Source organism: Homo sapiens, chromosome 11 (genome assembly GCF_000001405.40).
Source record: "Homo sapiens chromosome 11, GRCh38.p14 Primary Assembly".
NCBI lineage: Eukaryota > Metazoa > Chordata > Mammalia > Primates > Hominidae > Homo > Homo sapiens.
In genome coordinates, this window is record NC_000011.10 from 123,961,204 (window position 1) to 124,033,292 (window position 72,089).

Sequence of the window (72,089 nt, forward strand, 5' to 3'; positions counted from 1 at the left end):
ATATGTATATATAATTTTTTTTGGAAAAAGAAGAACCAAAGATAAATTGCACAGCTAAAATTTACAGTAAATAAAATTTAAAATCCCACAGATTGAGCCTAAGGGTAGATTGGAAACAACAAAGTAAAGAAACAGTAAACTCAAGCACAAAAATTTATATAATCTGAAAAGAGAAAAAATAGACTAAACAAAAATAATCAAAGCTTAAGAGACCTGTGAACAACACTTAACATTTAATATTTTTGTCTTTAGTCACAGAAAGCAAAGAGGAGGAGTGTAAGGCTGAAGACAATATTCAAAGAAATGGTGGATGAAAATTTCTCAAATTCAATGAAAACATAAACATACAGATTTAGGAGTTGTGCAAACCCAAACAGAATATTCTCCAAAAATTCATGCTATGATCTATCATAGTGAATGTTTTAAAAACTATAAAGAACAACAACAAAACCCCCAAACTAATATATTCAATATAGGTAAAGAGAAATGACAAATATTGAGATACAATTTAAATAATTTGAAATAATCATGGCAGAAGAAAGTGGTTCAACATTTTTTAAGTGCCAAAAGGAAGGAATGACTGATCTCAAATTCTTTATTCACTGACAAAATCTTTAGGAGTAAAGAGGGGAAATAAAGACATTTCCAGATAAGGAAGCCTAAAATAATTTGATGCCAGCATACCTATACTTACAGAATGGCTAAAAAAAAAAAATGCATACCAAAGAGAAAGGAAATAATAGCAAAAGGAGGCTTGGAACTTCAGGAAGAAAGAACAATGGAATGGGCAAAAATAGAAATAGAATAGAATATTCTCCTGTGTTTAAAAAAATTTTTTGACAGTTGAAGAAAATGTAGTAATATCATCTCATGCGGCAATCAATGTATGTAGAGGAAATACAATTTTCTAAAGTGAAAAAGGAAAAAGGAAACTAAATCGAAGCAAATTTATTTAAAGTTGTAATATGTCAATATCAGTACACTGTATAAGTTACATACATATTTTAATGGCTAAGGAAAATATTAAAAACTTAGGGATACATGCTTTAAATAGCCATACATAAATCAAAATTGAATTCTGAAAAATATTGAATAATTCACAGGAAAGCAAGAAAATTGAAAACAAGAATAAGAAACACAGGAACAAGTAAAAAAAAATGCAATGATGGAGTAAGGCCTATGACATCAATAAATCAATAAATGACCTAAACAAATTATCAGATTAAAAGGCAGATATTATCAAAATACATTAACAATTTCTCAACTATATGCTGTTTATAAAAAACTCACTTCAAAGAAAACAATATAGATGGGTTGAAAGTAAAAGAATGGAAAATGATATAACATACAAATATAATTCTGTAAGAATTATTTATATTTTCTTAGTACATGTCCTTATCAGTTAAACATTTTGAAAATATAGTCTCTCTTTGTGGCTTGATTTTTCATTTGCTTAATTGTATCTTACAACTTAATATTATGGAGAGGAATAACCAAATCAGAAATTAGGCCCAATATTTAAACAGACATTTCATCAATGAAGACATAACAATGGTTAATAAACATATAAAAAGATGCTGAACATAAATATTTATTAAGAATGTAAAAAATTAAAACCAAAATGAGATTCTATAATCCTCTAAAATGACTGTAATTAAAAAGACAAACAATACCAAGTGTTGACAAGCATGTGGAAAAACTCAAACCCTCATAGAATGCTGGTGGGAATATAATACAGTAAAGCCTCTTTTGAAAATGGTTTGGCAGTTTAATAAAAAGTGTAAGATAAACTTTCCGTTTAACATAGTAGTTCCACTCACCCCACCTTCATTTAACTTACTCTCCTCAGAAGCCCAAAAGCATTCACCAGTGCCACCATCACTAATCTTTGCATCCAAATATCTTTATTCACTTATCTTGAGCCTGAACTACTTTTTTACAAGTCGTGGTGGGATAATTAAATAGGGATATACAAAAAAACTAACTTCAATTAGTAACTCACACCATATAAAAACTTAATTCAAAATAGACCACAGACCTGAATGTAAATCTGAAAGCCATAAAACTTCCAGAGAGAAACATAAGAAAATCTTCTTGGGACTTTGGGATTAGCAAAGAGTACTTAAATATGGCACCAAGAGCACACTCTATAATAAAAAAATGGAGATATCAGTATTCGTAAAAATTAAAATTTTCCTGTTTTTTGAAAAACACAAGAGGATAAAAAGAAAAGACACATACCAGAAGAAGATATCTGTAAATAATATGTAAAATCTCAAAAGTTAATAAGAAAACAATTCAGTTAAAAAAATGAGCAAAGACTTGAATAGTTGATTTATTAGGAAAGTTATATGGATGCAGATAGCACTTGAAAAGTGTTCCATATTACTAATCATCAGGGAAATTTAAATTAAAACCATAAAGAGATCCACTATATACCTTTTGGAATGTCTTAAATTAAAATGAATGACTATGGTCATATTCATGACTGAATGAGCATGGTTGTGAAGAAACTGAAACTCTCATGCACTGCTGATAGAAATACAAAGCTGTAAAGACTTTGGAAAACAATCTGAGAAGTTTTTAAAAAGTTAAACATACAAGTACCATATGACCCAGCTATTCTACTCCTATATATTTACCCAGGAGACACGGATCCATATCACACAAAGACTTGTACGTGAATGTTCATGGTAGCTTTGTTTGCAATAGTAAAAACTGGAAACTATCCAAATGTTCATCAACAGGGCAATGGAAAAAAAAGTAGCATATTTACTTAATTAACTATTTCTGAAATGCATAAGAAACTGTTTCAATTATTTCAGTCATACATGTTTCACACTGTTCAAATTGTTCCAAAGCTATTGGATATGCTGTTCTGTTTCTCACTTTTTTCTTCTTGAATTTGAGTTTGAGAAGTTTCTGGCTACGTACTTTCAAGCTCACTGATTATTTCTTAAGCTCTTTTGAGTTCGAATAAGTACATTGAAATGATTCTGTTTTTAACCACTTCATTATGGTATGATTGATATACAAAAGCTGTACATATTTAATGTATATAGTTCAATAAGTTTGGATATGAGTATACATCCCTATAATTATTACTAAAATCAATGTCAAAAACATGTCCATCACCTCAAGCTTCTTCCACTTTATAAATTAAATAATTAATTAATTTTTGTGATATGAACACTAATCATAAGATCTACCCTGTTAGCAAAATTTTAAGTATGCAACACATCATGGTTAACTATAAGTACTATGATGTGCAGTAGATCTCCAGGATTTATTTGTCTTGTATAACTGAAACTTTGTACACTCTGAGTAACACCTCCCCATTCCACTCTCCCTACATTCCATGACAGCTACCATTCTACTGTTACTATGAGATCAACATTGTTTTTAGATTTTACATATAAGTGAGATCATGCAGTATATGTTCTTCTGTGTCTGGCTTATTTCACTTATCATAATGTTCTCCAGGTTCATCTATGTTGTCACTAATGGTAGGGTTCTTCCCTTTTAAAAGCTGAATAATATTTTATTATATATATGTCACTTTTTTCATACAGTCAGTGATAGATGGACATTTATTTCCATGTCTTGGCTTTTGTTAATAGCACTGCAACGAACATGGGAGTGTAAATATCTCTTTGAGATCCTGAATTCAGTCTTTTGCAAATATATCCAGAAGTGAGATTACTGGCTCATATGGTGTTCTATTTTTAATTTTTTTGAAGAACCTCCATACTGACTGCACCAATTTATATTTCCAACAACATACAAGCGTTCTCTTTTCTTCATATCCTCATCAACACTTGTTATCTTTTATCTTTTTGCGAATAGAGGTGTGAGGTGATATCTCCTTGTGGTTCTGATTTGCATATCCCTCATGGTTAGTGATTATATTTAGCAAAATCCAACGGTTTTTCTTTGGATTCAGAGTCTGGAGTGCTCACCATTACACCATGGAACCATTCCAACTGTTTTCTCTATGCTCACACTCAATACAGAACATTTCTGTGAGATGTGTGCAGTATTTCCCAACCAGCCAGTTCTCTAACTCCAGCTGGGTGTCCTATGGTTTAACTCAATTCTGAAATGACAACCTGGATATAGTGTTAGCTCTCATGGACTAAGGGCTCAATCCCACAAGACTAACCCAACTTCAGATGTCAATTGAAAGTCCAGGTTGTCAACTGTGTTTCTGACTGACTGGCTGTAAATCAGAGATATATTCCCTCTTCATGTTCAGTCATTTGCTAGAGTGGCTCACATGACTCAGGAAAGACCTTTACTTACTATTATATGTTTATTATAAAAAAATACAACTTTGGAACAGCCAGTTGGAAGAGATGCATAGGGCAAGGTTCAGAAGGGTCTCCAGCAGGGGAGATTCTGTCCCTATGGAGTTAGGGTACACCACCCTACCAGCATGCGGGTATGTTCTTGTTTACCAACCCAGAAGCTCTCTGTATTCCATCTGGTGGATTTTTTATGGAGGATTCAACACATAGGCATACTTGATGAAATCATTGGCCATTGGTGATCAACTCAACCTTCAGCCCCTCCCTCCTCCACCCTGGAGATTCCATGTTGAGGTTGGGGATAGGCTGAAAATTCCAACCATTTAATCACTTAGTTGGTTCCTCTGGCAATTAATCCTTATTTTGAGGCTATCCAGGAGCCCCCAGTCATCAGTAATCTCATTAGCATAGAAAAAAATCACTTTGGAGATTCCAAGAGTTTTAAGCCCTCCATGCCAACAATTGAAATGAAAAACAAATATATATATTTATTATAAATCACAATGGCATGTGATATTGTGCACATTTTCATATGCCATCTGTATGTCTTCTCTGGGGGAATGTTCATTCAGTTTCTTTAAACGTTTTGAAATAAAGTTATTTTATTGATTTTTTGAAGGGCTTTTTGTGTCTGTATCTCCTTCAGTTCTGCTCTGATCTTAGTAATTTCTTGCCTTCTGCTAGCTTTTGAATGTGTTTGCTCTTGCTTCTCTAGTTCTTTTAATTGTGATGTTAGGATGTCAATTTTAGATCTTTCCTGCTTTCTCTTGTGGGAATTTTGTGCTATAAATTTCCCTCTACACACTGCTTTAAATGTGTCCCAGAGATTTTGGTATGTTGTATCTTTGTTCTCATTGGTTTCAAAGAACATCTTTATTTCTGCCTTCATTTTGTAATGTACCCAGTAGTCATTCAGGAGCAGGTTGTTCAGTTTCTATGTAGTTGAGCAGTTTTAAGTGAATTTCTTAATCCTGAGTTCTAGTTTGATTGCACTGCGGTCTGAGAGACAGTTTGTTATAATTTCTGTTCTTTTACATTTGCTGAGGAGTGCTTCCAACTATGTGGTCAATTTTGGAATAAGTGTGATGTGGTGCTGAGAAGAATGTATATTCTGATGATTTGGGGTGGAGAGTTCTGCAGATGTCTATTAGGTCCGCTTGGTGCAGAGCTGAGTTCAATTCCTGGATATCTTTTTAACTTTCTGTCTCATTGATCTGTCTAATGTTGACAGTGGGGTGTTAAAGTCTCCCATTATTATTGTGTGAGAGTCTAAGTCTCTTTATATGTCTCCAAGGACTTGCTTTATGAATCTGGGTGCTCCTGTATTGGGTGCTCCTGTATTGGGTGCATATATATTTAGGATAGTTAGCTCTTCTTGTTGAATTGATCCCTTTACCTTTATGTAATGGCCTTCTTTGTCTCTTTTGATCTTTGTTGGTTTAAAGTCTGTTTTATCAGTGACTAGGATTGCAACCCCTGCCTTTTTTTGTTTTCCATTTGCTTGGTAGATCTTCCTCCATCCCTTTATGTTGAGCCTATGTGTGTCTCTGCATGTGAGATGGGTTTCCTGAATACAGCACACTGATGGGTCTTCTATCCAATTTGCCAGTCTGTGTCTTTTAATTGGAGCATTTAGCCCATTTACATTTAAGGTTAATATTGTTAAGTGTGAATTTGATCCTGTCATTATGATGTTAGCTGGTTATTTTGCTCGTTAGTTGATGCAGTTTCTTCCTAGCCTCGATGGTCTTTACAATTTGGCATGTTTTTGCAGTGGCTGGTACCGGTTGTTCCTTTCCATGTTTAGTGCTTCCTTCAGGAACTCTTTTAGGGCAGACCTGGTGGTGACAAAATCTCTCAGCCCTCTTCAGGAGAACTACAAACCACTGCTCAATGAAATAAAAGAGGACACAAACAAATGGAAGAACATTCCATGCTCATGGATAGGAAGAATCAGTATCGTGAAAATGGCCATACTGCCCAAGGTAATTTATAGATTCAATGCCATCCCCATCAAGCTACCAATGACTTTCTTCACAGAATTGGAAAAAACTACTTTAAAGTTCATATGGAACCAAAAAAGAGCCCGCATTGCAAAGATGATCCTAAGCCAAAAGAACAAAGCTGGAGGCATCACGCTACCTGACTTCAAACTATACTACAAGGCTACCGTAACCAAAACAGCATGGTACTGGTACCAAAACAGAGATACAGACCAATGGAACAGAATAGAGCCCTCAGAAATAATACCACACATCTACAACCATCTGATCTTTGACAAACCTGACAAAAACAAGCAATGGGGAAAGGATTCCCTATTTAATAAATGGTGTTGGGAAAACTGGCTAGCCGTATGTAGAAAGCTGAAACTGGATCCCTCCCTTACACCTTATACAAAAATTAATTCAAGATGGATTAATGACTTAAATGTTAGACCTAAAACCATAAAAACCCTAGAAGAAAACCTAGGCAATACCATTCAGGACATAGGCATGGGCAAGGACTTCTTGTCTAAAACACCAAAATCAATGGCAACGAAAGCCAAAATTGACAAATGGGGTCTAATTAAACTAAAGAGCTTCTGCACAGCAAAAGAAACTACCATCAGACTGAACTGGCAACCTACAGAATGGGAGAAAATTTTTGCATTCTACTCATCTGACAAAGGGCTAATATCCAGAATCTACAATGAACTCAAACAAATTTACAAGAAAAAAAAACCCCATTAAAAAGTGGGCAAAGGATATGAACAGTCACTTCTCAAAAGAAGACATTTATGCAGCCAACAGCCACATGAAAACATGCTCATCATCACTGGCCATCAGAGAAATGCAAATCAAAACCACAATGAGATACCATCTCACACCAGTTAGAATGGCGATCATTAAAAAGTCAGGAAACAACAGGTGCTGGAGAGGATGTGGAGAAATAGGAACACTTTTACACTGTTGGTGGGACTGTAAACTAGTTCAACCATTGTGGAAGACAGTGTGGCGATTCCTCAAGGATCTAGAACTAGAAATACCATTTTACTCAGCCATCCCGTTACTGGGTATGTACCCAAAGGATTATAAATCATGCTGTTATAAAGACACATGCACACGTATGTTTATTGTGCCACTATTCACAATAGCAAAGACTTGGAATCAGCCTAAATGTCCATCAATGATAGACTGGATTAAGAAAATGTGGCACATATACACCATGGAATACTATGCAGCCATAAAAAATGATGTGTTCATGTCCTTTGTAGGGACATGGATGAAGATGGAAACCATCATTCTCAGCAAACTATCGCAAGGACAAAAAGCCAAACACTGCATGTTCTCACTCATAGGTGGGAACTGAACAATGAGAACCCTTGGACACAGGAAGGGGAGCATCACACACTGGGGCCTGTCATGGGGTGGGGGAAGAGGGGAGGGATAGCGTTAGGAGATATACCTAATGTAAATGATGAGTTAATGGGTGCAGCACACCAACATGGCACATGTATACATATGTAACATGTGCACGTTGTGTACATGTACCCTAGAACTTAAAGTATAATAAAAAAGAGAAAGCAGATATATGCATGTAAAAAAAAAGAAAAAGAAAAAAAGAAATAAAGTTATTTTATTTTATTGCTATTGAGTTGTAGGAATTCCTTATATATTTGCATATTAACTCATTATCAAATATATTGTTTGCAAATATTTTCTCTTAGTCTGTAGGTTGCTTGATCATTTTGTTGATTGCTTCCTTTGCTGTGCAGAAGCTTTTTAGTTTTATGCAGTCCCATTTATCCATTTCTGCTTTTGTTACCTGAGGTTTTTGTATTATATCCAAGAAATCATTACTAAGACAAATTTCAAGATTTTCCCTTCTATTTTCTATTAGAAGTCTTATAGCTCAAGGTATTGCTTTTAAAAATCCATTATGAGCTAATTTTTGTGTATGGTATAAAATGGTATAAAATAAAGATACAATTTCTTTTCTTTTCTTTTTTTTGCATGTAGACACCCAGTTTTCCCCAGTTTTGTGTATTTTTGGTACTTCTGTTGAAGATCAGTTGACCATACAGATATGAATGAGTTTATTTCTAGGCCTTCTATTCTGTTCCAAAGGTCCATTCTATCCAATTTTTCTGCCAGTGCTATCATGTTTTGATTACTGTAGCTTTGCCATATAGTTTGATGTCAATTAGTGGGAAACCTCTAGTTTTGTTTTCTTACTCAAGATTGCTTTGGCCATTTGGGGAGTTTTGTGGTTCCATATGAATTGTAGAATTGTTTTTCTATTCTTCAGAAAATGCCATTGGGATTTTAATAAAAGTTGCATTATATCTGCAGATTAACTTGGATAGTATAAACATTTTAATAACATTTTCATTTAATCCATAAACATGAAATCTCTTTACATTCATTTATGTCAGCCTTAATTTCTTTCATCAGTGTTTTCTAGTTTTCATTGTACAAGTCTTTCATCTCCTTGGTTAAGTTTGTTCTTAAGTATCTTATTCTTCTTGACGTGATTGTAAATGAGATGGTTTTCTTAATTTTTCTCAGTTCATTGACAGTGTTTAAAAACATACAGCTGCATTTTGTATGTTGATTTTGTATCCCACAACTTTATCAAATTAGTTTATTGGTTCTAATGGTTTCTTTCACATGTGTGTTTGAGTGGGTGGAGTATTTAGCGTTTTCTATGTATATGATCATGCCATTCACAGAGAAAATCTTAGTTTTTCTTTTCTTATTTGGATGCATTTTATTTCTTTTTCTTTCCTAATCCTCTAGTTGGACTTTCAGTACTACGTTGAAAAGAAGTAGAGAAAGTGGGCATCATTGTCTTGTTCTTAATCTTAGAGACAAAGCTTTTAGCTTTTCACAGTCGAATATGATGTTAGCTGTGGGCTTGTTGTATATAGGCTTTATTGTGTTGGGGTTCATTCCTTCTGTACTTAATTTGTTGAGAGTTTTTATCATGAAAAGATGTTTTGTCAAATGTTTTGTCTGCATGTATTGAGATTATCTTCTTAATTTCTATTCTTTATTCTTTCAGTGTTGGTATTATATTTACTGATTTGGTTATGTTTAACTATCCTTGCATCCCAGGGATAAATTCCACTTGATCATGGTGTATGATCCTTTTAATGTGCTGTTAAATTCAGTTTGTTAGTATTTGTTGATAATTTTTTACATCTATGTTCTTTAGGAATATTGGACTGTAATTTTCTTGTAGTGTTATTTCTGGCTTTGGTATTAGGGTAATGCTGGCTTTATAAAATAAGCTTGGAACTTTTCCCTTCTTCCCAGGTTTTTTTGAAAAATTTGAGAAGGATTAGGATTGATTCCTCTTTAAATATCTGGTAGAATTCACCAGAGAAACTGTCAGGTCCTAGGTTTTCTTTAATGGGAGATTTATTACTGTCTTAATCTCCATACTCATTGTCAGTTCAGATTTTTTATTTCTTCATGATTAATCTTTTTTTTTTTCATCAGTGTCTCACTCCTGTCACACAGGCTGGAGTTCAGTGGTGTGATCTTGGCTCACAGCAGACTGGACTTCCCAGGCTCGGAAGATCCTCTGCCCTCAGCCTCCCAAATCGCTGGGATAACAGACATGCACCACTATGCCTGGCTAATTTTTGTATTTTTAGTAGAGACGTGGTTTTGCCATGTTGTCCATGCTGGTCTTGAACTCCTGGGCTTAAGCAATCTGCCCATCTTGGCTTCCCCAAGTGCTGGGATTGTAGTCATGAGCCACTGTGCCCAGCCTATGATTCAATCTTGATAGGTTGTATGTTTCTAGAAATCCATTTTTTCTAGGTTATAATATCTAATTTGATGATGAATGCTTGTACATAGTAGTCTCTTATGATCCTTTGTACTTCTCCAGTATCAGTTGTATCTTCTCTTTCATTTATAATTTTACTTGAGTCTTTTTTAAGAAAACCTTGCTAAAGTTTTATACAATTTGTATATCTTTTCAAAAAAACCACTCTAGCTTCACTGATCTTTTTAATATATTTTAGTCCCTATTTCATCCATTTCTGCTCTAATCTTATTATTCTTCATTCTGCTAACTGGTGTGGGTCTGATGTCTGCATCTGTGGGGATGAGTCTGAAGCCTGGGACTATATGGGTTGGCCTGATGCTGGGGTTTATCGGGCTGGTCTTGGTGCACAGGTCCATAGACAAGCCTGGGGCTCTCATCACTCTCCTTCCCAACAAGGAGGATCTCTCATTCCTGTGCTATCTGGGGTTGGGGGAAGGGTGACATGGATGACGTAAAGCTGTCCTTCCTACCCTCTTATTTCTGTGCTTCACTCAGGTGCTGTCATATAGATTCTTTAGTTCTCTCTTTGTGTTATTTCTTACAACTACCTGTAAATCTACATTTATCAAAAATAAAAGTGTAATAATATATGAATGTAAAATTAAGACATTTACAGAAATAACAAAATCAAAAGAATTCATCACCAGCAGACTTCCAGTGTAAGAGGTGTTATAGATATTAAAAAGTGTTCATGACATTAGAAAATGATACTACATTGTAACTTGTATATACAAAAAGAAATAAAAGGTACCAGAAATGATAACTAGATGGGTAAATATAAAGCTATTTTCTCTTTTTTTAGTTACTTTCTAAATCTTTCTTTTTTAAAAAAACTTTTATTTTAGGTTCAGGGTTACATGTATAGCTTTGTTATTTAGGTAAATTGCATGTCACAGGAGTTTAGTGTACAAATTATTTTGTCACCCAGGTAGTGTGCATAGTACTTGATAGGTAGTTTTTCGTTTTTCTCCCTCCTCCCACCCTCCACCTTCAAGTACGCCCCAGTGTCTGTTATTTCCTTCTTTGTGTCTATGTGTACTAAATGTTCAACTTCCACTTATAAGTGAGAACATGTGAGATATATATAGAGAGAAATGCTATTTTATTAAATTCTGGCACTGCCAATTATATATTTATATCTATATATCTATATCTATATCTATATCTATATCTATATCTATGGTTTTCGCTCCTGTATTAGTTTGCTTAGGATAATGGCCTCTATCTCCACCCACGTTGCTGCAAAGGACATGATCTCATTCTTTTTTATGGCTGTGTATTATTCCATGGTATATATATGTACTACATTTTCTTTTATACAGTCTACCATTGTTGGGCATTTAGGTGAATTTCATGATAAAGCAAAATTTTTATTATTTAATATCTTTTAAAAATAATGACTTATTCCAAACGAAAAACCCACAATAACAATATATTGTGAAGTTTTAAAAAGTTGTATAAGTAGAAGTACAGTGTATGAGAACAATCTATTAATAATATTGTATCAAACATTTAAGGAAAGAAATAATACCAATTACCAAAAATTGAAGCGTTTAGAATACTTACCATCTCAGTTAATGAAGACAATATTATTCTGATACCAAAAGTAGACAAAAATATTGCAATAAATAAAATATATAAGCCAATATCTCTCAAGGATATATATACAAAAATACTTAACAAACTTCTGGCATATCAAATTCAACAATATGTAAAAGGATAATACATGAAGACAATTGGGGTTCATTCCAGGAATGCAGATTGGTTTAACATTGAAAATCAAACATTGTAACTCACTATATTAACAGACTTAAAGAAAAATTATATGACCATCTCAGCAGATGGAGAAAAAGCACTGGACAATATCCGGCATCCATTAATAAAAACTCTCAATAACTTAGAAGTAAAAGGGGACTTCCTCAACCTGATGAAGGATGTCTATGAAAATCCTACACCTAACCTAAGCAAATATCCTGAAAAACTAAATGCTTTCCCCTAGGATCAAGAACAAGGCACGTATGAAAGAAAAGTTATTTGGAATATTGTTGTATTCACCTCTGAAAAGTACAATGCGTCCCAATCTTTTAGAATTTTGATAAATTTTTGAGTGTGTATGTGTGTGTGTGTGTGTGTAATGGAGAATGATCTAAGTTCAAAGACCTCTAATTCAAAGATTGAAGAATCCGTATCTCAAAGAGAACCTCTCTTGATTAAAGAATGATGAAACTGGTTCTGAAACATTTGACTCCAAAGCTTACACATTTCTACAAGATTCCTTGGCCAGTGTTACCTCACCATAGCTGTGCTACAGTTTGTGCTCTCCTGGGTTTAGTGTTTTCAAACATTTATTCTAATTTACTTGGCAGAATTGTTAGTAATAATGTAAGCAGGAGGTGGATATAAACTTGACAATAAAAACTCTCACAGAACATTTTTAAAGAAATGCTATTTTATTAAATTCTGGCACTGCCAATGATGGGGGCCACAATTATACATTTTACAGATCTTCATCTTATTTAAACAATAGCCTGAAATCACAAATCAGTTGTGTATTCATTATTTGAATGCAATTGCTCCTGTGGAAGTCCTTCATTCTCTGAGGGCATTTAGTCAGCTTGATTACATGTATCATAATTTCCTTTGTACAGTCAACCTTCAAGAATACTGGTAAATTTCTTCCTCAGAAACTCCATGCCATAGGATGAACAATAGCGAGTTAGTGAGTCACTCTTACAGCATGTCCTTCCCTGCAAATTATCCTGTCCAAGTAATGCTTTTGTTTCCTGTCCATTTGACATGTATTTATCATAAGGAAAATACCAGTTTGTGTCCTATTTTCATTGTAGGGGAGCTGGGAAAATGATAATCTTATATAGTTCTCCTTTTGTGAAGTTTTTTTTCCATTATCATTAATACTAGTTAATTTTCTAGTCCCTCTTCCCTTTAAATTTCAAGTAAACTTGTACTAGTATGTACACCACTTCTCCTAAATCTGAAAATCAGACCCAAAGATAGAAATATCCGAAAGAAGAAAACAATTGGAATTAACAACTTTAATTTCCCTTACTGGATACAAAACAAATATTCAGTAAATTTTTTGTGAAAAATGCGTATGTGTCCTGTTTTATTTTCAAATCCTGAATACTTGACTGAATAAATATTTTACCTGGTTTCTTTGCTTGGAGCACATAAGAAACATAAGGGGTCTTTGCTCTTCAAGTTCTTACAATCTAGTTATGCAATGAAACATTTAATGAAAATATAAGGCAGGATATCAAGTAGTGCCATTTTGAAGGACTATTATATGCCAATGTGTTGGAGAATCCTTGCTGCCAGTGTTAAGGTCAAAGTTGAAAAAAAGAGAATAGTTGGTGTTGTACAGCCACAGTCTTCTTCCATAACTTATCCTTTCATTTCTAGAAGGCAGCCATTTAACAAGATTGAGGAATGCTGTAAGACTCTAAGACCATAGCTTGTTTGAACACCATCTCCCATTCTACGTTTGACTCTCATACATTCCACCTTCACTTCAAGTCTACTCTAACAGGAATGATGAGTTTGCCTGAGCTACTTCCTAGAGATACATCAGTGCCTCTGAGATAATAGAACAAGGGAGAACAGCTCTGAGTTCTGGATGAATGCTGCATCTTCACTGCATTTCTTTCTCTCTCTCTCTCTTTTTTCTTTCCATGAATGCTAGGTTCAGTTTCTGCATTTACAGTGGAATAGGCACTATTCAAAGGCCAAGGAATCCTTATCTCAAAAAGTGCCTCTGTTTATTAAAAGACTAAAAGGATTTTGAGACCTCTAATATATTGGGTAAAAAATGGGGTGGGATTTGATTATCTCTAAAGTACTATTGTCTAATTGAAATGTGTAGTCTTTGAAGACATACAGATTTGAGTTGAAATCCTGGCTTTAACTATTATGGTTGGCATGGCCTGGTAAAAGTTATTTTATCTTACTTTATCTGTATATCATTAATAACAATAAAAATATTGCTGCAAAATATATTTCTTAGGAGGATTAATGCAGACCAAGCAACTAGTACAGTGCCTTGTACATACATATGTCAAAAATGATTATAATTATGATTCCCATTCTAATAGTCTTATAATTTTTTCTCTTCAAAACACTTCTGATCTAATTCTATAAAGTGTCTCTTCATCTAGGTTTAGCAATACTTTTATTATCTTATGTCTCTGATGTTATAATAGTTTATTAACTGGCCATTCTACCATTTCTCCTTTTTTTGTCTCTCTTTTCTAATTTATCTCATGGTTTAGCATTTAAAGAAGTGGCTTCTCAGGATAAAGGTATTTCTATAGATGACAAGGAGGAGGAAAAGTAAACAGGTAGGATGCCTAGGGCATAATCTGAATTCTTTAGGTTGGCATTCAAGGACATTTTCATCTTATAGAATAGGTTAGGTGAATACAACACAACTCCTTCCTCTTGTATGGTAAGCTGGTTTAACTAAAACCTTGAGTTATCTTTTATAATTTTGAAGTCTAGAAATGCCCTTTCTTTTGTAGTTGCCCTATAAACTCAATGAAGATATTAAAACCTTGCTAATCTTTCAGAAACAATTTGAACCTTAGCTTGTATCATAAGCTCTCTTTGATTTCTTCAACCAGCTTGGTAAGAAACATGAGCGCCTATTTTACATGACACTTAATATAACTATTTTATTTAGACCTCATAATATCCTACAAAGCAATTATTTTAAATCTTACTCTTAAAAGTGGAGACTAAAACTGCAATTATGACATCTGTACAAAATTCTACAACTAGACCTGGTTGGATCAGTATTAGAATACTGGTAGGTTCAATTGACACCAAAACCCATGTTATTTCTATCTCTCAATGTGGCCTAAAGTATATACTACCATGAGTGGGAGAATAAAGAAAATGTGACTTTCTAAGTCACCTTGGACAATCACTTTTCTCCTTGTATTTTATCATTTTAAAAAATGTGGTTTCTAAGCTGGGAAATATGTATACAAAGGTTTTTTCATTGCCTTTTATATTTTTGTTTACAGTATTCTGTATGTATTTAATAAAGTTATTTCATAAAAAGTAAAACAATCATTTACTAATACAAATGAGGATACGAATAGCATTTCACATACCTCTGAACCATAGAACATAGATTTTGGAGAGACTCTAGACATCATCTAATCCAGCCTCCTCATTTTCTAGATGAAGTGTTTGCAAGGGAGAGAGTGAGGTAGACCATTTGGCCAAAGCTGGGGGAAAGTGTGTGACTGAGTTGCAACTCAGTTATTCTGATTTCCACCTGAATGATTTGAGATGTGAATAGTTGCTTTCCTGGCAGGCAAATTGTGAGTTTTGATAGCACAGACTATGGGGGTGGGCTGCCTGCTGTAGACTCTCGGAAGCTGCTGCACAAAAGCCTTTGCAGAGCATGCTTCACCTCCTTGTTCCGCAAAGTGTAAATGAATGGGTTGAGCATTGGAGTTACGATTGTGTAGAAGACAGCAGGGGCCCCAGCTCCTGCCTCACTGGAGCGAGGCTGCAGGTAGATACAGACAGGTGGCACGTAGTACAGGAGCACCCCAGTGAGCTGGGCAGTGCAGGGGGAGAAGGCCCGCTGCCGGCCCTGGGCTGTGCGGATGCGCAACACAGCTGCCACGATGAAGATGTAGGAAATAACGATGAGGATGAGGCAGCCTGCAGCCACGATGCCAATGCTGGCAAGCATGACTAGCTCATTAATGGTGGTGTCTGTACAGGCGAGCTTTAGGACAGGGGGTATGTCGCAGAAGAAGTAGGCAATGTGGCAAGGCCCACAGTAGAGCAGGCGGAAGGTGAGGGAGGTGTGGATTGCAGCGTGCGTGGCACCTATGGCCCAGGTGATTCCAGCCATTTCTGCACACATCCTTCTGTTCATGGCCACTGGGTAGTGCAGGGGTTGACAGATAGCCAGATAGCGGTCATAGGCCATGACTGTGTACAGGAAGCACTCAGTGCTGGCCAGAAAGTGGAAGCAATAAAGCTGTACGGCACAGCCCTCAAAGGAGATCACCTTCCCATCCAGAGTCAGCAGGCCTGCCATGACCTTGGGCACTGTCACTGTAGACAAACAGGCATCCAGGAAGGAGAGGTGCCCCAGGAAGTGGTACATGGGTAAGCTGAGGTGAGAGTCAGAGCCCACAGTTAGGAGGATGAGGAGATTCCCAGCCACAGTGATGCTGTAGATGAGGAGGAAGAGGAGGAAGAAGAGGCTAGAATGTTTAGCGGTGTACCTCAAACCCTCCAGGAAGAAGTGGCTCACCACAGTCTGGTTGGGGTTCTCCGTTGTCATGGTCATCTTCTCACACACAGAGCGGCTAGTCATCCCCTTTGCAACAAAACTGACATTAATGGAATAAATAGCTGTATCCCTTTCCTGAGATGTCATTATCCATCAAGCCACACCACCTTGGTCTTACCCAGTAAGCAAGAGAAAGATGTACAAGTTCATCTTACAGTTTTGTTCTGCTCTAGTCTAGTGCTTCCTTGCTGTTTATTTCTTCATAATGAATCTTTCAATACAAAATCTGCAGTTTTGGTGAGGTATATAAAGGACTGTAAGAATTATTTGCAGAAATGCACTCCCTAAATAATGACAATAAAAATATGGATTATAAATCCTACTCTCAATGAGTATTTTTTGCAAATATTCCAGAATTGTGATGCCTCTGCCCTCCTACTCTATGTACCCTGCCATGCTGTAGATGTAGAAAGGCAGGTTCTTATTGCTGTGTCATCAGGGAGATGCATCCTATTTTCAGGTGAGACTTGCCTGGAGTTTTGGTGCTATTACATCAGCCAGAAACACAGCAGCCCCACCCATTACTCAACCAGAGGAGTTCTTTGGAATTTCAGTTACCCACAATCCTCAAGTGTGTAACAATTGAGGCTTGGAGAATAGACTGAATAATTATCAGGACAATTTTTTCTATACACTTTGTGTTCTTCCTGTAAAGCTCTGTTTCAAAATTTGGGGAATTGTTTGCCTTTTCCTTTCTTGTTGAGCCTTTCCACTGGACTGTAATTGAGATTTAAAGAGTTCTCTTTGATTCTTCCATCTTTCACCTCGTTAGCCTAACAGATGTTGCATTAGGTGAAAAATTTCCTTAAACTGCTTTTTTTCCGTGTTGTCTCTTCAATTCCTGTGGATTTTACCTAAACCCACCTCTTCATATTTTACACCTAGATTTTCACAATGGTATTTTATGTCCCATCTCTTCCTTACTCCCTGATATACCAAATGATTCAGTATTCAACTTTTTTGTGCCAGTTTTCTTAAAAAAATTCGAATATATCTTTTCTTACTGTTCCTTAGTGCCTGAGATATAAAGTGTATCTCTGTCCTACATTCAGAATTATCTGTAAACTATTTCCATTATCATGAAAAAAATCTTTATCTTCTGCAATCCCCTAAGAAACTCCTGTTATCCAGGGATGCTATTTGCCTCATCTCCTCAATTTGCCATAATCTCTCTCTGATCTTGTCACAGGATCCTTAGGATGTCACTTTTCCAGACAGAAACCTCTGTGGCTGGTGGTTCCTCTGCTTGAGTTTGCTCATGGCTGCTGGGTTCTTTTCACCCACTTGGCCTGGCAGGCTGCACTTGGCTCGTGCTACCAGCCTGGATTCCATGCTTGCCAAGGGTGGGAGAGGCGAGAGGTGTGTGAGTGAGCAAGCACAGGGGTCTGGCCACTGCACACAGCCAGGCACACTTGCTGCTGTGGTGGGATGGGCAGCTCCAGGTGCCAGCAGAGGCACCAGCTTCATGTGAGGCTATAGCTGGACCAGGCATACTGCAAGTGGTTTCCATTATGGGCACCAGCATCTGGACGAGGGGAATATGGGGGCACCCAAAAGCTCAGAGATGCCAGGAACTGCAGAGCCCAAAGAGGGTATTACAGCCTGTCACAGCCCTGGCTCAGGGAGTCCTGAGGTCTGGGCTCCAAGAAGCTCTTCTTTCCTTCTCGTCACCCACAATGCAGCCAATGAGGGGGTGAGTTTGGGGGTTTGTGTTTCAGTCTGTTTGTGTTACAGCCCTTTCAGTCCCACCACCCCACTCTGACCTGCAGCTCCTGGGCTGGCCTGGCCCACCTCTGCTTCCTGTCCCATTGGGTGGCCACCCAGCACTGGCAGAGGGTGGGAGGGCTATAGTGTTACAGCAGCTCTGGCTTGGGGAGTCCCGAGGTCTGGGCCACCAGGAGGGTCACCACTTTTTACTCCCATAGTCCGGGAGCATGTCACCACCCACAGCTTGGCAAATGAGCCAGGAACATGTTACAGCACCTTTAGCTCCCCCTGTTCGGTGGGTCCCAAGTTCTCATCCTGCGTCCAGGAAGAATGAGGATACTAGAGGACAACTAGAGGGTGAGCAAGGTGCAGAGGAGCTTTATTAAGCAAGAAAACAGCTCTCAGGAGACCTGAAGTCAGTAGCTCCTTTCTGCAGGCAGGTCCCCCCAGTGAGTGAGTTTGGCTGCATCTGAGGCTTTTATGTGCTTAGAATGGAGGAAGTGCATGCTGATTGGTCCATGGGTGGCTATAGGTGGGTCTGGAAAAAGCGTCATCCAATTGGCCAAAAGGCGTCAATGAAGTTCTCACTCTGGGTTGTGGACTTTACCCAGAACTGGCACCCCAGACCCCAGGCTCCAGGCTGTCCCTGGCATGAAGGTGGGGTTTCACTGGGGACCCACCCCTCCCACCTAGGAACATGTCTGCCTCCTGCCATCCGTGATACACAGGCTGTCCAGGCCAAGGGGTGCCTGCAGGCTGGCACTGAGCCACCCTCAGCCCCTTGGCTTCCCTCCTGTGCTCCTTGGCACCCAAAGTCCAGAGGGAGACAGGGCAGCAGGGAGCTAGCTGAATGTTATTGCCTAGGTTTTCTTCGAGGGTTTCTGTGGTTTTGGGTTTCACATTTAAGTCTTTAATCCATCTTGAGTTAATTTTTGTATAAAGTGTAAGGAAGGGGTCCAGTTTCTGTTTTCTGCATGTGGCTAGCCAGTTTTCCCAGCACCATTTATGAAATAGGGAATATTTTCCCCACTGCTTGTTTTTGTCGGGTTTGTTGAAGATCCGATGGTGGAAGACGTGTGGTCTTATTTCTGAGGTCTCTATTCTGTTCCATTGGTCTATATGTTTGTTTTGGTACCAGTACCATGCTGTGTTTGTTTACTGAAGCCTTATAGTATAGTTTTAAGTCAGGTAGTGTGATGCCTCCAGCTTTGTTCTTTTTGCTTAGGACTGTCTTGGCTATGTGGACTCTTTTTGGTTCCATATGCAATTTAAAGTAGACTTTCTAATTTCTGTGAAGAAAGCAGTTTGATGGGAATAGCATTGAATCCATAAATTACTTTGGCAGTATGGCCACTTTCACAATATTGATTCATCCTGTCCATGAGGGTGAAATGTTTTTCCATTTGTTTGTGTTTTCTCATTTCCTTGAGCAGTGGTTTATAGTTCTCCTTGAAGAGGTCCTTCACATCCCTCGTTAGCTGTATTCCTAGGTATTTTATTCTCTTTGTAGCAATCGTGAATGGGAGTTCATTCATGATTTGGCTCTCTGCTTGTCTATTGTTGGTATACAGGAAGGCTTGTGATTTGTGCACATTGATTTTGTATCCTGAGCCTTTGCTAAAGTAGCCTGTCAGCTTAAGGAGTTTTGGGGCTGAGACGATAGGGTTTTCTAAATATAGGATTATCTCATCTGCAAACAGAGTCAATTTGACTTCCTCTCTTCCTATTTAAATACCCTTTATTTCTTTCTCTTGCCTGATTGCCCTGGCCAGAACTTCCATTCAAAACCATGTTCAATAGGAGTGATGACAAAAGGCATCTTTGTCGTGTGCTGTTTTTGTAAAGGGAATGCTTGCAGCTTTTCCCCATTCAGTATGATATAGGTCGTGGGTTTTTCATAGACATCTTTTATTATTTTGAGATATGTTCCATTAATACCTAGTTTATTGAGAGTTTTTAGCAGGAAGGAATGTTGAATTTTATCAAGGTCCTTTTCTGCATCTGTTGAGATAATAATGTGGTTTATGTCATTGGTTCTGTTTATGTGATGGATTACAGTTGCACACGTTGAACCAGCCTTGCATCTCAGGGATGAAGCTGACATGATAGTGATGGATAAGCTTTTTGATGTGCTGCTGGATTCAGTTTGCCAGTATTTTTGCTGAGGATTTTCACATTGATATTCATCAGGGATATTGGCCTAAAGTTTTCTTTTTGTTGTTGTTGTTTTGTCTCTGCCAGATTTTGGTATCAGGATGATGCTAGCCTCATAAAATGATTTAGGGAGGAGGGCCTCCTTCTCAGTTGTTTGGAATAATTTCAGAAGGAATGATACCAGCTCCTCTTTGTACCTCTGGTAGAATTTGGCTGTGAAACCATCTGGTCCTGGGCTTTTTTTGGTTTGTAGGCTATTTATTAGTGCTTCAATTTCAGAACTTGTTATTGGTCTATTCAGGGATTCAACTTCTTCCTGATTTAGTTTTGGGAGGGTGTATGTGTCCAGGAATTTTTCCATTTCTTCCAGCTTTTCTAGTTTATGTGCAATGAGGTGTTTATAGTGTTCTCTGATTGTAGTTTGTGTTTCTGTGGGGTCAGTGGGGATTTCTCCTTTATCATTTTTTATTGTGTCTATTTGATTCTTCTCCCTTTTCTTCATTAGTCTAGCTAGTGGTGTATTTTATTTTTTTTTTTTTTTTTCAAAAAACCAGCTCCTGGATTCATTGATTTTTTTTGAAGGGTTTTTCATGTCTCTGTCTCCTTCAGTTCCACTCTGATCTTAGTTATTTCTTGTCTTCTACTAGCTTTTGGATTGCTTTGCTCTTGCTTATCTAGTTCTTTTAATTTTGATGTTAGGGTATTAATTTGAGATCTTTCTAGCTTTCTAATATGGGCATTTAGTGCTATAAATTTCCCTCTTAACACTGCTTTAGCTGCTTCCCAGAGATTCTGGTATGTTGTCTTTTTGTTCTCATTGGTTTCAAATAACTTATTTATTTCTGCCTTAATTTTGTTATTTACCCAGAAGTCATTCAGAAGCAGGTTGTTCAATTTCCATGAAGCTGTGTGGTTTTGAGTGAGTTTCTTAATCCTGAGTTCTATCTAATTCGATCACACTGTGGTCTGAGAGACTGTTTGTTATGATTTCCATTCTTTTGCAGTTGCTGAGGAGTGTTTTACTTCCAATTATGTGGTCGATTTTAAAGTATCATGTGACACTGAGAAGAATGTATATTCTGTTGTTTTTGGGTGGAGAGTTCTGTAGATATCTATTAGGTCCACTTGATCCAGAGCTTAGTTCAAATCCTGAATATCCTTGTTAATTGTCTGTCTCGTTGATTTGTCTAATATTGACAGTGGCATGTTAAAATCTCCCACTATTATTGTGTGGGAGTTTAAGTCTCTTTGTAAGTCTCTAAGAACTTGTTTTATAATTCTAAGTGCTCCTGTATTGGGTGCACATATATTTAAGATAGTTAGGTCTTCTTGTTGAATTGATCTCTTTACAATTATATAATGCCCTTCTTTGTCTTTTTTGGTCTTTCGTGGTTTGAAGGCTGTTTTGTCAGAGACTAGGATTGCAACCCCTGCTTTTTTCTGCTTTCCACTTGCTTGGTAAATTTTCCTTCATCCCTTTATTTTGAACCTATGTGTGTCTTTGCACGTGAGATGGGTCTCTTGAATACAGTGCACTGGTGGTCTTAACTCTTTATCCAGTTTGCCATTTGGTGTCTTTTCATTGGGGCATTTAGCCCATTCATATTTAATGCTAATGTTGTTATGTGTGAATTTGATCTAGTCATCATGATGCTAGCTAGTTATTTTGCACACTATTTGATGCAGTTTCTTCATAGTGTCATTGGTCTTTATATTTTCATGTGTTTTGCAGTGGCTAGCACTGGTTTTTCCTTTCCATATATAGTACTTCCTTCAGGAGCTCTTGCAAGGCAGGCCTGGTGGTGATGAATTTTCCCAGCATTTGCTTGTCTAAAAGGATTTTATATCTCCTTCGCTTATGAAGCTTAGTTTGGATGGATATGAAATCCTGGGTTGAAAATTCTTTCCTTTAAGAATTGTGAATATTGGACCCCACTCTCTTCTGGCTTGTAGGGTTTCTGCTGAGAGATCCACTCTTAGTCTATTGGGCTTGCCTTTGTAGGTGACATGGCCTTTCTCTCTGGCAGCCCTTAGCATTTTTTCCTTCATTTTGACCTTGGAGAATCTTATGATCATGTGTCTTGGGGTTGATCTTCTCATGGAGTATCTTAGTGGGGTTCTCTGTATTTTCTGAGTTTGAATGTTGGACTGTCTTGCATGGTTGAGTAAGTTCTCCTGGATTATATCTTGAAGTGCGTTTTCCAACTTGGTTCCATTCTACTCGTCTCTTTCAGGTATTCCAATCAGTCATAGATTCGGTCTTTTTACATAGTCCCATATTTCTTAGAGGTTTTGTTTGTGCTTTTTCATTCTTTTTTCTCTAATCTTGTCTGTCTGCCTTATTTCAGCAAGATAGTCTTCCATCTCTGATATTCTTTCTTCTGCGTAATCCATTTGGCTATTGATACTTGTGTATGCTTCACGAAGTTCTCGTGCTGTGTTTTTCAGCTCCATCAGGTTGTTTACTTTCCTCTCTAAACTGATTATTCTAGTTAGCAGCTCCTCTTTTTCAAGGTTCTTAGCTTCTTTGCATTGGGTTAGAACATGCTCCTTTACCTCAGTGAAGTTTGTTATTACCCATCTACTGAAGCTTGCTTCTGTCAAATCATCCATCTCATCCTCCATCCAGTTCTGCACCCTTGCTGGAGAGGGGTTGTGATCATTTTGAGGAGAAGAGGCATTCTGGCCTTTTGGGTTTTCTTCTTTTTTTTGCTAATTCTTTCTCATCTTCATGAGTTTGTCTAGTTTTGATTTTTGAGGCTGCTGACCCTTGGATGAGGTTTTTGTGAGGACTTTTTTGTTGTTATTGATGCTGTTTTTGTTGCTTTCTGTTTGTTTCTCTTTGAATAATCAGATCCCTCTTCTATAGGGATGCTGCGGTTTGCTGGGGATTCACTTCAGGCCCTGTTCATCTGGTTCACTCTCGCACCTGGAGATGTCACTTGAGGAGGCTGAAGGACAGCAAAGATGGATGCCTCCTCCTTCCTCTGGGATCTCTGACCTTTAGGGGCACTGATCTGATGCCAGTAGGAATGCTCCTGTATAGAGTGTCTGACAACCTCTGTTGGTGTCTTACCTGTTGGGTGGCACGGATAGCAGGACCCATTTAATGAGGCACTTTGGCTGTCCCTTCGTGGAGGAGGTGTGCTTTGCTGGGGGGAAACTCACTTGTCTAGGCTACCTGGATTCCTCAGAGCTAGCAGGAGGAAGGACTAAGTCTGCTGGTCCATGGAGACTATGGCTACCCCTTCCCCTAGGGGCTCAGGCCCAGGGAGATTAGAATATTTCCCTGGCTGGAGTTGGAGCCCCTCAGGGAGGCCCTGCAGCCACAATATTGGCTGCCATCCCTCTTCCAAGGAGCTCAGATGGCTTAGACTGCAGGCAGCCACAGCAGTGGTTATGACCGCCCCTCCCCCCAGGAACTCAGCAGGCTTAGGCAGATTCTAGTCAAGTGGGTGTTGAGAATCTGCACAGCTCCGTGGTTGAGGCCCAAGACTCCAGTGGCGTGGGGTCCTGAGTGGGATCTTCCAATCCATGAGTTGCACAGTTCCATGGAAAAAGCATGGTTTCCCAGGTTGGGTGGCACGCTCACTCACTGCCTCCCTTGGCTAGGGGTTGGGGCTCCCCTGCCTTGTGTGGCTCTCATGTGGGCTGCTGCATCACACTGCTCTTCCTTCCTCTCCATGGGTCACGTCAGCCACCCAGTCAGCCCTTATGACAGAACTGGGATACCTCGGTTGGCAGTGCAGGGTTCGCATACTGTTTTGGATCTTTTTGATGGGATCCTCTGATTTCTACTGCTTCTAGTTGGCCATCTTGGCCCCACCCTCAGCAGTTCTTCCAAATGGTAAACAAAGAGTTACCATATGACACAGAAGCAGTTTCACTCCTAAGTCTACTGAATAGAATGGAAAACATATATTCACAGGAAACTTGGATATGGGGGCTGGGTGCAGTGGCTCTTGCCTGTAATCCCAGCATTTTGGGAGGCTGAGACTAGAGAATTGCTTGAGGTCAGCAGTTTGAGATCAGCCTTGGCAACATAGTGACACCTTGTCTCTATTAAAAAAAAAATTTTAATTAAATCAAAAAGAAGATTTGAATACAAACATTTATAGTAGCATTATTAGTAATAGCCAAAAGGTAGAAACAACCCAAATGTATATCAACTGGTGAATGGATAAACAAAATGTAGTATGTGCATATTATGGAGTACTATGAAGCTGTAAAAAAGAATGAAGTATATGCTACAATGTGGGTGAACCTCAAAAACATGCCAAGTGAAAGAAGTCAGACACAAAAATCTCACGTGGTTTATGATTACATGTATATGAAATGGATAAATCCAGAAAATACATGAGTGGATGCCTGATCCTATGGGTGGGAATGGAAACTGACAGCAAATAAGCACAAGGTGATAGAAATCTTCTAAAATTAGATTGTGGAGATGTTTTCACAACTGGTATAAACTTGTTTAAAATTACTGAAATGTATAAATAAAATGTTTAGCTTTTATCTAAAAAAAATCTGTTTAAAAAATAGAAAACACAACTTGGATTCCTCTGATTAAGTTAGTATCCCATGTAATGAAGAGATTGTACATTTCATGATCTTTAAGACACTATGATATAGTGAAATGATATGATATGAAAATATACATGTATTTCACTATATGATGTAGTGAAATGATATCAACAGAAAGGTCTGGACAGAGGTAGATCTACAATTAAATCTGGCTCTCATACGAGCTTAGTAGCTTGATAAGCTCCCTTGAAATTTCTGAGCCTCAGTTTCCTCATGTGTAAGTGATTTTAAAATAATCAAGTTTAACATTTTAACAAGAACTATATCTATATAGTGTGTGTGTATATAAAATAGTAATTGTTGAGTAATTTACTAATTAATTGGTAGCTTTTATTATTGCATAGCTAATATTCTATTATTTCATGCCCTCCTTTGAAATAGTTCTAATGTCTATAATTCTATTTTTCTACAATCACTATACTTAATAACTTAAACTCTTACATTTGGCTTATTTTAATTTCTATTAGTTGGTCACATTGACATCTGTCACCATCCTTCTCTAAACTTTTCCCATATGATTCTTTCACATTGACCATTTTTCATTTTCCACTTAAAAGTTGGAGATTCCACTGTCCAAGGCATAATCTAAACTTTTCAAGACAGGTTAGCATCCTCTCTGTTATCCGAGCATAGCACTTTCTTCCCTTGTAAATAATCAATTGTTTTTTATTAGTGCTTTATCCTCCATTGGGTTATATTTATATTTCCTGCAGGGCTTAGGAATGTTTTTTTTTAATAATTTAGATAGTAAATAAAAATAGTTTAGTAAAGACTAAACAAATGCTACCTACATCACAGTGATACAGAAAGAGAAACAGGGAAAAATGGGTAAGGTTCTCAGCCCATAGTTATTAGGATGAGAGATGCTCAGTCACAGTGACACTAGGTGTGGGTATTGGAGTTGGGCCATTCGTCCTCATTACCTTATTTTCATTCATAGTAGATGGTTAGTTACTCCCCTTTTTACTTAACTGAATTTATTCCTTTGACTTAACATATTTTTTCCTCTAAGTGCAATGTCACCATGGTACATATAAAGACATATAATATTACTCTGAAGATCCTATATTGTTACTATTGTCTGCTTTTTCTTTGAATCTCTCAGTAGAAGAATTGTTAATTGCATTAAGCACACAAATTATAGCCAGATGATGTTAGTACTAATCTCCTATTCAAATAAATACATAGTCTCCAAAAGGGCCTGGAAAATCCACTTCCTTAAGAAAATGTGGCACATATACACCATGGAATACTATGCAGCCATAAAAAATGATGAGTTCATGTCCTTTGTAGGGACATGGGTGAAATTGGAAATCATCATTCTCAGTAAACTATCGCAAGAGCAAAAAACCAGACACCGCATATTCTCACTCATAGGTGGGAATTGAACAATGAGATCACATGGACACAGGAAGGGGAATATCACACTCTGGGGACTGTTGTGGGGAGGGGGGAGGGATAGCATTGGGAGATATACCTAATGCTAGATGACGAGTTAGTGGGTGCAGTGCACCAGCATGGCACATGTATACATATGTAACTAACCTGCACAATGTGCACATGTACCCTAAAACTTAAAGTATAATAATAATAAAAAAAGTCTTATAAAAGTGGATTTCTTCCAATCTTTTTCTATTCCTGCTTTTGTTGGATTCTTTAGTAGAGCTACAGATGGAGATGAGCAGTGCCTTATTTCCAGGAGGCATGGGAAATTTCATCCAATACCTGTGAACTTTTGCCTGGAGTCTGAATTTCATTACATCGATAAGAGTACAGGAATCCCACCTGCCACACACCCAGAGTGAGTCTTGGAATCTGAAACTCTTTCAAAGCTTGGAATTGTGTGTTCAGTTAATAATCAAGGCAATTTCTGTGGTTTGTAGTATTCTCTGGATTTCATCTCTAAATTTTTAGGCAACAAAAGCCAAAATTGACAAATGGGATCTAATTAAACTAAAGAGCTTCTGCACAGCAAAAGAAACTACCATCAGAGTGAACAGGCACCCTACAAAATGGGAGAAAATTTTCGCAACCTACTCATCTGACAAAGGGCTAATATCCAGAATCTACAATGAACTCAAACAAATTTACAAGAAAAAAACAACCCCATCAAAAAGTGGGCGAAGGACATGAACAGACACTTCTCAAAAGAAGACATTTATGCAGCCAAAAAACACATGAAAAAATCCTCACCATCACTGGCCATCGGAGAAATGCAAATCAAAACCACAGTGAAATACCATCTCACACCAGTTAGAATGGCAATCATTAAAAAGCCAGGAAACCACAGGTGCTGGAGAGGATGTGGAGAAATAGGAACACTTTTACACTGTTGGTGGGACTGTAAACTAGTTCAACCATTGTGGAAGTCAGTGTGGCAATTCCTCAGGGATCTAGAACTAGAAATACCATTTGACCCAGCCATCCCATTACTGGGTATATACCCAAAGGACTATAAATCATGCTGCTATAAAGACACACGCACACGTATGTTTATTGCGGCATTATTCACAATAGCAAAGACTTGGAACCAACCCAAATGTCCAACAATGATAGACTGGATTAAGAAAATGTGGCACATATACACCATGGAATACTATGCAGCCATACAAAATGATGAGTTCATGTCCTTTGTAGGGACATGGATGAAATTGGAAATCATCATTCTCAGTAAATTATCGCAAGAACAAAAAACCAAACACCACATATTCTCACTCACAGGTGGGAATTGAACAATGAGAGCACATGGACACAGGAAGGGGAACATCACACTCGGGACTGTTGTGGGGTGGGGGGAGGGGGGAGGGATAGCATTAGGAGATATACCTAATGCTAGATGACGAGTTAATGGGTGAAGCACACCAGCATGGCACATGTATATATATGTAACTAACCTGCACAATGTGCACATGTACCCTAAAACTTAAAGTATAATAATAATAAAAAGAATGCAACCCCCCCCCAAAAAACACAATTCTTAAAATTTCAGCCAAAGTTGGGGAAATGTAAGAAATTGATATGATCAGGAAATGGGATTAGAGTATACTTTTTAAAAATCTTGACATTATTAAGTTGCTTAAAGTTTTAATAAAACATTTTTTAAAAATAAAAAAAAAGGACTTGTCTTACTACACACACCCTTTCTATTCTCTTCAATGGGTAAAGCTAGATATCAGAATTCCATTTGAATTTTTCTGTTTTTTAAAAAACATGAATAGCCTTTTTCTTGAAATGTAAGTCTTATTTGTATCTGCATTTAATTTTTTATAACCATTATCCTTAGTTTCTCATTTCATAATGAGATGAAACCCATCATAAGCCATTCTCATAACGAAATGAGAGACTGAGGGTAATGGTCATAAAAGACTCATTTCATAATGAGTCTCTCATTTCATTATGTCTCAGGGATTATAATTATAATCTCCTGCAAGGTCTTCTCAACTCTCACCTCTCCCCTTTAATGAATCACTTCATCCTGCATAACATTGACTGATCAAATTTCAAAAGAGTTTATCTCACTGGTCCCCTCCCACAAATGCTAATAATCTCAATCTCACATACTGATTTACTGTGCAACACAAAATTCTCAATTTATAACTCAAAACTTCTAAAATGTGATTGGTATCCATTTATTCTTATCCCCTACAACTTTTCTCTACTCAAGTACATTTCTCTGTTCAATAAGCATTTCTTTATGCAAGTAGATTTTCTCAACCTCTCCTAAATTTACTGTTAATCTCCTCTTGTTCTCCTCACCCTACCCAATCCCCCCTTGAAGAAATCAACTTCATTTTTATCTGATAACATCTCTAAAGCTTCTCGGACTTTAGTGTGCACATGAGTCACCTGGGACTCTTGTTAAGCTGCAAATCCTAATTCAACAGGTCTGGAGTAGGGACTGAGATTTCTGTCTTTCTAATAAGTGCCCAGAGATTTCCATTATGTGGTTCCATGAATTGCACTTTGAGTAGCAAGAATCTAAGCTACTATTCGAGGTTAAGATCAAGCCTATCCTCTCCATGTTGTCTTTCTACCCTAAGAATGCTTTGGTTCCCCTGTAAACTCAGTGGCATTTAACAGTGTGTTTTGATATGTAGCCTGTTCAGAAACTCTCTTAGCATACTTCTACACTTTTCTATGTGTATGTGATATAGTTCCCTAAGAAGAAGAATGTTTTCCATAAATATCTTTGAAAGAGAGCCAAAAAATGGCATGAACTATGAAGTTAGATGGACTTGGGTTTATTGTCCTGTCACTGTCAACTACTGGTTGAAGGATATTTGGAAGATTGCTCACTTCCTCTTCTCCTCTTGCTAAATACATCAATTCCACACCTTTAAAATGAAAATAATAATGCATAAAGAGTGTCCTATTAATAGTTGCTATTAACCCTGGATAGTATGTGAAATAACATAAAATCTTAATTTTTTAAAAGTCAGTTACTCAAACCGCTGAATTTTACATGACCCTTTCAATATGAGAATATCACTACTTCACAGAAAAGTCAATTCCAATATTGGACTGTTCATATACAATTTATACCATATACTGTTATACATATACTGTTCATACAATTTAAATCAACATGACTAAACTTCCCCCAATTATTTTTAGCCTAATCCTTTAAGCTCAATGAAATAGTCAAAATACCAAATAAATTCAAATAGAAATAATTTTTTGAACAAATCATGCTTACTGTATTTCACCACCTGCGTATAGCATAAAAATGGTAGGTGAGAAAAATCTGGCTAGTGACTGTCAAGCCTGACAAAAAAATTGAGACTTTGCTATGACACCTCTTTTCTTATCTCTTTCCTAGGAGTGTTTTTCTCCATGCTCCTCAACTTAGAATGGAATTAATGTCCTGATAAACCCATCCTAAGTCAAAAATATCATAAGATGAAAATGCATTGAATATACCTAACTTACCAAACATCATAGCGCAGTTTAGCCCATCCTAAATGTGCTCAGAACACTTCCATTAGCCTACAGTTGGGCCAAATCATCCGAAAGAAAGCCTATTTAATAATAAAATTTTGAATATCTCATTAAATTCATTGAATACTATACTGAATATGAAAAATAGAATGCTTTTGCACAATCATTAAGTTGAGCCATCCTAAGTTGGAGACCGTCTGTATACTCCTTTCAAAAAGCACAGATCATGAACATTTATGAACTCAGTGGGACTGGAACAATTATAGGACTTTTGAATATCAAAATCTAGAATAACTTAGAGATCATCTTGCTTCACTTCATTTTACAGACAAAGAAAGTAAATCTGGAAAGACTAAGTAGATACCGACAAATTGAAATGCCTTCTAGGAATTTAGAAATAAGGATAATTAGGGTTCTTGCTGAGTATTAAACTTTACGTATTACCACATAAATGATCTGAGCAGATAAATACAAACTTAGAATGGCTATCAGGTCATGACAGGAAGGAATGTATTTATAAAAAATAAGACACTCTAGTGAGGTGTATTCAGGAAGACGTGAACAAGCGTAGGTATATCTCTTTGTAAGACAAAAAAGACTGAATATAATGTGAATGGTAAATATATTAAAATGATTTCTATTTTCAATATGAGTTCAGTTAAGATGGCAGAAATGTTTCTGTTTGTTTACTACTTGATAAAATATCTGGAAATTAATCTAAAAAAACAGATATGAGGAAATGGCCCCAAATAATCTGAACCTGATTAGAAATGAATGAGAAAATAACCTTATTAGATGTTTAAAAGTATATTAAAGCCACAGGTATTTTTAAAGTTTGGTACTAACATATATATAATAATGATATCTGCACATATGTCAACATATGTATTTGAATTTTAAAATATACAGCCAAAGAATAAAAAGACACCAAAGAATACTTAATATTCAAACTCTAAACAGTAGTACGTTTTTAGCTTCTATTTTCAAGAATGGAGAAATATTCATACAGTCTAACACTACTTTTCCTTTTCTGTCTTATTTATTCATTTTTTATTCTCAATATTAGATAACCTCAAAACAAACTTGAAATCAAAATACCCTCTTAAGAAGTGAAGTTGCATAAAAATACTATCCTATGTGGCTCTTTCTAGTGGAGAGTTCAAATTCTGGGCTTACAGAAATAAGTTCACATATTAGCCCTGCTGCTCATTGACTGTGTGGATACAGTATAAAGTAAAATTTGCTGTTTGATGTTTTTATGTGGTAGTTTTCTTAACATAAAATAGTAAGATGTATTTTTTATTTCTCTATTAAGAGCAAAACAACCAATTAATTTTTTTTTATGTGACCTTTTTCTGTCTGTGTGATGTGTCATTGGCCCTGATGAGAAAAAGAAGTCCTCGTGTTTGCCTGAATTTGACTTCTAAGTAGGCACTTCTCTGGGATCAGAGGACTGATTACATAATTTCTGCCCCCCTTTGTGCCAGGGAGTGTTTATGTGCCCATTGCACTGCAGTTCTGTAGGTCTGCCAAATAGAGTTTGTAACTGTCTTGGGCTGCTCTTCCTAAGATAGTTAATTAGTCTTCTCTGGAGCATTCTCCTAGGATTATATCAAGGATTTATGTTGTTTTCATCACAGGAAAAAATCACTGTCATCTCACTGACTAGATCTTACAAGACCTTCAAACTACAGATTATCTTAAATTTTTCAATAAGCTAGCTTTTTAAATTCCAGGCCAAATACTCTCCCTCTCTCTGTGCTTCTCCTGAATAATATTCATTGCACACGGAATTATACCAGTCATTTCTTATTTATTTTATGGTCATATGTTTTATCTCTCTGCCTCATATATAAATGCATTTTCTTTTTATAAGATCATAAACCCATTTGGAATAGACAACAATGTCATGGTTTTGGTGATACACTGAAAAAAATTGTGTCACGTTGAATTGGATTGCCTATTCATACATATTTTGATGTTTAACCTTGCATCTCTGCTGTTCAAACAAGCAAAGTCACTGACAACACACATTTTTCTCAGAAAGCTTCTGGTGCACAGAAATCAATTCTCCATTATTCCAGTGTTTTTACAATTGGAATTGAGTTTGGGGGAATGTAGTGATCCTCTTGGACTGTATTTACCCACATACTTTTGAAATATCAGCAAACGCATCTGTCGCACCCAGGGGGTCCTGAGGGTGAAGGACCCACATTTAGACACTGACAAGACTGTTATAAGACATAGGTGACTAGGACATGCTTCAGGTCACTATTGACTCATCTTGTTGCAGCCAGGTACATGCTTCATCCCACCTGCCCCACACTCATACTCAAAAGCTATGTAACAAATGCAGAAGTGTGGTAGCATATGCATTTGTCTACTATCTCAGATATGGAAGCATCAGGGAGACCCAGTTTATGTGGCGCAGCCGGAAAGCTTATCCTTGATATACCCATGTCAATCTTACAAAAGTGGAGCTCTGTGCAAGCTCAGACGACTCGGCCTCCGCAGGTCCTAGTGCAGGGCATGCGTAACCGGCTCCCTCACGTTGAGATGAAATTGCCCCCTCAAGTTTAAGTCCAAGGTCATGACCTACCATTTTCATCAAGGTAAAAGGCAGAGAGAAGGAAGTTTGGATAAGCCTTTTACTTGAACTTCAGTTTCCCCGCAGTTACATGGGAAAATAATAATACCTACCTCACATAATTATTGTCGAGGTCAAATCAGGTGGTTTGCAGGAAAGTTATTTATAGCCTGGAAAGAGATAACAGGTATCAATGCAGGAACTAGAAGCAATAATAGACATGTAGATGAATGCCTCAGAGAAGCAGAGGTTTCATGCAGACATTTTCTTATCTTGAGTCTTTTTAACAAGGTGCCACCCTTGCTGAGTTGCCTTAACTGCTTTTCATTGGCACTGAAGAAAGACATATGGAAAATCACGTTTGAGAACAGGTTACAATGTGGAACTTTCCGGGTTCCCAGCCAGGAGTCCTCTATTCTATGCATGAATCTTTCTTTCTATTTCTGCTTTAAAATTTCCACTTATTTGGTGTCCTATCCAGGGCCCTGCATTATAGGGTTTCCTGCATGTCTGTGATGGATGAAGTCAGTGAGGCTGCACTTCCTTGTGGCCCCCTAGCCTCTGTAATGCTGCCTTCATTTCTTTGTTGCACAGTGTGTAGATGATGGAGTTAAGCAAGGGAGTGATGACAGTGTAAAAGACAGCTACCACCCCATCCAGGGGCTCCTGTGAACAAGGCCGCAGGTAAATGAAGGTGCAGGGCACATAGTAAACAATGACAACAGTGAGGTGGGCAGCACAAGTGGAGAAGGCATTGCGGCGCCCATCTGCTGACGGAATTCGCAGGATGGCAGCTACAATATAGCCATAGGAAGTGAGGATGAGCATGAAGCAGGTGAGGGCCAGGAAGCCAATGTCTGCAAAGGTGACCAGCTCGTTGATGGCCGTATCGGCGCAGGCTAGACGCAGCATGGCAGGAATGTCACAGAAGATGTAGTCGACCCGATTGGGGCCACAGAAGGGCAGCCGGAATACAAAACTTGTTTGGAAAAGTGAATGGATAGTCCCTCCCAGCCAGGTGCCTAAAGCCAGGGAGTTACAGACTCTGTGGGTCATGATGGTAGCATAGTGTAAGGGCTTACAAATGGCAAGGAAACGGTCATAAGCCATGAGTGTGTAAAGGAAGCACTCAGTACAGCCCAGGAAATGGAAAGAAAATAGTTGGATTACACAGCCCCCAAAGGAGATAATCCTACTACCCAAGAGAAAGCCAGCCAGCATCTTGGGGACAATAGCACAAGAAATGGTCATGTCCAAGAAGGAGAGGTGACACAGGAACAAGCACATGGGACGATGGAGCCGGATGTCCACTAAGACAGTGAGGATGATGAGCCCATTTCCAGAAACAGTGAGGAGATAGATGACAAGGAAAGCTAAGAAGAGTGGCGCTCCCAGCTGTGGTGGGTGGTGCAGGCCCACCAAAATGAAGTGAGACACAGAAGTCTGGTTTCCACTTTGCAGTTCCTTGCTGTTCACATCTGTCAAAAGAAGTAGCAGAAGGAGATGCTCAACACCCTCTAACATTTCTAGGCTCAGCACATCAATTCTGTGTCACTCCCAAATAAGGACAGAAAAGGATACTTATCTATCTATTCTATCTATCTATCTATCTATCTATCTATCTATCTATCTATCTATCTATCTATCTAACTATCCGTTCTCTCTCTCTTCTCTCTCTCATTCTTGCTACTGGTCTTTATCATTCTCTCACCTTACTCCCCCTCAACTCCTGATTCTGAGATTCTGCTTGGTGTCAGGGAGCAGTTGTTCTCTCCAAGGTTAAAGGTAAATGATGATGTGTACATAATTTAGGAGAATGAAGGAAAGACCATACACAGAAGAAGTAATCTTCCTTTCCAATCAGGAAGAAGAAATATAATCATATAAAAGCTAAATTAATTGATAAAGGAAGATCTGTTCCATTGTTTTCCTTCAGTTTGATCTCTGATATGTATACCAGAGAGTTAGCTTGCATCTTATTGATTTTCTAGGAACATCAGAGTTGTGATTATATTTCCTATCTAAGTGTGCCCAGTGAAAAAATTTTCAGGTTTTAAAAAAAATATACTATCTGACCTGCACACTGAACCTAATACATTCAGAACCTCTGAAGTTTTAGCTAAAAATATCTATTTTCAAAAAATCTATATAAAAATTTACATGTCATTTAAAATCTCTCAGAATAGTGAAGCAATACAAAATCTTAGCCCCAAGGCACTGGGTTGCCTTTTTTTCTCTCTACTTCTGGAAAGTAGAGTCCATTTGTCCATCCGTCCATCTGTCCATCCATCCGTCTATCCACTCATCCATCTATCTGTACACCCATACAGTAGGGCGCTATATATTGTATCTTATGAGTACAGCCTGTGAAGTCTTACTGGGTTCAAAGATCTAGTTCACTTATACTCATTGGTAATCACATTTTTAATATGTTTTTACAATTATAAGTGGGGACAATAATAGTGTCTACTTCATAGGATTGTTGTAAAGATTCAATTAATTCACACAATTTACAGTAGCACTCAATCAACATTAGCTATGATTTTTCATCAAATATATGTTGTAATCTCGTATTGTTAGACAAATTCCATCTTTGCATGTGTGGCTCTGGTCTGAAGTGAACCTATGGTTTCTAGCGAGTTGTTCAGTGCTCGATGACACCCCTGCAAATTTGGAGCAGCTTCACAAAGGGCTTCTCCTCCCAGGATTACTGGTGAATGGGACCCGCCAAATGTCAGGGAGAAATCAGGAAAGTAACTGAGAGCAATGCGAGGTGTTCTTCCTAGTGTCACTTTACTTCCATCAACTTTTTTTTTTTTTTTTTTGAGACAGAGTTTTGCTCTATTGCCAGGCTGGAGTGCAGTGGCACAATCTCGGCTCACTGCAACCTCCACCTCCCGGGTTCAAGCGATTCTCCTGTCAGCCTCCCAAGTAGCTGGGATTACAGGCCCGCGCCACCACGCCCAGCTATTTTTTGTGCTTTTAGGAGAGACGGGATTTAACCATGTTGGCCAGGATGGTCTCGATCTATTGACCTCGTGATCGCCCCACCTCGGCCTCCCAAAGTGCTGGGATTATAGGCACGAGCCACTGCGCCCGGCCCCTTCTATCAGTATTTACTCCAATAGTCTGTTCACAAATGGGAGGCAAATATCCAAATGGCGTGTCACCTTCAAGAAGGTTCAGGGACAACACTGAATCTCTCAGAAGGCTTCAGAGGATGTGGAAGGAAATAGGGCTCCAGCTGGGCTCGTGGTGGGTGAGGCAGCTGCAACTGCAGCTGCCTGCCCTCTGACTACTTCTCTCCCCTCTACACTATGGATTGCCTCGCATCCCTCATCAAACCCTCTCAATCTTTAGCACCACACAGACTACACTTCTCAGTAAAATTAAGTTTGCTGAGGACTGAGCAATTTCCAGGGTTGGGACTTTCTGTGCTAAACCTAAAAGAGTCCCTGGTAAACCGAAACCGTTTGTCCCCCTAAATAAGAGTTTAAACTGCATAGAAGCTAAATCATCTTTCCCAAGGTAGCTATAAAATCTATTTTGAAACAACTTCTGGGGCAATTCTTAGTGATTTCTTAGGCAATTCTTTGATTACCAACCTTTAATGGTACCACATTGCCCAAGGGGAAAGTGCAAATTGACTGGTGTGGTTGTGTTGACCTACTTCTCCAGCCTCCTCTCAGCACTCCATCCCATAACTGTGCTTTAACCAAACATTTTCTGTTTCCTTATACAGTAGCCCCTTTAATCTAGAATGGCTTTGCTCCTCTGATGTCTGAAAAGTTTCCACTGACCTTTCAAAATCCCATTCAGGTGTCATCTACTCAGTAAAGCCTTTGCTCTCTTTCCTCCAAATGACCACTCATTTTTCACGGCCTCCACAGTACTCCAGTCATGTTTCTATGATAGGCTTACTATGAGCATGCTGAAATTTACCCTGTGCCTGTGTCTAATTTCTTCGTTAGGCTGTGAGCTCCTACAGGGGCTTTGTCTCATCTTTCTTTTCATCCCATTTGTAGCATACCTTTCACAGAAAGATTCTAAAATAGTATTGAGCGAAGGCATTTCCCTCTGCCTGGATCAGTCTATTAATTTAGATGCTGAATCTAGAAGAATATCAGTTAGATCTTGTATTCTGACTTTCAAAATCATAAGAATTTCAGTACCATCACTACTTATGAGCTATATTATTTTGGATAAATCTCTTAAAATTTCTAGTCTCAGTTTCTCATTTTAAAAAAAAGAGGGAGTGTGGTAGGTATAGATTTCTAACCAAAAAAGAAACATCAATCTCTTTTGCATCTATATCAATTCCTGTTTTAAATTTTGTTCTTACACAAAGAAAAATCAATATTTCTCCTAGTCCCAACTCTCTTCTGTACTATAACTTTTTTCCTTGCCATCTAGCTACTTTGACATCTCAGTTTTCGTTCACTTTTATAATTTATTTTCTCTACAGAGAAATAATATTATTTATCCCTGGAGAGAGCAAAATACCCTGCTTTACCCATTAATAACTAAAACTACTCCAGTTACTTGGTGTATACATTTTAGTTAATATCACATTATAGTATCAGCAATGTGATATGTTCTTCTCTGTAAGGGGAAAAGAAGCAATTTTCACAAGAAGTCTTGGGAATAAAAGGACATTAGTAGCCATATACTAGCTTCATTTGGCCATTTCAAACCCTGTTTGAACTGAACTAAGCTTGAGGTAGACCCTGAAACACATGTGTCTCAGGAAACTCCAAGAGGGAGACTGGCCTTTGGTAAGCAGAATATAAAGACTCACCCCTCTCCAGGTATTTGTAAAGCATAATGCCATTAGGAGGATCTAATGTGCCTTCCATGTTCCCAGCATCTCTAACATGCATTTAATCAAATGGAAAACAAACGGAGACTGCTACCTGGCTGGGAATCTACTGTGAGGCCATCATCTGCTGCTTCCCTCAGCTTCTCCATGCTCTTTACTGTTCTTCATGGAGGCTCCTTTTTGAACTCAATAGGTTTCCTTGTCTTTGCCTTTGACATGCCCCTTCTTGCTTATGTCATTGCCCTCTTTCTGTATGCTTCCCTGGGCTCCCCCTTCCCATTTGTAGCCCATTCGAAGCTGTTGGCAGTGGCATTCCTAGGCCCTGGACCCCTACAGTCTCACTTTCTGGCAGGCAGCTTTTTTCTTCCTCTAGTCCCTGTAGGGTGGGAGACAGGGGGCTGACATCACTTCTGCTTTGCCCTTCAGGGGCAATTAACTTACAGGGAAATAAATTGCAGTGGGCTTTGTTAACGGCAAAGCCAGTACCACTCGAGGAAGTTCGCTTAGTTGCTAGTGGTGGCCCTGTAGCATAGGATCCTGCTAAAAGCATGCACTTGATCAGGAATCAGGAGGCCCCTTCCATTTCTCTGGGTTTTAGTTTTCTCACTATAGAGAAAATGATGATTTACTCACTTACTTATAAAAGCATGGGGATACAATTTGAAATAATTTAAAAGCCACAGGCACTAAATAAATGCCATATGTTAATTGCTTTTAAACATACCCTATGAATTTAACTCAGAAGGAGTAAATTACTAGAACTTTGCATTAGGACAGGCAATACTATTTTGGGCAGAACTGTTTAGATCACTTAGTATGCAAACAGGAGACTCAGCTAGAAGGAATATGAAAAATGTAGCAATCCTCAAAAGTCAAACACACTTAGGTTGGAGCTTTAGATAAATGACCCAGAGTGCATCTCCATTTTATACATGAAAAAACCGAGTTCTAAAGCGAATAAGGACTTTTCCAAAGATAAAAGCTCATACAGCTTAGTTAATGGATAAAATCTCATATGAGTCTGTATAAATGAATTGTACAATTTACCCAACTCTGAGAATAGAGGAGCTTATAGTTCTGAACTAGTGCTAGGCAAACTATAGCTCAGTAAATAGTTGTTAAAATACTTTTTGTCTGGTGCTGAATACGTTTTAATTGCTTACTTTGAGTCATTGCTGGTTTGCGATGTTTAAGTAGCGTATTATGAAACACAACATTGCACTTGCTCTGTTTTTTGGACAAGCCATTTCCCACTTAAGAAATCATATAAGGTCAGCATTAACTATTTTAGTTTGTATTACTACATGTTCCTACTGCACGAATATGATGTTGAGTTTAAATTAGATTTAGGGTTCTGCTAATAGGGAAGTCTACATTTAGAAAGGAAGATGGAAGAGACTTAAGACTCCAAACACCTAATCGTCCCTTCTCACTGAGAGTTCTCCTGTTCTGTGACATCGCTAATGGGAATACTGTGTATATTTACATAGATAAATACAAGACAAAGGAATACATGATTACAAACTGAAGCTTTGGTTCCAAATTCCAATGTGGATGCTTGACCTTGGGAAGTTAGGAAAGGCCTTTAATCTACAGTAGGAAGCCATAGTGGTTGTTCTTTACCCTAGACCTCTTTTTGTTTTCCATTTGATTTTCTATGTGGATAAGGACATGGAAAGGGTGGGGAGACTTCTTGCAAAAAGGAGCTATCATCATCTACTTTTGAAGCAGAAGAGAAAAAATGGGAGAAAAGGAAATTAAAAATAAATGGCTCAGTTTTATCCAAATGGGGGCAGATCCAGTTCCCTTGCCCTCTCAGGCCAAGCAGAAGGAGAAACAGGTAAAGATACCACCCTCAACTGGGATCAAATATTTAATTAATCCATTTGCTTAAAACAATAAACTTGACAATTCCCATGAATGGATCAATCAAATACCCTGCAACTGACAAAAATGTTTGTTAGTTCCTCTTTTGGGGCAATGTGGGGAGGCACGTGGAGGTGAAGGGTAGAGTAGTTGGAGGGGTGAAACAAGGGGAGGGTATCTTTTTCCAAAAGGTCAGCTTTGCAGCCAGGTCTAGTGCTAAAAGCCTTAGGACTACAGCATAAAATCTGTGAGTGAGGCATGGTTTTAGTACATAATGTGCCATGGTGCGCAGCGTATGATAATAAGCTATCAGTAAGCATATTTTAGGTAGAATAACTGGGGGAAGGAAGGAAGGGAGGGAGGGAGGGAGAGAGGGAGGGAGGAAAGGACAAAGGAAGGAAGGGAGGGAGGGAAGGAAGGAAAGAAAGGGGGAAGGAAAAGGGGAAAGGAAAAGGGAAAGAAGGGAACTAGGTAGAGAGGGGAAGGACATCTGAGACTTATGAGATTGGGGTAAAAAAAACCTTCAGATTTGGAAGGAAAATGATTGAATGAACAGGTCAGTGGGCCTCAGAGTTGGAAGTAGAATGAGCTAATGAACAGGCCAGTGGGTAAGATATTCCGGAAGAAACAAAGGGTTTTGATTGGGTTTGTGGGAGTACATGAAGATCTTGTTATGGGTTAAGAATTATAGACTGAGACTCACGGTCACCGGAAACCTTACCAAAAGAAGACGATGATAGAGGAGAAATTGAAAATGAAGTAAAAATGATTTGAGGTTGAGGTTATGCCAGGTAAGACCGTAGGTACCTGGCTAAATGATACCCGTAGGCTTCTCTCAAATGGTATATTCATAGATTGACAGAAAAGGGGATTGGGCAGATATGAGAATTATCACGACACTACAAAGTTAGTACATGAGAGTACACAATGTGTGGGAAAAAACTGTAGTGGCAGATCAAAAGTAACCTATGAATTTCCCTAAAGTTGGTCTCATTTTTTGGTAAGGGAACTGCTCCATCTTTATCTAAGTCACAGCACAGGACAGGCAGGGAGATTGTAGCCAGTGAGCAAAAAAAGAGACAGTGAGAACAGGGGGTCAAAATGTCACAAGAGCCAGAGGAGAATCATACAAGACATTTCAAGGTCCAGAGAGTGGAGACACTAGCCAGATGCATGTTATCCTCTGTGGGGTGTTTTGAACCAGAAGGGGTATCGGGTGAGAAAACCTTGAACGAATGATAATGTAGGTTTGACTGACTTGGGTAGATTTGAAAGTGGTGAGTGAGGATTTGAATAGAAATTGAGGAAGGCCATTGGTAGCTGATGACATTGGATGCCCGTCAGAAGAGTTAATGTTAAGTATTAATTGTGGTCGCCCGATTTGAAGACATTTGCATTAGGAAGGTTTTCTGGCCTGGATGTCTGGTGTAATAGATCATTTAGAAGAACACATGGGAAAACAAGGACTGTTGGGTGTTGACTGCTTATCTGTAATGAAGACCTTAAAATCACAGTCCTCAGGTTTCAAATTTCTAACTTAATACATGGACAGAGAACCAGATTATTTCTATAACTGTCTGAGCAGAATCTGCTATCTCTTATAGAACTGGGGATAATCTAGTTAAGTTAATGAATTGCAATGTAGGTTAAATACACATACTTACTACGTTTCTTTTGTGGTAGTTAAGACATTTACTGTGAAAGGGTGGGACACTAACAGTTGGAATGGGGTCATTGGTTCTCTACCTCTCCTGGTGATTTTACATATCATATTAGTAAATTTATTTTCTGCTTATACCTAGGAAGGGCATAAAAAATTTAAGTTATTTTGGAATGGGATGGCAATTTCTAATGCAAGTAGCAGCTTACAGGAAGGGTCTGAGAGTCTCAAATCTGCCATTTTCAGATAAAGGATATACGGAAGCCCAGGGACATTCAGTGATTGTGATAAAATAATGTCTCATTTTGTTGTGGCCACTGGCTGAAATAGCAAAAACAATATGTTTTGTTTTGGTTTGGTTTTTTTTGAGATGGAGTCTCACTCTGTCACCAGGCTGGAGTGCAGTGGCATGATCTCAGCTCACTGCAACCTCTGCCTCCCAGGTTCAAGCAATTCTCCTGCTGCAGCCTCCCAAGTAGCTGGGACTATAGGCACGCACCACCACGCCCAGCTGATTTTTGTATTTTTAGTGGAGACAGGGTTTCACCCTGTTGGCCAGGATGGTCTCAATCTCTTGACCTGGTGATCCTCCCGCCTCGGCCTCCCAAAGTGCTGGGATTACAGGCATGAGCCACCGCTCCCAGCCCAACACATATCTTTGGAATGTAGATTCTTAATTATAATATCAGATGAATTTATTTTTCCAGGGTTCTCATGTAAAATTAGGAAATAATTTGAAAAGAACAGGACTCTAAAATGCAAAGGAGATTAGTGGCAAGATTTGAATGATGCAGTGCCCTGATTCCCAACTGCACATGGAATCTTCATAGCCAGAAAAATTGGTCTCTACTTCCCTGTCTGATGAGGCTATTCCTATCTTGCTTCCAGATCCAAGATGCTGCTCCAAGAAAGAGCTTTCTTCAGTCACACATCTCAGATGCCCTTCCTCCCTCCTTAGTTCACCCCCTTTCCCACATTAATTTTTGTCTGATGAAAATAAATTCTGAAAAAGTTTTTTTCATCATTTTTTATCTATCCCCTAAAGCATTTATCCTCTGAGTTACAAACAATCCAATTACACTCTTTAAGTTATTTTGTAATGTACAATTAAGTTATTATTGACTGTAGTCACCCAACTGTGCTTTCAAGTAGCAGGTCTTATTCCTTCTTTCTAACTATTTTTTGTACCCATTAACCATCCACACTTCCTCCCCAATTCCCCCATTACTCTTCCTAGACTCTGGTAACCATCCTTCTACTCTCTGTGTCCATGAGTTTAATGGGTTTGATTTTTAGCTCCCCAAAATAAATGAGAACATGTGATGTTTGTCTTTCCATGCGTGGCTTATTTCACTTGACATAATGATCTCCAGTTCCATCCATGTTGTTGCAAATCACAGGATCTCATTCTTGTTTATGGCTGAATACATACCACTTCCTTGTGTATATGTACCACATTTTCTCTATTCACTCATCTGTTGATGAGCACTTAGGGTGCTTCCAAATCTTGACTATTGTGAACAGTGCTGCAACAAACATAGGAGTGCCATTGAAGATTTGTATGCATTCTCAACATGAGTGTGTTTCCCAGACGTTCTGCATCCAATGTACCAGCTTGCTCAGATAATAGTAGTCTTATGTTATTTACTTACTGATTGGTTGATTGACACTTAGGCTCAACAGTAGCTTACATTAAATAAAGTTAAGGTACAGCAACAGAAATCTAATGGCTTGGTAAACCAAATATATAGAAGTAGATTTATCAAGTGCCACCTGTCTACTTGTGTGTAACCCATATTCCCTGAAAGAGCAAGAAACTTACTCCCTTTACCAAGTGTCTAAAAATTACATTGAGGAAGGAAACATTAGGGGCCAAGGATACTAGTAGACGGATGCAGTTGAAATGAACTTCTCAACATTACGACGATTGACGGATCATAAGTAGTGGGACTAAACTACCAGAGGAGAAGTGGAGAAAGTTATTAGAGTGAACAATAAGAGCACTGTGGTAGTCTAAATGGATCAACCAACAAAGAATTTTGGCAAACCTGAAAGCCCTTCCTTTTTGCTTAATATAATAAAATTCTATCAGATCTCATAAATAGAGGCCAAAATTAAGCCACCATGAGTGTCAATGCCATTGACCAGTTCCCTGGTTGAGTCAGTTTACTGAGTCAGTGTCATTTAAAAGCAGAGCAGGTATTCTCTACAGTAACAACACAAGCATGTGCTATGAATATTCTTCCTGGCCTTCCTCGGATGGACCTGTCTCCCTTCCGTGGATTAAATAGTCAGGGAAAATATCCAGACCATTTTAAATTTATTGAACTCTATCTTTGTGAGGTAATGAATGGAGTTTGGAACCAAGTCCACCTTAGTAGAATGTCGAATTACTCTGACCTTATTTCCTAGTTTAGGAGTGTGAAGTTGGAATTGATGTTCTTAGCAGCTGAGAGAATCTCTGTGTTGATTCCCTGACCTGGAAATAAGTAGGGGCTGTTTCGATAGAGAGGGGCATATGGAAGCCCCTGGGTATTCCAATTTCCAGTAAAAGAGTCATAAAAACTACTGCACCTTTAGGGCAGCTCACTGAGATTAATACCACTATCAACGTCTTAAAAGATTCAGGATGTAAATTTTTATCACATTTCCCTTTAACTCAGCAGTTTGATAGGTGAAGAATGACCGGGAATTGTAAGTTAACTTGGTAGCCACTAATATTATATCTCCCGATCTAGATGTGTTTTTATTGGAATATGTCAGTACAGTCACTAGCACAGTGATATTAACTGATTAATGCTTTTGTCCAAATTTCCAAATACAAAATATGTTATATGCAAACAATTTTTACATGTGAATACATAACCACATATTCATACATACATATATACATATATAATAATAAAATGTGTAATCAGGATCCAATTTGATAATAAAATGTTGCAAAACCATTAAATGAATTTATTTTTGTGCTTTTATCCCATACAGCCTCTTCTCTCCCTACCAGAGATAATGTTCCTGAAATGTCTGTTAACCTTCCCTTGATTTTCTTTATAACCTTACTGCCCCAGCCTGGCAAAGTATTGTCACCTAGTTGGTGTTATAATTGTGACTTCCAAAAGGCCATTCCACCTTTCTTTCAATCCAGCTGCTTCAGAATGATGAGGAACGTGGTAAGACCAGTGAATTCCATGATCACAAGCCCATTGATGTACTTCTTTAGCCGTAAAGTGAGTGCCTTGGTCAGAGGCAATACTCTGTAGAATACCATGATGGTCGATTAGGCATTCCATGAGTCCACAGATGGTAGTCTTGGCAGAAGCACTCCGTGCAGGATAGGCAAACCCATATCTGGAGTGTCTATTCCAGTGAGGACAAACCTCTGTCCTTTCCATTATGGAAGAAATTCAATTGAATCAACCTTCCACCAGGTAGCTGGCTGATCACCTCAAGGAATGGTGCCATATTGAGGGCTCATGGTTGGTCTCTGCTGCCAGCAAATTGGGCACTCAGCAGTGGCCATAGCCAGGTCAGCCTTGGCGAATGGAAGTCCATGTAGTTAAGCCCATTCGTAACCTCCATCCCTGCCACCATGGCCACTTTTTTCATGGGCCCATTGGGTGATGACAGAGTGCCTGGGGAAAGAGGGTGAGTGGTGTCCACAGAACAGGTCATCCTATCCACTTGATAATTAAAATCCACCTCTGCTGAGATCACCCATTGGTGAGCACTCACATGGGATACAAATATCCCCACATTTTTTGACCACTCAGAGAGGTCCATCCACATACCTCTTCTCCAAACTTCTTTGTCACCAATTTTCCATTCATGCCTCCTCCAAGTCCCTGACCATCCAGCCAAACCATTGGCTGCAGCCCACGAATCAGTATGTAATTGCATATCTGGCCATTTCTCCTTCTCCACTGCTTGAAGTTCTGCCCACTGGGAACATTTCCCTTCACTGCTGTTCTTCATGGATGTCCTAGAAAGAGGCTGTAGTGCTGCAGCTGTCCACTTTCAGGTGATGCCTGCATATCGTGCAGGACCATCAGTGAACCAGGCCCTAGTCTTTTCTTTCTCTGTCAACTGATCATAGGGAACTCCCCATGAGGCCATTGGTGTAGGCTGGGGGAGAGAAGGCAGGGTGGCAGGAGTGGAGACCATGGGCACTTGAGTTACTGCTTCATGTAACTTGCTTGTGCCTTCAAGACCTGCTTGAGCCCGATCATGTATATATCATTTCCATTTGTTTATGGGATGTCTCTGTGCACAAACCACTTTATGACTATATGGGTCAGAAAGCACCCAGTTTATAACAGGCAGTTCAGGTCGCATGGTGACTTGATGAGCCATTGATTAAATATTCTAGAACACTGGAAAACATTTATAGAAAAAATATTTAAAAAGACAAATTTGAAGTACATTTTACCTTATAATAAAACAATGAATTAATGTTTTTGTTTCCTAAAGGTTCAGAAAAATCAATAAGAAAAGACTATTAAAAGAAAGAAATAATAAAGTTATGAAGTTCTGAACAGCTAATTCACAAAGGGAGATACACTTGTCATACACATGTGATAGGGTTCTATATCATACTCTTATAAAATAATATGTATTTACTCATGTGTGTAAAAGCAATGAAAATTATGACAGCAATAATATCTAATGATTACTTATACAATCAGGAAATAATTAGATTAGGTATTTCTTTGGGAAAAGTCATTCTGAAAGTCTAAACAACAAAAAAATATTTGGGAATTTGGATCTTTTGAACCACTATTCAAACATGATGAATGAGAGAGTGATGCTGAGCTGGAGAGTGCCAACAGGTGAGGACCATTATGGATTCTGGAAAATTTTAAGTTGAGAGCAAGCAGTTGTGAGTGTTTCTCAATCATTGGTGAGGGAAAAGGATAAGTCTTTCCTTCCTCTTAGGTATAAATATTAGTTACAGGAAGGCATGTGCTGTTCTCAGGAGAGTTCAAATAAGAAACACTAAGGAATTACGTGCATGCTGATGAAGAACCTCTTATTGGTCTCTTCCTATTGTTTTTGTGTTCATCAAGGGAATCTGAAAGCCCAAGAGAAATCCCAGCCTGTGAAACACAAATTAAGTTCAGTTCCCTGCACTTCAACTAGTTTGGTCCCTGTGTAGAAATGGACCACTCTTTCTCAACACTGTGTATCTGTTCTTTGAGTGATAACTTTCAAACTAGGGCCTGAACATAGGGTATAGAAAGTAAAAACTTTTGAGAAAAAATTCTGATGAGTTTTATTATTGAAATGAATAACATACTGTAAGGTGAGTTCTTAAAGGGGCAGATTTAACTCATTTTTCCTGTTTCTCTTCATCTTCAAGTTCCATGTAGAACAATGTTACTTGGAAATCGTTAGCATTCATCCTAACTTTGGTAATCTAGTCTCTCTTCACAGATAGATAGATAGATAGATGGATAGATAGATAGATAGATAGATAGATAGATAGATAGATAGGGTAATTATCTATAGATAGATAGATAGACAGATAAAGTAATTAAGGATCTACAAATAGGGTCTAAGTTGCTACAGCATAAATGAGCAAATCAAACATTGACCCCACTCATTGACACTCCTGTCTTAAAGTCTCAGGCTATCTTGAACTTCACATGATTAAAATTTTCATATTTCATCAAATTGGAATATGAGGCTATCTTAGGGATTGGGTCCTCCTGGTGCAGTAGTTGTATTTGTTTTATTTTTGTAAGTTCTTATATCTATGTTGATGATTTCAATAATCCTATCCCTTTTATTTATTCTCATATTGGAAAAAATCTGACTTTAATGTAGCTTAAGTCACATACCTTAAAGATAGGACACATTGTATCTCAGCTCTACTAATAGCAGAGATCCTGGTTTGTTTTGTATTGGTGAAACAGTTTTATAGTATTTTCCCATAAACTATTAATAAAAATTCTGAACTAAGATGATATATTGTATTCAGTTAAAATGTAATTTCTGCTTCAATTTTAATTGTATAGAATACCAACTTTTTTCGACATCAAGCCAACATATGTCTTCCCTCCTGCTTTGGTTTCATTTTCCCTGTCTCAGGTGGTAGCTATTAAATAAGAAACATAGATTTGATGGAATTGTCTTCTCTTATAAGAACATTTTCCTAGGTTTATGAGCATGAAGAGTAGGGGAGAATGGTAGGGGCAAAACATGTTCTCTAACAAAATCAATATTAGAAAATATTTAGACATCTGGGATAGAGGTATGTGTGATACCTAGTAGGTTGTAGTTGGGAGAGCACATATGAACGTCATGTTTCTGGAGCCTCTTGGGGGATGGTGAAGTGTAAGAGAAACAGGAGGGGAGTCATGTATGAAGCCTGGTATTTTCTGGGTCATTTGGGAGGTTGTGGGAAATCCCACTATGAGTTGTGCTAAGATCCTTACCTGATCTGAGAGACTTGAGAGACACCCTTTTAAATAGAGGCAGGAATGGGGGCACCAGTAGCAGTAGCAGGAATGAATCCTTCCTCAAAATCTAGCTTTGAAATTGAGAAAACTAATCATAATAGGATAATAATAAGATATATGTATTTTCTTACTCTCCGTGATCAAAAATGGCAGTTCTGTAATACTGCTGCGAGGCATAATGTTTCATGACTCCCTGTCATTTATTGAGCGGTTATCACCTGCCAGACACAGTGCTAAGTACTTTACATGTTTCATCTTATTTAATACTTATAACTTCTCAGTCAGGTAAGTGAGGCTAGTAATACCAAGTAATATGTGAGGAAACTAGAGATGAATTTGGTATACTGTAAACTTTTGAAATATTAACTGCTACCTAAAAGTAAATTCTTAGAATTAATAAAATGTGATGGGTAGAATTCAAAATAACCTCACAGATCCCCTAGACCACCTTCGTTGTATATCCTCCCTATATAATCACTGTCCCCTTAGTGTGGGTGGGACTTGGGAAAATGACAGGATTTCACTCCACTGATTCCATTATATTACATAATACATTAGCAGAGCAAACTGGAGAGAGATTTTCTTGCTGGTATTAAAGAAGTAAGCTGTCATGTTGTAGAAGGCCAGGTAATGAGGATCCTAGGATCTAGGATGGCTTCTATAAGCTGAGAGTGATATGCCCTGCCAACAACCAACAGGAAAACTGGGACATCAGTCCTAAAACTGTAAGGAACTGAATCGTGCCAAAAGCAATAATCTTGGAGGATGATCCCAAGCCTCAAATGAAATTGCAGCCTCTGGCTGATATACTGATTAAAACCTGCTGAGACCTTGAGCAGAGGGTCCAACTGACCTGACCCACAGAGAGGGTTAAATAATAAATTTACATGCTTTATGCCACTGTTTATGGTCATTTTTAATATATCAGTGAAAATCTAATACAGTGTGTTTCTTCTACTTTCTTCTGCATGTGGGTCTCTATTTATGTGTGTTTGTGTTTGAGTAACAGAGAGAGAGAGAGAGAGAAAGATTGGAAAATTACTTCATCTTTATGAAAGAAGCTTTGTAACAGGGAAGGCCAGGATAACTGTAGAATTATCTACCATGGTTGATGCCGTTTCCACATAGAGAATGGGTTATCAGTTCTCAATTAACTGCTACATGCTGGATGCTCTTTATATCCCAGTGGGGAGAGAGATGAAGGGTGAGAAGAAATGTCCAACTCATGACAGCATTCATCCTCATGGACCTTCCCCATGTCCCAGCTCTGGACGCCCCACTCTTTGGAGTCTTCCTGGTGGTTTATGTGCTTACTGTGCTGGGGAACCTCCTCATCCTGCTGGTGATCAGGGTGTACTCTCACCTCCACACCCCCAAGTACTACTTCCTCACCAATCTGTCCTTCATTGACTTGTGGTTCTTCACTGTCATGGTGCCCAAAATGCCGAGGACCTTGTTGTCCCTGTGTGGCAAGGCTGTGTCCTTCCACAGTTGTATGACCCAACTCTATTTCTTCTACTTCCTGGGGAGCACCGAGTGTTTGCTCTACACGGTCATGTCCTATGATCGCTATAGAGGAAATACTCAGCACTTCCCAGGTAGTGAAAACACTCCCCACGAAGTGAGCCAAATGCTAGTGGCCCGGGGGGCACACGGGCTCCCACTCATCATCCTGGCAGATCTGAGTGGGTAACTAAGAGTTGATAGTTCTTAGTGGGCAATTCAAAATTAGTAATATAATTTAGTTATCCAAGTGAAATTTATTACATGTATAGGTCTCAGCATTAAACATTATTCCAAACAACTTGCACAGTTATAATTCTTTCACAGATTATCTAAGACATTTTTAAATTCACAGCTAGATTTTTATTTATGATGAACATGCTTGTAGTATCTATTGATGCATTTCTCATCAATAGATTTTTTTAACTTTTAAAAATATATATATATATATATTGTAGTTGGGTCTCAGGGATACACAGTGGAATCATTCATATATGTGAGCTGATGATATGCTTTTGTATTTTTTTGTGTGTACACAAAAATTTAAGAATTTACAATCGTGGGGGATATCGTTTAAGGATAACAAATATGAGAGGTCATTTTTCTGTTTGTGGCTATTTCTATTTAAATATCTTTTTGGTTGTTTTAGTATATCTATGCATTTGTACATGTATATACAAATCCAAATGTATGCAAAAGAAAGCATATAATATATAATGTATAGATATGTTAATGAAAATTCAACACACACACACACATATACATTTATATGTACATATATCCCCTAAAATATTATTTGTAGAAACACCGTATTAAATTGGCAGAGATAGCAAACTATTCAAAATGACTATCAAATAATGAATGTAATATAAATTGTTGTATATTCACACAATGGATTACTATACAGCAATGATAATATATGATCTATAGCTACATGTAAGATGATATATGCATTTATCTTTTGTGCTCATTTATGTTTATTAACATTCAATATAAAAAAATTAAATATCTAGATCAGTGAGGGCAATCTTGCCCTGCCAGTTTTGCTTAGCAATGTCTGGAGATATTGTTGCAGGTCACAGGTGCTTGCATCCAGTGGCTAGAGGTCAGGGATGTGGGTAAACATCCCATAGTGCATAGCACAGACCCTCATCACAAGGCTTATCTTGCTCGAAACATTCATTGTGCTGAATATGAGAAACCTTGATCTGACTTTAACTTTAAGTAAAAATGTGTGAGACCACTACAATAGAAATAACAAGACATTTTCAAAGAAATATAAAAGTTGCTGAAGAAATTGGGCATTACTATATGCATATAAAATGGAAGATTCATATTTTAAAGTCACCAATTCTCTTTGAATTGATATATAGATTCAATGTAATTCCAATAAAATCCCAGCATTTGATTTTGCAGATATGAATATGTAGATCCTACGGTGTATATTGAAATGAAATGGATCAGGAAAATGATCAAGGCAGTCTTGCAGAAATAAAATACAGTCAAAAGATACACAACACCAGATACCAAAACCTATTATGAAGTTATAGTAATTCAGAAAGTGTAGAATTGGTATAAGTATTTGTATGGAAATGAAGAGAGGATGAAAGAAATAGACTTGTATATATTCATATAACAAAGATGGCACTTCAGTGCAGTAAATCAATAATGGTTTCTTCAATACATTATTTAGAGTTATTGGGTTTTCAGAATGAAAAAATAATCTTGACCCTATCTCATATTATACACATAAAAAATCAATTACAATGGATAGGAGATAAAAATGCAGTAGATTTTATGACATTCAGTTAGTAAATATATTTCAAAGAAAACAGACAGAAGAAGCTAACCATAAAAATGATACATTAAAGTTATTACATTTTGAAATAGAAAATTTTCAGCTTATTTTCTTTGCATATAATGTAATAAAACCAGAGTTTAATAAGCAAGTTATAAGACAGAAAACAAAACCATGAGAATTTAAACAAAATCCATAAAAACACCTTCTGTTAATGAGGTAATTATAACTATAATTAAAATTATATAGCAAATAAAAACATCCTGATGTTACATGTGAAGTAAAATTAACTTCCAATGAAATAGGGATATAATGAAGGAAAAAAAAACTTAAAGCATTAGATATTATATAAGTGAAAAGTAATAAGCCTGTGTACAAGAAAATCCTTTGAAAGCAAAATACTAACACCAGAAATATATTGGAATCAATTCATAAACTATCCTAGAACATTAAAATCATCTGTACAAATAAAAATTATTTAACAAAAATTTGAGCACATTTTATCTTACAATAAAACAAAGAATTAATGTTTTTAATTTGTAAAACTTCAGACAAGTTAATAAGATAAAGACTATTATCTAAAAGGAAAGAAGTCGGTAAAGATCTTAAAAAGTTGATTTTCAAAAGGAGATATATGCATGAAATGTTGAACAGTGTTTACTCATGCTTGTAAAAGCAATGAAAATTATGACAGCAGTGCTATCTAGTTATTACTTATACAACTGGGAAATAATTATTTTAGGTAGGTTTATCTTTGGGGAAGAGCCATTCTGAAACTCTAAACAACAAAAAAAGTTTGGGAATTTGGGTGTTTTGAACCACTATACAAAGACGAATGAGAGAGTGATGCTGAGCTGCAGAGCACCAAATGAGGACAATTATGGATTCTGGAAAATTTTAAGTTGAGAGCAAGCAGTTGTGAGTGTCTCTCAATCACTGGTGAGGGAAAAGAGTAAGTCATTCCTCCTTCTTTCCTCTTAGATACAAATATTAGTTCCAGGAAGATAAGGACTCTTCTCAGGAGGGTTCAAATAAGAAACACTAAGGAAATGCATGCATGCTTATGAAGAACTTTTCATTGGTCTCTTCCTGTTGTTTTGTGCTCCTCAGGGGAACCCAAAAGCCCCAGAGCAATCCCATCCTCTGAGACACAAATCAAGTTAAGTTCCTGCCCATGTTCATTTCCATTCCCTGCACTTCAACTAGTTTGGTCCTTAAATAGAAATGGACCACTCTTTCTCAACACTGTGCACCGGTTGTTTGAGTGATATCTTGCAAACTAGTGCCTATACGTAGTGGGTAGAAAGTGAAAAATTGGGGGAAAAAGTTAGATGAGTTTTACTACTGAGAAGAATCACATACTGCAAGGTGAGTCCTTAGAAATGCAGATTTAAACTTATTTTCTCTATCTTCCCTTCTTTTCTTTATCTTAACTTTAATTCAGAGCTAAGATATTCAGGAATTATTAGAATGTGTTCTAAAATTGATCTAAAATTAATCAAGGTAGAGTGATGTAATTGAGGTTATACAAATAGGGACCAAATGTCTTCATCAGGGATAGTCAAGGCAAACATTGTCTTTACTGATTGAGACTCCTGCCTTAAGTATCAGGGAACAATGGACTTCACCTCATAAAATTTTCATATTTCATAAAATCTGATTATGCTGTATTCCTGAGGATTGGGTCCTGCTGGTACAGTAGAAATTTCAGAGTTATAGGTTCTATTTTTAAGGTTCTGATATCCATGTCGGTGATTATAATAATGCTGCTTCTGCTATTTATTTACATGTTTGAAAACCCTTGCTTTAATGTAGCTTCAGCTGCATTTCCTGGTGGTAATGTCAGGATACATTTTACCTGGGTTCTGTAAACTGCAGATATCCTGGTTTCTTCCATATCAGTGAATCAGTTTCATAGTCTTCCCCACAGAACAATTCATAACAAGCCTAGACTAAGAAAACATTTTGTATGCAGTTAAAAACATCATTTCAACCTGAATACCAATTGTACAGAATCTCAGCTTTTCTGGACATCACGCCAATATATATCCTTCCTCTTGCATTGGTTCTGTTTTCCTGTCTTAGGTGGCAGGTATTAAAAAAGAAACATAGACTTGAAAGAATTGTCTTTTATTATGCATTGCCTGGGGTTATGAATATGTGGAGGAGGGGAAGATCATGGGGGGCAAAATGTTATCTCTAACGAAGCCAATATTAGGAAACATTTACACATCTAGGATAGAGTGATGTACAACAGAAAGCTAGCCCCTATCTAGTAGATTGTAGTTGGGAGAGCACATATGAACATCATGTTCTTAGAACCTCCCAGGGGATGGCCTAGTGTAAGAGAAACAGGGCCAGTCATGTATGAAGCTTGGTGCTCTCTGGATAATTTGGGAGGTGGGAGGTTGTAGGAATCCCACTATAGAGTTGTGCTGAGATTCTTACCTTCTCTAAGAGACCTAGGAGAAGCCCTTTAAAAGCAGGCAATAGTAAGGACATCAGTAACAATATTGGGCATGAAATAGTCCACAAAGACATAGCTCTTAGATTAAGGACTCTCTGAAAACACTCAGAGAATATATGAACTCTATCTAAGACAAAGAATGGCAAATCCATAACACTGCTGCGAGGCACAATGTCATAAAACTCACTATCATTTATCAAGCAGTTATTACCTGCCAGGGATAGTATTTAGTCAGGGAATTCCCTGATCCCTTGCGCTTCCCAGATGAAGCGATGCCTCGCCCTGCTTCGGCTCACACATGGTGTGCTGCACCCACTGTCCTGCACCCACTTTCCGGCACTCCCCAGTGAGGTGAACCTGGTACCTCAGTTGGAAATGCATGTACGTATATATACATATATAACCTTATTTAATGCTGATAATTTATCAGCGAGGTGGGTGATGTTAGTGATGTCAAATATAATAACATATGAGGAAACTAGTGGATAATTTATGTGTATTGTGTTTCATTCCTAGTAACAATTAAATTCTTGCTCTTTTAAGTTTTCCCATGAACTCTGCAATGAAAATAGAATATGGTAGGTGGAATCCCAAGGAGCCCTCTAAATTCCTGCCCACTGGTGTACATTTCCTATTTAATAACCTTTCAGTGTGCATGGGACCTGTGACTATGATGGGCTATCACCCCAATTACAATTATGTTACAGAACATTTTGCTACAGTAAACTGGACAGAGATTCTTTTCCTGAATTTGAAGAAGTAAGCTGTCATGTCATCGAAGGCCAGGTGAGGAGGATTTTAGGACATAGGGTGACCTCTGTAAAATGAGATTGATATGTCCTGCCAAAAACCAGCAAAAAAACAGAGACCTCTGCCCAAAAACTGCAAGAATGGGATACTGCCAACACCTGCAATAGACTTGGAAGAGGACTGTGGTCCTCCCATGAGATTTCAGCTTCTGGGGACACATTGATTGAGACCTGTTGAGACTCTCAGCAGAGGGTCCAGCTGACCTGGCCCACAGAGAGGGTGAGATAAAAATTTTACACGTTTTATGGCACTAAGTTTGTGTTATTTTTTAATATATCAATGGAAATCTAATATAGTGTTTCTCTACTTTCTTCTGCATGTGTGTCTCTGTGTGTGTGCACCTGTGTGCATGTGTGTGAGAGAGGCTGAAATAATTTCATCATCATCTCTGTGAGGGAAGCTTTGTAACAAGCGAAGTGCAGGATAACTCCAGAATTATCTACCTGGTTGATGCAGTTTCCACATAGAGAATGGATTCTCATTTCTCAATTAAGTGCTAAATGCTGGGTGCTCTTTATATCCCCAGAGGGAGAGAGACCAAGGGTGAGAAGAAATGTCCAACGCCAGCCTCGTGACAGCATTCATCCTCACAGGCCTTCCCCATGCCCCAGGGCTGGACGCCCTCCTCTTTGGAATCTTCCTGGTGGTTTACGTGCTCACTGTGCTGGGGAACCTCCTCATCCTGCTGGTGATCAGGGTGGATTCTCACCTCCACACCCCCATGTACTACTTCCTCACCAACCTGTCCTTCATTGACATGTGGTTCTCCACTGTCACGGTGCCCAAAATGCTGATGACCTTGGTGTCCCCAAGCGGCAGGGCTATCTCCTTCCACAGCTGCGTGGCTCAGCTCTATTTTTTCCACTTCCTGGGGAGCACCGAGTGTTTCCTCTACACAGTCATGTCCTATGATCGCTACTTGGCCATCAGTTACCCGCTCAGGTACACCAGCATGATGAGTGGGAGCAGGTGTGCCCTCCTGGCCACCGGCACTTGGCTCAGTGGCTCTCTGCACTCTGCTGTCCAGACCATATTGACTTTCCATTTGCCCTACTGTGGACCCAACCAGATCCAGCACTACTTCTGTGACGCACCGCCCATCCTGAAACTGGCCTGTGCAGACACCTCAGCCAACGTGATGGTCATCTTTGTGGACATTGGGATAGTGGCCTCAGGCTGCTTTGTCCTGATAGTGCTGTCCTATGTGTCCATCGTCTGTTCCATCCTGCGGATCCGCACCTCAGATGGGAGGCGCAGAGCCTTTCAGACCTGTGCCTCCCACTGTATTGTGGTCCTTTGCTTCTTTGTTCCCTGTGTTGTCATTTATCTGAGGCCAGGCTCCATGGATGCCATGGATGGAGTTGTGGCCATTTTCTACACTGTGCTGACGCCCCTTCTCAACCCTGTTGTGTACACCCTGAGAAACAAGGAGGTGAAGAAAGCTGTGTTGAAACTTAGAGACAAAGTAGCACATCCTCAGAGGAAATAAATACTAGGAAGTAAATACACTAGTTTGTTTAAAAATAGTAATCTAATTTAGTTATTCATGTGAAATTGATTATATGTATAGTTCTCAGTGTTAAACTTTATTCCAAAACACCTGCACAGTTATAATTCTTCCACAGATTGTCTAAGACAGTTTTAACCTCACAGCTAGACTTATATTTATGATGAACATGATTATATTCTGAATTATTGACTCATTTCTCATCAATAGGTTTATATTAAGTTTAAAACATATTTTAATCAAATCTCAGGGATAGATGATTAATTCATGTTTATAAATTGATAAACGGTTTTTGTGTTTTGTTTGATTTCATATACACATAAACTTAAGAATTTACCATCATGGAGACATAGTTCAAAACCAGCAACAAATATTATTCAAAACCAGCAAAAAATATCATTTTTCTAATTGTGGCTGTTCAAATTTGTTTTTGGTTTTAACGTATCTATATATTTGTATGTGTATATACTATTCCAAACATGTATACAAAAGAAAGTACATGACATTTAGCATATTTAACATATAGGTTTTCATATATTTATGTATGTGTATGTATTTGCCTATTTACATATATATCTGAAAACATTTCTAGAAACACTATTTTAATTGGCAAGAATAGCTAGCTATTAATATTTAAAATATTACCAATGAATCAATTAGAAATTGTATACTCACAGAATAGATTACTATCCAGCAATGATAACGAATGATCTAACAACTACATATATAATTGTTTACGCACTTTATACATTTGCACCCATTTTTAATGTTTGTTAAGATCCAATATAAAAAATTAAATCTCTTAAATATCTAGATTACTTGGGGCTGTTTTGTCTCCTAGTTCACTTGGCAATGTCTGGAAATATTCTTGCTTGTCACAGGCACTGGCGTCTATTGGCTATAGGTCAGGAGTGTTAAACATTCCACAATGCACAGGAGAGACCCTCACAACAAAACTTACCATGGCCAAATGCCGATAGTGCTGAGGATGAGAACCCGGAGCTGAATTTAATTTTAAGCGACATGTGTAAGACCACGACAATAGAAATAAAATATTTTCAGATAAATATAAAATTTGCTGAATGAATCTAGGATTATAAAGTGCACATGGAGACTCATATTTTTAAAATGCCAATTCCATTCAAATTGATCTATAGATTTGATGCTATTCCAAGTAAAATCCCAGCGTTTGATTTTGCAGCTATGGACATGTGGATCTTAAAGTGCGGATTGAAATGGAATGAGTCCCAAAATGGTCAAGAATCTCTTGAAGAAATAAAGGATAACTGAAAGATTGACAACACTAGTTATCACAACTTATGGCAAAGCTCTAGTAACTCAGAGAGTGTTGCATTTGTATGAGACTAGACAAATAGAAAAACGGAACTGAATACAGAGTAAAGAAATAGACTGATACATATTCGTATGACAAAGATGACACTGCAAAGCAATAAAGCATGATTGCTTTCTTGAATAAATTATTTTGGGGTATCTGGGTATTCAGAATAAAAAAAATTAGTCTCGATCCTATTTCATACTATACACATAAAAAACTCAATTATAGTAGATAAGAGATATAAATGTGGTGGACTGTATGACACTTCTTTAGGTAAGACACTTTTTAGTGATGCAAAACCTTCTTGGAAAAAAATTAATTAAAATACTTTTTTAAATTTATTTTTTATTATTATACTTTAAGTTCTGGCATACATGTGCACAACGTGCAGGTTTGTTATGTAGCAATACATGTGCCATGTTGGTTTGCTGCACCCATCAACTCATCGGTTACATTAGGTATTTCCCCTAATGCTATCCCTCCCCCAGCCCCCCACCCCCCAAAAGGCCCCCTTGTGTGATGTTCCCCTCCCTGTGTCCATGTGTTCTCATTGTTCAACTCCCACTTATGAGTGAGAACATGTGGTGTTGGTTTTCTCTTCTTGTGTTACTTTGCTGGAAGATATTAGTTTCCAGTTTCATCAATGTCCCTACAAAGAACATGAACTCATCCTTTCTTATGGCTGCATAGTATTCCATGGTGTATATGTGCCACATTTTCTTTATCCAGTCTATCATTGATGGACATTTGGGTGGGTTCCAAGTCTTTGCTATTGTGAACAATGCTGCAATAAACATACATGTGCATGTGTCTTTATAGTAGCATGATTTATAATCCTTTGGGTATATACCCAGTAACGGGATTGCTGGGTCAAATGGTATTTCTAGTTCTAGATTCTTGAGGAATCGTGACACTGTCTTCCACAATGGTTGAACTAATTTACACTCCCACCAACTTTAAAAGCGTTCCCATTTCTCCACATCCTGTCCAGCATCTGTTGTTTCCTGACTTTTTAATGATCACCATTCTAGCTGGCATGAGATGGTGTCTCATTGTGGTTTTGATTTGCATTTCTCTAATGACCAGTGATGATGTGCATTTGTTTGCAATAAAAATTTTAAAGAAAATAAACAAACAAAGCTAACCAAAAAATAATACATGAGACTAAAGTCATTACATTTTAAAATAGAAATTTTGCCACTCATTTTCTTTGATAATAATGTAATAAAACTAGAGGTTAATAAGCAAAGTATAAGAGAGAATATAAAAATAATTGAGATCTTAAATCAAATTTTTTAAGAAGAAACCCACTTCAGTTAATAAGGTAATTACAACTACAATCTCAAATTATATAGAAAATAAAAACATGCTTATGTCACACATAAAGTAAAATTAATTTCAGATGAAATAAAGATTTAAATGAAGGAAAAAAACCTTAAAGCAGTAAATATTATGTAAGTGAAAACTGATAAACTTGTATGCAAGAAGTTGGTTTTGTTTTTTGTTTGTTTGTTTGTTTGTTTTTGAGACAGGGTCTGGCTCTGTCGCTCAGGCTGGAGTGCCGTAGCACCATCTCCACTCACTGTAACCTTGGCCTCCTAGGCTCAAGTGATCCTTCCACCTCAGCCTCCTGAGTAGCTGGGTCTACAGGCACTCACCACCATGCCTAGCTAATTTTTGTATTTTTTGCACAGACGGGGTTTCACCATGTTGCCCAGGCTGGTTTCCAATTCCTGGGCTCAAGTGATCTGCCTGCCTTGGCCTCCCAAAGTGCTGAGATTACAGGTGTGAGCCACCAATATAGGCGAAGAAAATCCTTTTAAAGCAAAATACTGACATCAGAAAACATAGTAGAATCAATTTATAAAATTTCCTTGAACAGTAAACATATCTATACAAATTTAAAAACATTTAAATGGCAATAAATTTGAAAGTACATTTTACCTTACAGTGAAAAACAAATTAATGCTTTCAATTTGTAAAACTTCAGATAAATCAATAAGATAAAGACTATTACCACGAAAAAAGCAATGAATAAAGATTCTAAAAAGTTAATCTTCGAAAGGAGATGTACACATGAAATATCAAAAGTGTTTATTCAGGCTTGCAAAAGCAATGAAAATGATAACAGCAATAATATGTAATGATTACTTATACAATTGGGATATAATTACGTTAGGTAGGTAGATCTCTGGGGAAAAGCCACCCTGAAACTGTAAACAACAGAAAAACTTTGGGAATTTGGATCTTTTGAACCACCATACAAAAATGGTGAATGAGATGGTGAGGCTGAGCTGGAGAGCGCCAACAAATTTTCCAGGACCATTATGGATCATTGAAAATTTAGAGTAGAGAGCGAGCAGTTATGAGTGTCTCTCAATCACTGGTGAGGGAAAAGGATAAGTCAGTCCTCCTTCTTTCTTCGTATGTATAAATATTGGTTCCAGAAAGACACTGGGCTCTTCTCAGGGGGGTTCAAATAAGAAACACTAAGGAAATGCATGCATGCTCATGAAGAACTTTTCATTGGCCTCTTCCTGTTGTTTTGTGCTCATCAAGGGAACCCAAAATCCCAAGAGCAATTCCATCTTCTGAGACATAAATCAAGTTAAGTTCCTACCCATCTTCATTTCCATTCCCTGCACTTCCACTAGTTTGGTCCTTGAATAGAAAGGGACCACTCTTTCTTAACACCATGTGTCTGTTCTTTGAGTGGTATCCGGCAAACTTGGCACCTGTACACAGCATGTGGAAAGTGACAAATTGGGGCAAAAACTCAGATGAGTTTTACTGTTAAAATGAATCACATACTATAAGGTGAGTTCTTAGAAATGTAGATTTAACTTATTTTCTCCTGCTTTCCCTCTTTTCTTTATCTCAAACTTTAATTCAGACAATTAGAGAATTGTTAAGACTTTGTCATAAAATCCGTTAGATAGACAGATAGATAGAGACAAAGTCGCTACATATACTACTATATGCTAATATTCAACTCAAACATTGACCCTGCGGATTGAAACTCTTGCTTTAGACTCCACTGGATGAGGATTTTCACATTCCATCAAAACCGATCATGAAGCTCTGCTGGGGATTCGTCCTCTTGGTACAGTAGAAATTTCAAAGTAATACTGGTTCCATTTTAAAAGTTCTGATATGCATGCTGGTGATTACAGTAGCCTCCTTTCTGCAATTTATTTACATATTTGACAAACCTTCCTTTAACGTAGCTTAAGCCACATTCCCTGGAGGTATCTTAACTGGGCTTTGAGAAGAGTAGAGACTATAATTTCTCTCATATCGATGAACAAGTTTCATAGTGTTCTCCCACTGAACAATTAGTAAGAATCCTGAACTAATACAACATTTTGTATTAAGTAAAAAATCTTACTTCTGCCTCAATTTCCATTATACAGAATCCCAGCTTCTCTTGACATCAAGGTGGCATAGGCCTCTCTTCTTGCATTGGTCCCATTTTTTTCCTGTCTCATGTTCTAGGTCTTAATTGAGAGGCACAGACTTCATGGAATTGTCTTCTCTTGTGAGATGATTCATTACCTGGATTTATGAGAATAAGGAGTAGAGGAAGATGGTGAGGGGCCAACATGTGATATCTAACAAAGTTAATATTAGAATATATTTAGAAACCTAGGATAGAAGGAGAATGCAAGACAGCTGGCACCTACCCAGTAGATTGTGTTTGGGAGAGCACATATGAATGCCATGTTCTCAGAACCACATAGGAAGTGTTCTAGGGTAACAGAAATGGGGGTGGGGGCAGTCACGTAAGAAGCTTGGTGCTCTCTGGATGATTTGGGAGGACATGGGAATCCTACTATAGAGTTATGCTGAGATTCTTACCTGCTCTGAGAGACCTAGGAGAAGCCCTTTAAAAGCAGGCAGTAGTGAGGACATCAGTAACTGTATCAGGGATACAATAGTACAAAAAGACCTAGCTCTTAGATTCAGAACTCTCTGAAAACACTGAAAGAATATATGTACTCTCTTTCTCTCTAAGATCAAAAACAGCAATTCCATAATACTGCTGCAAGGCACAATGTGGTAAGACTCACTGTGATTTATTGAGCAGTTATTACCTGCCAGTCACAGTACTACGTGTTTAAATGTATCATCTTATTTAATGCTTATAATTTCTCGGTGAGTAGGTGATGTTAGTAATGCCAAATAACATAAGAGGGAACTAGAGAATGATTTACTAGTACTGTTCAGTTTTCAAATACTCCTTGCTACTAATAATTAAATTCTTGGTGTTTTTTTTTTAAGTTTTCCCACGAGCAAGGCAGCGAAAATAGAATGTGGTAGATAGAATTCCAAGCAGCCTTCAAGATTCTTGCCCACTGGTATACACTTTCTGTTTAATAACCTTCCTTTGAGTATGCCTGGGACCTGTTAATATGATGGGATATCACCCCTTTGACTGCATTATGTAACATTATATAACATTTTGTCATAGCAAACTGGAGAGAGTTTATCTCATTGGTTTCAAAGAAGTAACCTGTTGTGTTTTAAGAAGACCAAGTAGCTAGGACTTTCTAGCACCTAGGGGGACCTCTGTAAGGTGAGAGTGATATGTCCTGCCAACAAACAGCAAGAAAACTGGGACCTCAGTCCTAAAACTACAAGGAATTGAATCATGCACACAACCCCCATAAGGTTGGAAGATGATCCCAGCCTCAGATGAGATTGCAGCCCCTGGCGATACATTGATTAAAACCTGGTGAGACCCTGAACAGGGAACCCAGCTGACCTGACCCACAGAAAGGGCGAGACAATAAATTTGCATGTTTTAAGCCAGTAAGTTTGTGGTAATTTATGCACCCATTGAAATCGAGACAATGTGTTTCTCCTAATTTATTCTGCGTATGTCTCTGTGTGTGTGTTTGTATGTGACAGAGAGAGAGAGAGAGAGAGAGAGAGAGAGAGAGAGAGAGAGAGAGAGAGAGAGAGAGAGACTAGGAAATCACTTCATTAGCTTTATGAAGGAAGCTTTGTAACAAGCAAAGTCCATGAAAACTCCAGAATTATCTACCTGGTTTTCACATAGAGAATGACTTCTCAGTTATCAATTAATTGGTAAATGCTGGGTGCTCCTTATATCCCCAGAGGGAGAGAGACCAAGGGTGAGAAGAAATGTCCAAGACCAGCCTCGTGACAGCGTTCATCCTCACGGGCCTTCCCCATGCCCCAGGGCTGGACGCCCCACTCTTTGGAATCTTCCTGGTGGTTTACGTGCTCACTGTGCTGGGGAACCTCCTCATCCTGCTGGTGATCAGGGTGGATTCTCACCTCCACACCCCCATGTACTACTTCCTCACCAACCTGTCCTTCATTGACATGTGGTTCTCCACTGTCACGGTGCCCAAAATGCTGATGACCTTGGTGTCCCCAAGCGGCAGGGCTATCTCCTTCCACAGCTGCGTGGCTCAGCTCTATTTTTTCCACTTCCTGGGGAGCACCGAGTGTTTCCTCTACACAGTCATGTCCTATGATCGCTACTTGGCCATCAGTTACCCGCTCAGGTACACCAGCATGATGAGTGGGAGCAGATGTGCCCTCCTGGCCACCAGCACTTGGCTCAGTGGCTCTCTGCACTCTGCTGTCCAGACCATATTGACTTTCCATTTGCCCTACTGTGGACCCAACCAGATCCAGCACTATTTGTGTGATGCACCGCCCATCCTGAAACTGGCCTGTGCAGACACCTCAGCCAACGAGATGGTCATCTTTGTGGACATTGGGCTAGTGGCCTCGGGCTGCTTTCTCCTGATAGTGCTGTCTTATGTGTCCATCGTCTGTTCCATCCTGCGGATCCACACCTCAGAGGGGAGGCACAGAGCCTTTCAGACCTGTGCCTCCCACTGCATCGTGGTCCTTTGCTTTTTTGTTCCCTGTGTTTTCATTTACCTGAGACCAGGCTCCAGGGACGTCGTGGATGGAGTTGTGGCCATTTTCTACACTGTGCTGACACCCCTTCTCAACCCTGTTGTGTACACCCTGAGAAACAAGGAGGTGAAGAAAGCTGTGTTGAAACTGAGAGACAAAGTAGCACATTCTCAGGGAGAATAAATACTAGGAAGTAGATACACTAGTTTGTTTAAAAATAGTAATATAATTTAGTTATTCATGTGAAATTGATTATATGTATAGTTCTCAGTGTTAAACATTATTCCAAAACACCTGCACAGTTATAATTCTTCCACAGATTGTCTAAGACAGTTTTAACCTCACAGCTAGACTTATGTGTATGAGGAACATGCTTATATTCTGATTTATTGATTCATTTCTCATCAATAGGTTCATATTAATTTAAAAAAATATTTTCATCGAATCTCCGGGATAGATGGTTGAGTCCTTCATGTTTACAACTTGATAAAAAGTTTTGTGTTTTGTTTGATTTTTTTTGCACACAAACTTAACAATTTACCATTATGGAGACATCGTTCAAAAATAGCAACAAATATTTGAGGTCATTTTTCTAATTGTGGCTGTAGCTGTTCAAATTTCTTTTTGGTTTTAATGTATCTGTATATTTGTATGTGTCTATACAAATCCAAACGTGTATACAAAAGAAAGTCTGTAGCATTTAGCATATTTAACATATAGGTTTTCATCATGTATGTATATGTATCTGTCTATTTACATACATGTATTGGAAAACATTTCTAGAAACACTATTTTTAATGGGCAAAAATAGCAAGCTATTAATATTTAAATATTATCAATGAATCAAATAGAAATTGTGTATTCACAGAATAGATTACTATCCAGCAATGATAATGTACGATTTACAGCTACATATATAATAGTTTATGCACTTATCACATGCGCCTATTTTATTATGTTTGTTAAGATTCAATATAAAACATTAAATCTCTTAAATATCTAGATCACTTGGGGCTGTTTTGTCCCCTGGTTCATTTGGCAATGTCTGGAAATATTCTTGCTTCTCACAGGCACTGGCATCTATTGGCTATAGGTCAGGGGTGTTAAGCATTCCACAATGCACAGGAGAGACCCTCACAACAAAGCTTATCATGGCCAAAATGTCGATAGTGCTGAGGATGAGAACCTGGAGCTGCATTTAATTTTAAGTAACATGTGTAAGACCATGACAATAGAAATAAAATATTTTCAGATAAATATAAAATTTGCTAAAAGAATGTAGGTTTACAACTTGCACACACGGAGACTCATATTTTAAAAAGGCCAATTTTATTCAACTAGATCTATACATTCAATACTATTCCAAGTAAAATCCCAGCATTTGATTTTGCAGCTATGGACATGTGGATCCTAAAGTTTGGATTGAATAAGTCCCAAAATGGTCAATATTATCTTGAAGAAATAAAACTTAACTGAAAGATTGACAACACTAGTTATCAGAACTTATTACACAGCTATAGTAACTCAGGAGTGTCTTATTTATATGGGGCTAGACAAATAGAAAATTGTAACTGAATACAGCGTAAAGGAATAGACTGATACACACTCATATGACAAAGATGACACTGCCGAGCAATAAAGCAAGATTACCTTCTTTAATAAATTATGTTAAGGTATCTGAGTATTCAGAATAAAAAAATTAGTCTTGACCCTATGTCATACTAGACACATAAAAACTCAATTATAGTAGATAGGAGATATCAATGTGGAGGACTGTATGACACTTATTTATGTAAGAGATTTTATAGGCGTGCAAAACCCTCTTGGAAAAAATTAATTAAAAACATATTTTTAAAGAAAATAAACAAATAGAGGAAGCTAACCATAAAAATAATACATGAGACTAAAGTTATTACATTTTGAAATAGAAAATTTGCCACTCATTTTCTTTGATGATAATGTAATAAAACTAGAGGTTAATACACAAAGTATAAAAGAGAATACAAAAATAATTGGGAACTTAAACCAAATTCCTTAAAGAAAAACCATTTCAGTTAATGAGGTAATTACAACTACAATCCCAAATTATATAGAAAATAAAAACATCCTTATGTCACGCATAAAATAAAATTAATTTCAGATGAAGTAAATATTTAAATGAAGGAAAAGGCCTTAAAACATTAAATATTACATAAGTGAATACTGATAAACTTGTATGTGAGAAAAAAAATTTTTTTGACAGGATCTGGCTCTGTTGTCCAGGCTGGAGTGCTGTGGTGTCACCTCAACTCACTGCAACCTTGGCCTCCCAAGGCTCAAGCGATCCTCCCACCTCAGCCTCCTGAGTAGCTGGGACTACATGCACCCACCATCATACTTGGCTAATTTGTGTAGTTTTTGTAGAGACAGGGTTTCACTGTGTTGCCCAAGCTGGTCTCCAACTCCTGGGCTTAAGCGATCCACCTGCCTTGGCTCCCAAAGTACTGGGATTACAGGCATGAGCCACTGCGCCTGATCAAGAAAATCCCTTTAAAGCAAAATGCCAATATCAGAAAACATATTGGAATCAGTTTATAAAATTTCCTAGAACAGCAAAAATATCTATGCAAGTTTAAAAAGTATTTAAGTGGTGATAAATTTCAAAGTACGTTTTACCTTACAATAAAAAACAAATTAATGTTTTCAATTTGTAAAACTTCAGATAAGTCAGTAAGATAAAGACTATTACCTCAAAAAAAAGCAATGAATAAAGATTCTAAAAAGTCAATTTACAAAAGGAGACGTATGCATGAAATATCAAAATTGTTTATTCATGTTGTAAAAGCAATGAAAATTATGACAGCAATAATATCTAATGATTACTGATACAATTGGGATATAATTATGTTAGGTAGGTAGATCTCTGGGGAAAAGCCACCCTGAAACTCTAAACAACAGAAAAAGCTGGGGAATTTGGATGATTAAAACCACCATAGACAGTGAACGAGTGAGTGATGCTGAGCTGGAGAGCACCAAAAAGTGAGGACCATTATGGATTATGGAAAATTTTAAGTTGAGAGCAAGCAGTTGTGAGTGTCTCTCAGCCACTGGTGAGAGAAAAGGGTAAGTCAGTTATTCTTTCCTCTAAGGTACAAATACTGATTCCAGGAAGGCATGGGCTCATCTCAGGAGGCTAAATAAAAAACTCTAAGGAAATGTGTGCATGCTTATGAAGATCCTTTCATTGGTCTCTTCCTGTTGGTTTTGTATGCATCAAGGGAACCTAAAAGCTGAAAAGGAATCCCATCCTCTGAGACACAAATCAACTTAAGTTCCTACCCATATTCATTTCCATTCCCTGCACTTCAACTGGTTTGGTCCTTAAGTAGAAAAGGACCACTCTTTCTTAACACTGTATCTGTTCTTTGAGTGGTATCTTGCAAACTTAGCACCTGTACACAGCATGTGGAAAGTGACAAATTGGGGCAAAAACTCAGATGAGTTTTACTATTGAAATGAATCACCTACTGTAAGATGAGTTCTTAGAAATGTAGATTTAACTTATTTTCTCCTGCTTTCCTTCTTTCCTTTATGTCAAACTTCCATTCAGATATAAGATATTCGATAATTGTTAAGACTTTGTTATAAAATCAGTTAGATACATAGATAGATAGATAGTAATTGATGGGATACTAATAGAGACAAAGTTGCTATGTATACTTCTGTATGTTAATATGCAAGTCAAACATTGACCCTGCGGATTGAGACTCTTGCTTTAGGTCTCAGGCTACCTTGGACTTCACTGGATGAGGATTTTCACATTTCATCAAATCTGATCATGAAGCTATTCTGGGAATTGTTCCTCCTGGTGCAGTAGAAATTTCAGAGTATCTTGGTTCTATTTTAAAAGTTCTGATATCCATGTTGGTGATTGCAGTAATCTCCTTTCTGCTATTTATTTACATATTTCAAAAACCTTTCTTTAAACTAGCTTAAGCCACATTCCCTGGAGGTATCTTCTCTGGGATTTCTGAAGGGCAGAGATCATGGCTTCTCTCACACTGGTGAACAAGTTTCATAGTATTTGCCCACTGAACAATTAGTAAGACTCCTGAACTAAGACAATATTTTGTATTAATATTAATATTAAGCAAAGAACCTTATTTTGGCCCTGATTTCCATTATACAGAATCCCAGCTTCTCTTGACATCAAGGTGGCATAGATCCCTCTTCTTACATTGGTCCCGTTTTTCCTGTCTCAGATTCTAGGTCTTAATTAAGAGAGAGACTTGATGGAATTGTCTTCTTTGTGAGATCATTCATTACCTGGATTTATGAGAATGAGGAGTAAAGGAAGATGGTGGAGGCAACACATGATATCTAACAAAGCCAATATTAGAATATATTTAGAAACCTAGGGTAGAAGGAGTATGAAAGACAGCTGGCCTCTACCCAGTGGATTGTGTTTGGGAGAGCACATATGAATGCCATGTTCTCAGAACCACATAGGAAGTGTTCTAGGGTAGCAGAAATGGGGGCAGGGGACAGTTATGCATGAACCTTGATGCTCTCTGGATCATTTGGGAGGTCGTGGGAATCCCATTATGGAGTTGCGCTGAGATTCTTACCTGCTCTGAGAGACCAAGGACAAGCCCTTTGAAAGCAGGCAGTAGTGAGGACATCAGTAACAGTATCAGGCACAAAATAGTCCAAGAAGACCTAGCTCTTAGATTCAGAAGGACTCTCTGAAAACACTGAAAGAATATATGTACTCTCTTTCTTCCTAAGACCAAAACTGGAAATTCTGTAATACTGCTGCAAGGCATAATGTGATAAGACTCACTGTCATTTATTGAGCAGTTACTACCTGCCAGGCACAGTACTTAGTACTTTATATGTATCATCTTATTTAATGCTTATAACTTCTCAGTGAGGTAGGTGATGTTAGTAATGTCAAATAACATATGAGGAAACTAGAAAATGATTTAGCTGAACTGTTCAGTTTTCAAATATTCCCAGCCACTAACAATTAAATTCTTGGTGTTTTTTTTTAAGTTTTCCCATGAGCAAGGAAGCAAAAATGAATGTGGTAGGTAGAATTTGCAGTAGCCTTCAAGATTCCTGCTGTCTAGTATATGCTTTCCATTTAATAACCTTCCTTTGAGTATGCCTGGGACCTGTTAATATGATGGAATATCACCCCCGTGACTGCATTACATAACATTATGTAATACTTTGCCATAGCAAACTGGAGAGAGTCTGTCTCGTTGGTTTTGAAGAAGTAACCTGTGGTGTTTTAAGAAGGCCAAGTAGCTAGGACTTTCTTGGACCTAGGGTGACCTCAGTAAGTTGAGAGTTACGTGTCCTGCCAACAAACAGCAAGGAAACTGGAACCTGAGTCCTAAAACTGCAAGGAACCGAATCGTGCCAACAACCACAAGAAGCTTGGAGAATGATCCCCAACCTCAGATGAGATTGCAGGCCTTGGTGATATGTTGATTAAAACCTGATGAGAGCTAAACAGAGGGCCCAGCTGACCTGACCCACAGAGAGGGCGAGACAATAAATTTGCATGTTTTAAGCCAGTTAAGTTTGTGGTAATTTATACACCTATTAAAATCTAAGACAATGCGTTTCTCCTAATTTCTTCCGCATATGTCTCTGTGTGTGTGTATGTGAGACAGAGAAAGACTAGGAAATCACTTCATTAGTTTATGAAGGAAGCTTTGTTAACAAGCAAAGTCCACAATAACTCCAGAATTATCTACCTGCTTGATGCAGTTTCCACACAGAGAATGGATTCTCATTTCTCAATTAAGTGCTAAATGCTGGGTGCTCTTTATATTCCCAGAGGGAGAGAGACCAAGGGTGAGAAGAAATGTCCAACGCCAGCCTACTGACAGCGTTCATCCTCATGGGCCTTCCCCATGCCCCAGCGCTGGACGCCCCCCTCTTTGGAGTCTTCCTGGTGGTTTACGTGCTCACTGTGCTGGGGAACCTCCTCATCCTGCTGGTGATCAGGGTGGATTCTCACCTCCACACCACCATGTACTACTTCCTCACCAACCTGTCGTTCATTGACATGTGGTTCTCCACTGTCACGGTGCCCAAATTGCTGATGACTTTGGTGTTCCCAAGTGGCAGGGCTATCTCCTTCCACAGCTGCATGGCTCAGCTCTATTTCTTTCACTTCCTAGGGGGCACCGAGTGTTTCCTCTACAGGGTCATGTCCTGTGATCGCTACCTGGCCATCAGTTACCCGCTCAGGTACACCAGCATGATGACTGGGCGCTCGTGTACTCTTCTGGCCACCAGCACTTGGCTCAGTGGCTCTCTGCACTCTGCTGTCCAGGCCATATTGACTTTCCATTTGCCCTACTGTGGACCCAACTGGATCCAGCACTATTTGTGTGATGCACCGCCCATCCTGAAACTGGCCTGTGCAGACACCTCAGCCATAGAGACTGTCATTTTTGTGACTGTTGGAATAGTGGCCTCGGGCTGCTTTGTCCTGATAGTGCTGTCCTATGTGTCCATCGTCTGTTCCATCCTGCGGATCCGCACCTCAGAGGGGAAGCACAGAGCCTTTCAGACCTGTGCCTCCCACTGTATCGTGGTCCTTTGCTTCTTTGGCCCTGGTCTTTTCATTTACCTGAGGCCAGGCTCCAGGAAAGCTGTGGATGGAGTTGTGGCCGTTTTCTACACTGTGCTGACGCCCCTTCTCAACCCTGTTGTGTACACCCTGAGGAACAAGGAGGTGAAGAAAGCTCTGTTGAAGCTGAAAGACAAAGTAGCACATTCTCAGAGCAAATAGACACTAGGGAAGATTACATATCTTAGCTCTTGTGAATAGTGCTGTGAAAAACATACAGGGGCAGGTATCTTTTGGATGTAATGAATTCTTTTCCTTTGGGTAGATACCCAGTAGTGGAACTGCTAGATTAAATGTTAATTCTATTTTTAGTTCTTTGAGAAATCTCCACACTGTTTTCCATAGAGGTTGTACTAGTTTACATTCCCACCAACAGTGTATAAGTGTTCCCTTTTCTCTACAGCCTTGCTAACATCTGTTATTTTTTTATCTTTTTAATAATGGTGATTCTGACTGATTTTGTGGCTTTAATTTGCATTTCTGTGATGATTATTGATGTTGAGCATTTTTTCATGTGCCTGTTAATCACTTATATGTTTTCTTTTGAAAAATGTCTATTCATTTCCTTTACCAACCTTTTAATGAGATTATTTGCTTTTCATTGTTAAGTAATTTGAGTTCTTTGTAAATTCTGGATATGAGTCCCTATTGGATGCATAGTTTGCAAATATTTTCTCCCATTCTGTTATTTCTGTTGATTATTTCTTTTGCTGTGCAGAAGCTTTTTAGTATAAGTGTTATTTGTCGATTTTAATTTTTGTTGCCTGTGCTTTTGAGGTCTTAGTCATGAATTTTTTCCTAGACCATGTCCAGAAGAGTTTTCCTGAGGTTTTCTTCTAGCATTTTTATAGTTTCAGTAGGCTGTGCTTTTTTTTCTTACCTTTTAACATGTCTTATAATTTTTTGTTGAAAGCTAGACATCTTGTTTCAGGTAATAGGAACTGAGACAAATAGGCAGTTAGAAGGGAGATTTATGGTAATCTAGTCTGGCTAGAAGCTGAACTGTGTGTCATGTTTGTAGGGACCAAAGGCTTCAAATTCCTCTAGTGTCTTGTTTTGCCTTGCCCATTTATTTTAAGTATCCTTAAATACTAGTCCTCAAAGAGAGTCTGTGACTAGTAACTCTTTCAGCTCTTCAACTCTTTTATTTACTGTTATTTACTGGAGCCCTGTTGGTGTGGTTGTAAGAGTTGAGGGAGTATTGTCCTGTAAAATTCTGATTCAACACTTGTGTTTTTAGTGGGCCTGTCTTTAGAACTGTGACCTTCACAAGTGTTTTCATAAATACCTCCCATCTCAATTCCCTGTTTCTCCCATTCTCTTCTCCAGCTACATTCAACATTCCCAATCTAATTCCTCTAAAACTGACGCGTTTAATATGTTTTCCCCTTTAAGTAAGACAGGAGGGCTATAGGTGTCAAACTTAAAGGGGAGAAATGCACTTCCCCCATTTGGGATAATAATCTGACAAAGCCTTTGCCCAGGGAACAGATATCTGATGTAGAGGAAGCTCTGGGTATGTTTCACAATGGTTACCTATCCCCTAACTCTACCAGAGCCAAGAGGGGATTTTTTATTTATTTATTTTATTTTTAGCTTTTCATGATAGGAAACCGGAGGGGGTTCATGAAGGTAAAGTCCATAAACATGTAGGACCCCACCTAAAATAAATTGATCCTTTTAGCTTTTTATGAGTAGACATTTAAAAAATGTCCTTTATATCTCTGATAATACTTCTTACTTGAAAGTTCACTTTATTTGCTAATAATATAGTCATATTAGTTTTTTTCCTAGTATTTTCTTGGCATAAATTTTCTACCCTTTAACTTTCCGTGTGTGTGTGTGTGTGTGTGTGTGTGTGTGTGTGTTTGTATTTAGTGTAGTTGTTTTTAAACCAGATATAATTAGATGTTGCTTCTTTTATAAGCTGCCTGTTTTACTTATTTATTTATCTTTTTTTGTAGTGCATTACTGTATCTGTAATAGTCTAATATTTTGTTGTTTTCTATTCTTACCTTAAATTCCTTTCTCTTTATTCATGTTTCTCAATCTTTTTTGTATTTTTCAAAATATTTAATGTATTAATCAAGTATTTTCATTACTTTATTTCATTTTTCATTACTTTTAACTATTTTTACTTTTTATTATATTTTTATGATAAAGTCAATATCATTTCAATGCATTACAAGCTATTTGCATTAGTACCTTACCATATTTGAATAATCCAAGAGTCTTACATTTAGTTCCATGTAATGGCTTTATACCTTTTTTTAGAAATATTTTTGACCTTTATTTAATTTCTAACTAATTAATTTCTAACTATGTTATAAACCAGACAACATGTTACTGTTGGGGCTTTAAACAGTCAAAGGTCTTCTTGTATGTTTATGTACGTATTCACCCTTTCCTGTGGTATTTATGGACTTATCTATTTTGCACTTCTATCCTTCTATCTAGGATTATTTTATTCAATTTTAGAATATCCTTTAGTAATTTGTATAGTGTGTGACTACATTTTATACAGTTTTGAAGGGAGGTTAGGTCTGCACCAATTACTTCGTCATTGCTCTTTAGAAATAAGTTTCTCTTTTTTGTTTTTAATTTGTAGTTTGACTTTTTGCCTGCTCTCTCTCTCTCTCTCTCTCTCTTTCTCTCTCTCTCTATATATATATTATGCTTTAAGTTCTAGGGTACATGTGCACAACGTGCACGTTTGTTACATATGTATACATGTGCCATGTTGGTGTGCTGCACCCATTAACTCATCATTTACATTAGGTATATCTCCTAATGCTATCCCTCCCATGTCCTTTGTAGGGACATGGATGAAGCTGGAAACCATTATTCCCAGCAAACTATCGCAAGGACAAAAAACCTAACACTGCATGTTCTCACT

At 38.0% G+C, this 72,089-nt stretch overlaps 5 protein-coding genes and 1 pseudogene across 5 annotated transcripts; 4 read left to right on the top strand and 2 right to left on the bottom strand.

Annotated features, from left to right (window-relative positions):
- Positions 1-15,457: 15,457 nt before the first annotated feature.
- On the bottom strand, positions 15,458-16,578 carry OR10S1 (olfactory receptor family 10 subfamily S member 1). The gene has a single exon (NM_001004474.2). The coding sequence runs from the start codon at positions 16,459-16,461 to the stop codon at positions 15,493-15,495; it is 969 nt and encodes a 322-aa protein (NP_001004474.2). The 5' UTR covers positions 16,462-16,578; the 3' UTR covers positions 15,458-15,492.
- Positions 16,579-32,959: 16,381 nt separating this feature from the next.
- OR10G6 (olfactory receptor family 10 subfamily G member 6) lies at positions 32,960-33,958 on the bottom strand. The gene has a single exon (NM_001355219.1). It carries the CDS (start codon positions 33,956-33,958, stop codon positions 32,960-32,962), a length of 999 nt encoding a protein of 332 aa, NP_001342148.1.
- OR10G5P (olfactory receptor family 10 subfamily G member 5 pseudogene) lies at positions 48,309-49,213 on the top strand (annotated as a pseudogene).
- Positions 51,794-57,529, top strand: OR10G4 (olfactory receptor family 10 subfamily G member 4). The gene is made up of 2 exons (NM_001004462.2): positions 51,794-51,909; positions 54,345-57,529. The coding sequence occupies exon 2, from the start codon at positions 54,372-54,374 to the stop codon at positions 55,305-55,307; it is 936 nt and encodes a 311-aa protein (NP_001004462.1). The 5' UTR covers positions 51,794-51,909; positions 54,345-54,371; the 3' UTR covers positions 55,308-57,529.
- A 4,280-nt stretch (positions 57,530-61,809) lies between these two features.
- OR10G9 (olfactory receptor family 10 subfamily G member 9) lies at positions 61,810-62,745 on the top strand. The gene has a single exon (NM_001001953.1). The coding sequence runs from the start codon at positions 61,810-61,812 to the stop codon at positions 62,743-62,745; it is 936 nt and encodes a 311-aa protein (NP_001001953.1).
- Positions 62,746-65,594: 2,849 nt separating this feature from the next.
- Positions 65,595-69,431, top strand: OR10G8 (olfactory receptor family 10 subfamily G member 8). Its single transcript, NM_001004464.2, has 2 exons — positions 65,595-65,664; positions 68,393-69,431. Exon 2 carries the CDS (start codon positions 68,420-68,422, stop codon positions 69,353-69,355), a length of 936 nt encoding a protein of 311 aa, NP_001004464.1. The 5' UTR covers positions 65,595-65,664; positions 68,393-68,419; the 3' UTR covers positions 69,356-69,431.
- Positions 69,432-72,089: the final 2,658 nt, after the last annotated feature.

What these genes read in the sequence shown, in the direction of transcription:
- OR10G4 (NM_001004462.2), top strand. Translation starts at nt 54,372, where the DNA reads ATGTCCAACGCCAGCCTCGTGACAGCATTCATCCTCACAGGCCTTCCC.
- OR10G9 (NM_001001953.1), top strand. Translation starts at nt 61,810, where the DNA reads ATGTCCAAGACCAGCCTCGTGACAGCGTTCATCCTCACGGGCCTTCCC.
- OR10G8 (NM_001004464.2), top strand. Translation starts at nt 68,420, where the DNA reads ATGTCCAACGCCAGCCTACTGACAGCGTTCATCCTCATGGGCCTTCCC.
- OR10S1 (NM_001004474.2), bottom strand. Translation starts at nt 16,461, where the DNA reads ATGACCATGACAACGGAGAACCCCAACCAGACTGTGGTGAGCCACTTC.
- OR10G6 (NM_001355219.1), bottom strand. Translation starts at nt 33,958, where the DNA reads ATGTTAGAGGGTGTTGAGCATCTCCTTCTGCTACTTCTTTTGACAGAT.